Source organism: Erythrolamprus reginae, chromosome Z (genome assembly GCF_031021105.1).
Source record: "Erythrolamprus reginae isolate rEryReg1 chromosome Z, rEryReg1.hap1, whole genome shotgun sequence".
NCBI classification, from domain to species: Eukaryota; Metazoa; Chordata; class Lepidosauria; order Squamata; family Dipsadidae; genus Erythrolamprus; species Erythrolamprus reginae.
In genome coordinates, this window is record NC_091963.1 from 48,516,780 (window position 1) to 48,588,868 (window position 72,089).

Here is a 72,089-nt window from a genome sequence, read left to right on the forward strand (position 1 = left end):
CTGCTGGGATTCTCCTGCAGCATCACAAAAACACGGAAGTCTGGAGGTGGGGTTTCCCATGGAGGGGAGCCTCAGGGGAATACCAGCAGTGCACAAACGGGCGCTTCACTGGCAATGGAAGTCTGGGGACGGGGCATCCCAGTGGTGGCGGTGGGTTTGTAAGGTGAAAATAGTTTGTAAGAGGCAAAAAAATCTTAAACCCCGGGTTTGTATCTTGAAAAGTTTGTATGACGAGGCGTTTGTAAGACGAGATATCACTGTATAGCAAAATTTCAGATTTTTGACAGAACCACTAATTAAAATACTTACCATAGTACCCTTTTATATAGAATAATATACAGTTCATTTTCATTTTTAATGCTTCAGCTCAGATAGAGTCAACTTTTATTTGAATCATGATTTACTTACTGTATCTCACCTAGCATCTCTTCAATGTGATTTCATAAATATTAACTATCAGCTGGCTCAACCATTAAGCCTCATCTTCTTAGCATTCCGTGCAAATTATTTCAGGGCAGCTCATTTATTTTTATTACCATGTAATTCATATACCCGTACATAATTTCTATATTGTTTTGGTATAAACTCTAAAACCTTGCTTGGGACAACATAAAGCTTTCAATTTAGGAGTACAAAAACTGTTAGTGAGGTTGGCCTCATGAAACATGAAGAAATTATGCCTTCAACACCGTTGATCTTGGATAGATGTTTCCTTTCACATCCTAAATTTAGTGAAAGCCAAAAACATATTCTTGGTAAATTCAAGAGATTGTAAACTGTAAATGCAGTGGTAGCAAGGTAAATAGAAATGCTTGAGTTTTATTTGTCCCATGCCTTAAAAGTTAAAGGATAAAGTTGTGTTTTTATCGATTTTATCTATAGATTTATTTAGATGAAATTGAGGGAAAGAGTAAATAACACTAAATGTTCAAACAACCATGCAAAACTAGTATGATTTTACTAAAAGATACAGAAAATTCTTAATTCTTTTCTTTGTAACATCAATTCAATTTAAGGCTATTTGAACATTTATAACAAAATTATTTTCTCAAAGTGTAAGTTTCATTCTAATTATGTTATGTAATATCAAAACAAGCAATGTTAATATTTTCTCCCTGGCTAAGCCACAGTGACAAAAGGAATCCACCTCAAAAAAGTTTATTGTGGAAGTTTACTGATATAAAACTAAAGTCTACATAATTAAACAGTTTTACAAATTCTTTGATTTAAAGCTGATGACCAATTTTAAAAAGCACAAGATCGTATAGTACTCATTCTTTCCACAATTTTCAGATACTTTAGCCAGGATGGCCTAGTATAAAAAAGTGTAACTAATGAAATATAGTTAATTACATCTGGTAGTACACTTTTATTCGAATCAGTTTTAGAACTGATAATTAAGCAGCACACACAGCTAGTAAATGAAGTCCCCACTGATTGGATATGTAAGGCAATACTGTACTGTACTGAGCATGTATTTGTGGCAGTAATTGAGATGCAACTGGATGTCTGTTTAATCACCTGATTCAAGTACAGTTTTAAAAACACCTCTTGCAAAAAAAGATCCTATTTTAAGTGTGAGCTGGGAGAAAGTTAAGATGTTAGAAACAAGTATCAACATGCAGTCAAATGTATTTTAAAAGTTAAAAGCACAACCGAATATTCAAACGTTATAAGAATTCCAACTGTTAAAACATGGAATTTTCTGGTTAGAAATTAAAACACATAAAAATCTAGACTAGATAAATTATACAAACATGTCTAGAAATAAATAACATAAATTCAAACACAGAGAAACATCTCACATGCAAACTTCAAACGAACTTCAACTTCAAACAACTTTTGCCAGTAAGGCTACATAATTGTCAAGTATGCTTGGTCACCAATATTAAACTGCATGTTTTTCTATCTTTACAAATGACAAACAAGGATATTTCAGGTTTTCTATATCTATTGTTGAATCAAACAGTTTTAAGAACAGCTCTGCTTCTTCTAAAATGATGTGCTCTCTTCTCCTACAAATGAAGATTAAAGAAGATAAATTAAAGTGCAGCCATATTCAAATTTAAATGTCTTATTATTTACTTCTAAAAATAAAGCTCTTGGGTCAAAGAACAAACCGATTTAAGAAAACCCTGGAAATATTAGTATAGTTTCTTTGCATACTTTGGGACAATTTAGCAAGGTAACAAATAATTACTAATTACAAACTATTTTATTCACATTATTTACAATATTATAAAAGCATTTTTTGATAAACTTCCTCTGAATTTTGTAGATTATAAAGGTTTATGTAAGCAGTATTAAATATTAAAAATTACTCCATTTATAAGGCACTAAGAAAAAAGATTATTGATGTAAAATTTTTCTCTAAGATAGGATTCCTTATATTAATGAAATGGATTTTTTTTTATTTAAAAAAGGGATTATCTCTGTCATTAATTCTACACACTTGGTTGAGTTGTAGGTATAAGAATACCCTTCTGCTATTTTCATAATTTATTAGATTGTTATTTTATCAGATATTTAAAACCGACCTAAAATGTAATAAAATAAAATTTTTAGATTAAATTAGGCTAAACTGTATTCTGGTCTGAGACTACAATAATATACTCATTATTTATTCATTTATTCTGCAGTGTAGAAAGTAAATGTAGAATTTGCTTATGCATTCTCTATTAAAGCTTCGTTGTGATGTGTGAAGCTGCTGTCAAATTTCTATCATCAAAACAGCGTAAACATAATTTGAATACCAAATTTGAATGCAACAATAAGGCTATAAAGGAGGTGAGTACTTAATTGTAGCCATCTCTGTTAAATCTGGAGTCAGAATATTTCCCATACATACTTTTCCCGTAAATTTGATCTTCTGTAATAATTCCTAAAAACAAATCTTTTAAGTGGTCTTATCTTTCAGTTTTATTGATACCTTAAGATAGTCCTCTTGAGTTACAATATTGTTCCTCAACCGATTATCTGGATTACAAAGACACGATACTACTGTCTGTATGCTGCGATCCACAGATTTCTAAAACAATTAAACTTTATTAATATATTGTGAATATTGTGTGTTAGATGTTTTCTAATGCCTGAACTAATGGTGTATAAAGAAATAATTTCAGTCTCATCTGCTTTTTCATTCCTTGAAAACCCTATATATATGAATCTAAATCTGATTACAAAACAGCCAAATTTCAGAGTTGGTTAAAGTCAGGTTAGAGGTATGAAAAATTGACATTTTAAAAATTGACTTCAAGAGGTATCTTGCTCCCATTTATGCCTTTTGAAAAAGAATAACAAAACTGCACTACTGAAAATTGAGTATTTGCTATTGAATTTAAACATGAGAGTCCTGGATAGTCATAAATAAACATTATGTAGGGGATTCATATATGGACATAAATTGTCAACTCACGCTTTAGCAGATGGCCATTTATAGGCTTTTTAGTAAATATAGACATTGACATGTTAACTTATCAATGTTCTAATGTTTTAGAATACAGTGGAACCTCGGTTAGTGAACACCTTGGATAGTGAACATTTCGGATAACAACCAAAACAGTCTTTAAAAATTGGTACCAGATACAAAACAAAAATTGAGATACCGAACAGCCACAGAAATTTTTGGTTATTATCCGAAATGTTACACCCAGCAGCAAAGTGTCACGGCAACAGCTAAGGCGGTTCCGGCGGCTTGTCTTCAAGGACAGTGGTGGCGCAGCCTGGGGCATGGATGTGACATTCCCAGTGCTGCTGCTCCTTGAAGGGAAGCCGCCGGAGCCACCTCAGCAGTTGCCGCTACCACCGCCACTGGAATCAGCTAACTCAGCACCTGCCTTGTCATAGCCAAAGCGACGCTTTGCTGCTGGGTGTGGAGCAGAGCCTCTGGGAGCCCCTGCCTGTGGATTCCTAAGAGAGAGATGAAGGCAGAGAGACAAGAGGTAAAGAGAAGGGGGGGGAGTGAGGGACAATATGTGTGTGTGAGACAGAGAAAAAAATCCTTTATCGCCGGTGGTCCTGGAATGGAACACCCGCGATAAACAAAGATTCAATTATTGGGACCAGGATATCTGCGAGACCGCCTTCTGCCACACGAATCCCAGCAGCCGGTTAGGTCCCACAAAGTTGGCCTTCTCCGGGTCCCGTCGACTAAACAATGTTGTCTGGCGGGACCCAGAGGAAGAGCCTTCCCTGTGGTGGCTCCGACCCTCTGGAACCAGCTCCCCCCAGTGATTAGGATTGCCCCCACCCTCCTTGCCTTTCGTAAATTCCTTAAAACCCACCTCTGCTGTCAGGAATGGAGGAATTGAAACATCTCCCCCTTGCCCATGTAGTTTTTGTGTATGATTCGATTGTGTGCTTGTTTTTTATACACAGTGATACCTCGTCTTACGAACCCCTCTTCATACAAACTTTTCATGATACGAACCCAGTGTTTAAGATTTTTTTGCCTCTTATTTTTACCTTATTTTTTGCCTCTTATTTTTACCTTACGAACCCGAGCAGCCGCTGAGATTTCCCTGAGGCTCCTCGATTCCCTTCATTTTTGCCAGCACTGCTTTGAATCCCAGCGACAAACTGCCCCCTTCCAAACTGCATGGGGAAAAGACTCATGGAGCACAAGAGAGGAGAAAGGTGTGGGGAAAATGAGCACAACGGGGTGGGCAAAAACGAGAGGGACTTATGGAGCTCAAGAGGAGAAAGGTGTGGGGAAAATGAGCAGGACAAGGTGGGCAAAAACGGGAGGGACCCATGGAGCGCAAGAGAGGAGAAAGGTGGGAAAATGAGCAGGACAGGGTGGGCAAAAACGGGAGGGATTCATGGAGCTCAAGAGGAGAAAGGTGTGGGGCAGATGAGCAGGACAGGGTACGCAAAAACGGGAGGGACTCATGGAGCTCAAGAGGAGAAAGGTGTGCGGGAAAGAGCAGGACATGGTGGGCAAAAACGGAAGGGAATCATGGAGCTCAAGAGTGGAAAGGTGTGGGGAAAATGAGCAGAACAGGGTGGGCAAAAACGGGAGGGACCCATGGAGCTCAAGAGAGGAAAAAGGTGTGCGGAAAATGAGCAGAACGGGGAGGGCAAAAACGGGAGGGACCCATGGAGCTCAAGAGAGGAGAAAGGTGTGGGGAAAATGAGCAGAACGGGGGGGGGGGGGAAACCGGGAGGGACCCATGGAGCTCAAGAGAGGAGAAAGGGGTGGGGAAAATAAGAAGGACAGGGTGAGCAAAAACGGGAAGGACCCATGGAGCTCAAGAGAGGAGAAAGGTGTGGGGCAGATGAGCAGGACAGGGTAGGCAAACGGGAGGGACTCATGGAGCTCAAGAGGAGAAAGGTGTGGGGAAAATGAGCAGAACGGGGTGGGCAAAAATGGGAGGGACCCATGGAGCTCAAGAGAGGAGAAAGGTGTGGGGAAAATGAGCAGAACAGGGTGGGCAAAAACAGGAGGGAAAGACCCATGAAGCTCAAGAGAGGCTCTTTTCACCTTGCTTCATTGGGACTGCCACCTCTTGCCACCTCTCTCTGTCCCTCCCCCCACTCCGTTCGCCTCAGCTTAGTCTGCCCCCCCCCCGCTTTATTTTTTAAAGCCTTAATGTTTTGGCTTTTCCTAATCGGCTTGCACGCATTATTGGCTTTTCCATTGATTCCTATGGGAAACATTGTTTCATCTTACGAACTTTTCACCTTACGAACCTCCTCCCGGAACCAATTAAGTTCGTAAGACGAGGTATTGCTGTATTGGGGTTTCTTTTTTGGACTTTTTAACCTAAATCTGTAATTTAGATTGCTAAATATTAGATTTGTTACTGTTTTTATCATTGTTGTGAGCCGCCCTGAGTCTGTAGAGAGGGGTGGCATATAAATCCAATAAATCTAATCTATCCCCATAAGAAATAAAGGAAATAGCGAGTCAACGGGAGCTGGGAACCAATTAAATCTATTTCCTTTATTTCTTATGGTGAAAATTGTTTCGGATACCGAACATTTCGGGTAACGAACAACTTTCTAGAACCGATTGTGGTCGTTAGTCAAGGTTCCACTGTATTGGTTTATAACCTCTACACACCAGGCCTGAAGAAGCTGGGAAGTTTTCACTGCAGCACGAAAGGGAAGGAAGGTAGGAAAATTCCGATTGGTACCCTGCCGGATTGGCTCACTATTTAAACCCCTGCCCTTTGTATACTGCCGCTGGAAGTTACTCCCTATAACTTTAATAAAGAGCTGAAGTCATTCCACCAGTCTCCTGTCTCTTCGGTATCAGAACCCAACATTGGTGACCAAGGTGGGATACTGAAGAGACAGGAGACTGGTGGAGTGATTTCAGCTCTATATTAGGTTACAAGGAGTAACTTCCAGTGGCAATATACAAAAGGCAGAGGGTTTAAATAGTGAGCCAATCCAGCAGGGAATCAATCAGAATTTTCCTACCTTCCTTCCCTGACAGACTGCAGACTGGAGTGAAAACTTCCCAGCTTTTTCAGGACATAACTTCCCTCACCCCCTTAGGTCAGCACATAATTTTACATATGTAATCGTTGAGATACGTAGGGCAAGTTACAGCTCTAATTGACCCATACAGTTCAGTCGGGGCATTGGCTGGAGCTGGAGAGGACATGTTTTCTCTCTCTGGCTCCCTTTCTTGAACCTTCTCGAACGGCTCGGACAAGATGTTGGAATTTGCTGGACTGGATTCATTGTTGTCGCTGGATGGTGCCTCCAGATCGACAGCTAAGTGAGCCAGCTCCCGGATTTTAGTTATAGCTGTGGGGAGAACATGGTTAGGGATTGGGCCTACCTCCCAATCAGTGTTTATTAGCCAGCGGTCATGTAATCTGTATATCACTGCAATTTTTGGCCATCCGCAGGCCTATTATGTAGGCCTTGGGGCCTGTTATTTCCAAGACTTTTCCAGCTAGCCGTTGAGACCCAGTGGCAAAGTTTCTTGCATACAGTGCATTTATTTGGAATGTTCTGATCCCCTGTTATGGGATTTTCCATTTTGCATGAAAGAGACAAGAAGACAATAAACGTGACAATTGTGGAAGGCTGCAAGGACCTGCTGTGGGAATTCCACTATGCATCTGGCCAAACGCTGGGCAAATATGTGGGCACCCCTATTTCTTTTAGTTTAGATCCCCAGGTTCAACCTCCTCAATGTTCCCTCTGCATTAAAGCCATTGATCAACAAGGAGTTAGATAAGCTAATAGAGCAAGGAATCTTAGAACTAGTCAATCACGCAAAATGGAAAAACCCAACACTTATTACACACATTAGGCCTGGGCGCCATCTTTGCAAAACTGGACCTTGTAGAGGAGCATCAGCAACTTCCTGTTAATTGCAAGACTGCGGAGGCCCAAATGATAAGTTACCCACTGCGGGGCATTTAAATGTAACAGGTTCCAATTCGGCGTTAGCGTAACCCCAGGAATTTTTCAGGGAATAATGGAGCGAGTTTTAAACAAAGTACCTGACGTAGTGCCCTGTTTTGATGATGTACTCATCCCCACCAAAGACATTAACCAATTAAGGGAAAGGCTGCGAGGAGTGCTCACACATTTCTGAGCTGCAGGACTGCGAGCTAAGGCAAGCAAGTGCCCGATAGGAATCTGAGAAGCTGAATTCTTAGAGTACCAGATTGATGGTTCTGGTTTACACCACACTAAGGATAAGCTCAGGGCTATTAGAGAGGCTCCAGTGCCCACCAGCAAAACAGAGTTTCATGTGTTTTTAGGGCTATTTAATTTTACAGCATGTTCCTGAAAAATGAAGTTAATGTCATCACAGAGCCCCCACATAAGTTGCTGTCAAAAAAACTCTCCCTGGTTTTGGGGTTCTGCGCACGATAGAGTATAATCCGAGCTGTAAAAAACCTTTCAGATAGTTTACCGATCCAATTTAGTGAGACTCTGCTGGTGGAGTTAGTATACAATGCATGACATTTTGGAGTGGGGGCTGTATTAAGCCATAGATTGCCAGATGGCCGCAAAGCCCCCATCTCTTGAGTGCCAAGAGAAATTATGGTCAAGTTGACCGGGAAGCCATTGCTGCTGTTGCTGGATGAATATCCGTTTTCACGAATATCTGTACGGGAGGCATTTTGAGCTGTTCACTGACCATTAGCCCTTATTAGGGCTATTAGCTGTGAACAAGCCAACACCGGACACTCTGCCCCCAAGAATGTTGAGGTGGCATTTATTCCTTACTGGCTACTCATACACACTGAAATATCGCCCAGGCAGAGCCATAGATAACGCCAATGCATTAAGCCGATGCCCCTTACTGGACAACCTCACTCCAGGCGTCCCAATACTTTTAATCAACATTGTGGAGCTGGGGCTAATCACAATGATGGACATTGCAGCTGAAACAACAAAAGACGCTGAACTCCGTACTATTTTGAGCAGGGTTAGAAAGTTGGTAAAGCCCGACCTCCAGCCTTTTGCAAAAAGACAACATGAAATAGAATGGAGTGTCTACTATGAGGTGATCGTGTCCTCGCTCTTGTCACTACCAGAGGATATTCTAAGAGCTTTACATGAGGTGGTAAGGATGAAGGCACTGGCAGGGAGTTGTGTATGGTGGCCCAGCATGGACAAACATATAGAGGACTGGGTCGCAGGATATACTCCATGCCAAGAATCTCGAGCACTCCCCCCAAGGTCACCTGTGTACGAATGGGAACAACCCATGGTCCCTTGGTCACGCATACATTTGGATTTCACCAGTCCATTTCATGGGCAAACATTTCTAATAATAGTTGACACATACTCTAAATGGTTGGAAGTGGTCATGGGTGCCTAGCATGACAACAGAAGCCAGTTATCAAGGTTCCTCATGGTTTTAAAAAAATTATTTGCAACACATGGGTTGCCAGATATACTAGTGTCTGACAATGGGCCACAACTAACGTCAACACCCTTTGAAGGGTTTTTAGCAGGCCTGGGGATTAAACACACATTGATCGCTCCTTTCAAGCCGAGCAGCAACAGCCTAGCGGAACAAACCATAAGAACTACAAAGGAGGCACTAGGCTGAATGGGCAGAGAGGATTGGCAAGCCCAAATCAAAAAAACCCTAATGACACAACACATAACTCAGAGTACAACTACGGGCAAAAGCCCTGCCAAACTTCTGATGGGATGGAAGCTCCGGTCTGTCCTCGACAGGTTGCACCCAAGTTATAGGAATAAAACGGGAAATCCCAAAACAGAGGGAATCAGAACATTCCAAATTGCAATCCCTAACACACATGTACCCTGTACTAACAAATGCCCCCATACATGCAAGAAATTTCATCACAGGATCTTATAGCTTCCTGGGAAAACCTTAGAAATAACAGGCCCCAAATCCTACATAATAGGCCTGGGGATGAGCAAAAATGACAGCAATATATAGATCAATTATGTGACCAACGGCCATTAAACACTGACTGGGAAGTAGGTCCAACCCCTGACCATGTTCTCCCTACAGCTATGACTAAATTCCAGCAGCCAGTTCACTTAGCTGCTGATCTGGAGAAGCCGCCCAGCGGCAGCAGTGAGTCCAGTCCAGGAGATCCCAACATCTTGTCTGAGTTGTTCCAGAAGTTTCCAGAGAGGGAAGCAGAGAAAAAACATGTTCTCTCTGGCTCCAGCCAATGTCCCAACTGAATCGTGCAGGTTAACTAGAGCTGTAACATGCCCAACATATTTCAGTGATTACACAGGCAAAATTATGTGCTGAACTAAGGGGGGAGGGCTGTTAATCTTGAAGAAGTTGGGAAGTTTTCATTCCAGTCTGACAGGGAAGTAAAGTAGGAAAATTCTGATTGGTTCCCTGCCGGATTGGCTCCCTATTGAAACCCCCAGCCTTTTGTATACTGCCGCTGGAAATTACTCCCTGTAACCTAATAAAGAGCTGAAGTCACTCCACCAGTCTCCTGTCTCTTCAGTATTGGAACTCAACAAGATGCTAAGAAAAAAAGCAATGCACACTACAAATAATCCTTGTTTACCAATTATCTCATTTGGTCACTATTTCTTAGTCACATGATCACCATTAGTCAGTAAGCAGCATACAATGGGAAATATACATAGAAAGCAATGTGGTGGTGGTGCTAGCTGCTAATGCATTACACATTCAAACTGGTGTAGTCCCAGTTTTATGTCTGAGTACTCTCTTTTAATCCTTTCATCTGTAATCTCTTAACTCTGGTGGAGAAAAATATAGCCGAACAATTTCTGTAGGCAATATCTGGTATTTATCCTGTTCTCCCCATAGCACAGAAATTTGGAGAGGAAGGGACTACAAGATAGTAAACGGGTATGCAACGGGGCCTGCAATCTGTTTATATCGTGCTCCTACAGTTCCCATTGCTTTCAGGTTCAATCTCCACTGAGTGTCTGTTTACTGTCTTCAAGGTGTCCAGGGGAAAGCATTTTGAAATTCCCTGATATTTCCCTGACATTTCCCTGTAAACTGCGATCTAGTTAAGGTGTGGTTGTAGATGACATCATACCAAAGCCATGGAGAAATATTGGTAGCCGTGGAGAAATATTGGTAGCTGAAGAAGCAAATTATTGTCACAGTTATGCTCATTTACTTGACTCTGCTAGGCAGCACAATGGGTTTTTTTAATACATGATTTTTTCCCCCTGACTTTTAAATATTTTAGTTTGATTTTTTCCCTGATTTTTTTCCATTTTTTTTCACAAATTCCCTGATAATTCCCTGATTTTTCTGTTTTCTAGGTTTGCTGGACACATTGTGTCTTGTAATCAGTCTCTCCATTGAATGACAATAAAAACACTGATTTCTTTATTTTTAATTATCCCATCCCAGGTGAACATTCCAAAGTGTGCAGAGTGGTTAGGAGGTAAACAGAAACCAAAGGTGCAAAGTAGATAGGTCTTGATACCCTGGTAAGTACAGCTGTGATCACCTGATATTCTACATTGTGACCACTTTACTTAGTGACAGAATTGAAAATCCCAATTGTGGTTAACAACAAAGGCTACCTGTACTATTTGTAATTTACTCTTGCTTTTCATTTATTATATATCCAAAGTTTGATTATTCTTTATCTAAAGAATATTTATGTAAAATAAATCATTATACCTTTTGTGGACTGTTTGCGCATGACTGTGCAGCATCAGTCATAGAACATTCTGCTTGGTCAGTTCCTACATCCATTTCACTACCGTAATTCACCGTAGTATATGCCTATGTAAAATTTAAAATAGTTAATACAAATGGATCTATCCATTCTATGAACTGATCAAAGAAGTCTGAAATAGAAACTAAGAAAAAAAATCAAGTTATGTAGCAAGTTACCATAGATACATAAACCTTAATTATAGCATTTGTTTGTTAGTTTATTATTTGCTTATACAGTAGTACCATGGTATTCAACTACTTTGAAGCTCATCAAATTTGGTACTCAATGTATGTTGACCCAAAAAATTGTCCCCCTATTTGATACACAATACAAGATAGTATTTCTCGCTTTCAGCTGCCTTGTGACTCACAACTTTATTCCCTGTGGGAAAGATCTGTTTGGTACTCATTGTTTTGGGTTCTCCTAGAACTAATTACGATGAGTACCAAGATACCACTGTTTTTTTGTAAACCTATAGCTCTTTGACCTACAGAAAAACAGTAGATAGCATCTTAGAAATTTTGGCTTCGTTCATTTATAATCAAACTAGTTAAAATAATCATGTACTGTATACCAATGCTTCAATAGATAAAAATGACTCAAGTCCATTTCCAGCAGCAACTTTGTTGGAATACATATTAGAATGTATTTTGTATTGCAACAATTACAGTATTACTCAGTCAATGGATGAGAGTGTTTAGCTTGTATTTATGGTTATAATCTATGGTTCCTTTTATGTTCTGAGGAGTTTCCTGTGACAATTGAAACTGCTCAGTGTAAGGCCCATGGTGAATATATACTTTATGTAACCATCTTTTACTGCCAATCTATCTGACTATATAATAATTCTTTGTTATCATTTCTATAGAATAAAACATAATTTTCTAGAAGATTATGGGCCCAGGTAAACCAGCTTCAACCCAGGTAAACCAGAGATGAAATCATTATAAAACTAGAGATAAGCCCAATATAAACCCAAATTAGAATAGAAATACAAAAGTAACACATAAGAGTAAACCAATCATATCCAGCTACAATAAATAACGGCAAGGAACAGCAACAGCAAGAAGACTGTAACAAAATAAATAAATAGAAGAAAATGACCTGTAGCAAAGCTGAACTAAAAATTTCATCTGCAAATCTGACAAACCAGAATTACCAGTCTTGCAAATTAAATATGAAAATGCTGCTAATAAGGGAAGTTAGTAGAAATGTATAAATAAAGGCTACAACATCTTTCAGATGAGTGGATAGATAAAGCTCAGAAAGCAGAGAACAATCTCTCAGTATAGAAGATGATCAAATCATTTTTAGGCTATTTAAGTTTATTTATGTTTTCAATTACAATAAAAAGAAATACAGTAATACCTCGTCTTACGAACTTAATTGGTTCCGGAAGTAGTTTCGTAAGGTGAAAAGTTCGTAAGACGAAACATTGTTTCCCATATGAAACAATGTAAAAGCGATTAATGCATGCAAAGGGGGGGGAAATCGTAAAATGGTGCTCCACTGGCCGCCGCCGCCCGGCTGTCACCTCCAGGAAGGACGTCTTCGTGACGTCAAAGCTCTGCCCATGGAATTCCCTATTGGGATTCCCCACCTCCTTTCCAGCCTCCAGATTGGCTGAAAACGCCACCGCTGATTATAAAAATGGTGCTCTGCCGGGCGGGGGCGCCCGGCTGTAACCTTCTGAAACTGCCGGGCGCTTCTTGGCGGCCTCCGGAACCCGAACCTGAACTTCCGGGTTCGGCATTCGGGAGAATGCCGAGAAGCCCCCCTGCTGTTTCAGAAGGTGACAGCCGGGCGGCGGTGCTTCTCGGCGGCCTCCCGAACTCGAAAAGTTCGGGTTCGGGAGAACGCCGAGAAGCCCCCTGGCTGTTTTAAAAGGTGACAGCCGGGCGGCCGCGCCCAGCGGAGCACTATTTTGCAATCTGCGGTGGGTTTGTAAGCCAAAAAAAGTTCGTAAGAGGCAAAAAAATGTCCGAACCCTGGGTTCGTATCATGAGGGGTTCATATCACGAGGTACCACTGTATCTCATTATACATTGCTGATCTTAGTCCGTTTTAATTCCCATATATTACAATTCCCTTTCTAATTAGTTACATTGTTGAAAACAAAAGAAGTAAGAAGAATGGAAATATAGTCCCTTTGTCTTATTGCACGTTACGGTTTGTATCTTTTGTCTGAGGTCATCTGGGTAGCTTTGTGTGTTTTACTCTCTCCTTGTGTCATTCTATTCTGGATCCAGCGATGTCATTTATCCCATGGATTATCTTCTTCATCTGTTTGTATACCTTTGATGTCTCTTGACATCTCATCAATCTCCGCGCAAGTAAATTTTTTTTCTATAATTTGTTTTTCTGATGGAATGTCTTGTCTTTTCCAACTTTGAGCATACTTTATTCTCGCGTCATTATATGAAGAATTTGTTTAGAGTACTTCTTGTCCCAAATTCCTAAAAGGCTTTCGGGGTAAATTCTATTTCTACTAGCCACTTATGTATAGTGCTCCAATATGTTTTTGCTTTTTGGAAAGTCCACCACATGCAGTAGAACGTGCCTATTTCTTTTTTGCATTTCCAGCAATTTGCGTTAGCATCAGGGTATATTTTCGCTATCTTGGAAGGTGAGAAATACAACCTATAGAATATTTTATAGTAGTTTTCTTTGTATGTTGCGGATAGTGATTTTAGTGGTCGTCAACCATGTTCTTTCCCACTCCGCAAGGTGTATATTTTGTCCTAAACATTGGACCCTTAACAATTTCCTCTCTGTTCTGATTTTCTTACATATAATTATATAGTTTCGTGATATTTTTCTCATCTGGCCCTGTGAGGATTTTGTCTAAAGGGTTTGGCGTTAGCTCAATGTCCGTTTCTTTCATATCTGTTTTGTATCTGGTACTAATCTGCATATATGTCCACCATTCCATCTTGGAGTTAGGAAGATTTTTAGAGCCTCTCTTGGTTTTAGGAGACCGTCTGGATATAATATGTTCTTGTAGCTTAGGGCTTTTGTTGGATCGATTAGATTTGGATATATACAGGCTTCCATTGTGAATAGCCACCCTGGGATTTTAATATATTTTTTCTTAATTTCATACCAAATTTTTAGCAGTGATTTTCTAATTAGATGTATGTTAAATATGTTTTATTTATTTATTTATTTATTTGATTTTTATGCCGCCCTTCTCCTTAGACTCAGGGCGGCTTACAACATGTTAGCAATAGCACTTTTTTAACAGAGCTAGGCTATTGCCCCCACAATCTGGGTCCTCATTTTACCCACCTCGGAAGGATGGAAGGCTGAGTCAACCTTGAGCCGGTGATGAGATTTGAACCACTGACCTTCAGATCTACAAGTCAGCTCCAGTGGCCTGCAGTACAGCACTCTACCTTCTGCGCCACCCTGGCTCAATCCTCAATCTCAATTTATGGGATACATCAGTCCATAAATATGCATGCCAGCTTTTTTGAAGGTTAACATTCTTTTGTCTGATAAATTGAGCCAGTCTTTGATCCAAATTAGGACAGTTACTTTATAATACAGTGAGAAGTCCGGTAATCCCAGGCCTCCTCTCCTTTTGCTATCCTGTAGATGGAGAAATTTGATGGGTTTTTTTTATTCCAAATGAAGGTGGTGATTGTTTTATTGATATTGAGTTCCCTAAAGCATTTCTGATCTAAACATATCAGGGCTATTTGAAATAAATATAGAAATTGTGGGAGAATGCTCATCTTAATTGTGGTTATTCTTCCCATGAACGAGATTTGTAATTTCCCCCATTTTTCTAAATTAATTCTGGTTTCTTTAGCCAGTTTTTCATAATTGTTTTTTTTTTTTAGTGTTGCCAGTTTATTGGTCAAAGTGAGTCCCAAATATTTTATCTTTTTAGTAATTTGAAGGTTCATAATTTTTTTCAGCTCTGTTATATTTTTCTGTGTAATATTTTTGGTCAAAACTTTTGTTTTTTGTTTATTAATTTTCAACCCCGAGAATTCACCAAACTTTTCTAATTCTTTCAACAACTCTGGGCCGGAGTCAAAGGGGTCTTCCAAGAAAAAAAACAATGTTGTCAGCATATGCTTTTATTTTATATTCTTGATCTTTGATATTTATGCCTTTTATTTGTTTATTACTACAAATCTTATTTAAGAGAATCTCTTGAGCTGTTATGAACAGAAGCAGGGACATGGGACAACCCTGGCGGACTCCTTTATGTATTAAAAATTTCTTAGTCATATCTCCATTATTCATTACCCTGGCAGATTGCGGTGAATAAATGTTTCTAATTAAGTTCTGAAATTTTTCCCTTAAATTTAGTTCTTGAAGTAACTTTAGTAGATATTCCCAATTGGGATTATCAAAAGCCTTTTGAGCATCCAAGAAGACGAGTGCCACTGGTCTTCCTGGGTGGGCTTCTCCAAATTCTATTATGTTCATAACCGTTCTTGTGCAATTTCTTATTTGGCATGTGGGAGGAATCCGTTTTGATCTCAATTTATAATTTTGAATAGCACTAATTTAGTTCTATCTGCCAGGATGGACATAAATATTTTATAGTCTGCATTGAGCAGAGCAATTGGTCTATAGTTCTGGATATTTTCTTTCTCCTTTTCATTTTTTGGTATAATCGATATATATGATTCCTTCCAACTTTCCGGAATTTTTGCTGAAGAAAAAATTTCATTATAAATTTCTAAGAGTAATGGCTCAAAAATCTTGTTGTATTTTTTGTAAAATTCTGCTGGGAAACCATCTGGTCCCAGGGATATTACTTTTCTGTCTTTTTAAGTATAGTTGTAATTCCTGTGTCGTTATTGATTTGTTTATCATTAATTCATCTTGTTCCTCTATTACTGGGAGATTGCTTTCCTTTAGAAAATTCATAATTTTAGTGGGTTCTATGGGATCTGGTTTATAAAGATCTTTATAATATTCATAGATTATTTATTTTTTAGCTGTTTCTGAGTATTGCACTGTTCCGTTCTTGTCTAATAATTCTGTAATAATTTTATTATTTTATCCTTTTTAATTTTATGAGCCAACATCTACTAGGTTTATTTGCTTCTTCAAAGTAGGTTAATCTACTCTGTTTTAAATTTCTTGTGTACTCTTCTTGTTCAAATTAATTTTGTGTTTTGTTTCTATCATAGAATAAAAAGTTCTGTCATTTTCCGAATCTTGTTGATATGCTTTTTCTAGGGTTTTAAATTTATTTACATTATCATTATATTATTTCTTTTCCTCTTTGAATTTATTTGCTGTTTAAGCGATAGTGAGTCTTCTGACATATGCCTTGAGGGTATCCCACAATATTTGTGTGGTGGTGGGTTGTTTTTTAATTTTCTTTTATAAATAGTTCTATTTCTTTTTCTTTCATAATTTTCATCTGCAAGTAATTTTGTGTTAAACGTCCATCTTCTAAAGTTTTTTTCTCCCTTGCCATTTAATTATATAGGGTTGTGGTCTGCCCAGAGATTAAGTTCAATTTCTATATCTCTAATTTTTTTATTCATTTCTTTATTAATCCAAACCATGTCAATCCTTGAGAAGGAATTGTGAGGTTTCGAGTGAAAAGTAAATTGTTCTTGGGTGGGATGTCTAGATCTCCAAGCATCTATTAAGTCTAGTTCTTCTACCATCCAATTAAAAGTCATGAGTAAGATAGATCTATTTGTGTTGTTTTTTCCTACCGCTTTGTGGTCTTTTTTAGAGTTTATGATTCCGTTGTAGTCTCCAACTATACATAAATTTTTGCTATCTATATTCATTAGAACCTCGTGTAGATTCTTGAAAAAGCATTTTTGTTTTTGGTTGGGTGCATAAATATTAACTATTATCAATTTCTCCTCTAATAATTCAATTTCTGTAATTGTAAATCTTCCTTTTCTGTCTGTAACTATTTCTTGTGGTTATTTTTTTTATTTAGTAGGGAAGCCAGCCTTTTGTAATCCATTCTTCTCTCTCGCACTCTCCCTGGAATTTTTTCAGTATAATTAATTCTTTTTCTTTGTAAGTGAGTTTACCTTCTCGGGAGATAGTGTAAATTCTGTTCCTGATGTTCTTCCTTGTGAATTTTACATGCACTTCTCTTGGTAACTGATGTCCGTGGGCGTAATTGGTTTGAATACGGAATACTTCATTGATTTCCTTGATTGTGTCTTTCCGATTCTGTTGAAGTTTTCCTGATGTGATTGTCAGCATCAAATCATTCATACATATATGAAATTGCTGAAGAAATGTTTAAAGAATTTCAAAAGATGCATGAAAGAATTAATCTAAGTAACAAACTCTATTTGATTAGAAAACTATACCAAACCAAGATGATGAAAGGCGAGGAGGATATGCAGGATTAAATAAGGTATACCTTGAAATGGTTGAACATCTGAGATATTAGAAGAAATAGAAGATACCTGTTGCAGTATTATTAATAATGGCTTACGAGAAAGTTATGAAACACTTGTCACAGTGCTTAATTGCATATCCATATAACAAGGTAACATGGAAATATGTTAAGGGCAAGATGAATGTAAGCCTAAAACAGAAAGCATTAATAAACGGTAGTTTTGTTAAACTGTCTGTTTTAAAAATGAAAAATAGGAATAGATAAGAATAGAAATAGGAATAAAAAGTTACATGAAACAAGAAACATGTTAATGCAAGAAAAAGAATCATTTCAAATTAGATTACAGAATCTGGAAAGCTAGAATACAAAAATTACAAAAAGCCAAAATTGTGAAGGAAGAAACATTTTTCTTCAGATAATGTACACATTTTTCGATCCAAAAGTTGGATTTCTATCTTTGCAAGCATGGTGTGTTGATTCAGGATCTATGAATCTCGTGGCAAATGACAAGTATTTCTTTTTTTTAAAAAAAATATTTTTATTAATTTTTTAAAATGTAAGACAAGACAAGACATACAACACTTAACAGTTCTCGGAGAGGGGCGGCATATAAATCCAATAAATTGAATTGAATTGAATTTAAAGGAGCTACAATTGCTCCGCTAAGTATAGACGTCTATACAAAAAAACCCCACCTGATTCTAGTTTAGATCAATACAGAAAGGTAAACTTATCAATAAAATATCTCTATATAATCTATAATAACATAAAAATCTTAACTTTTCAATACTTTCCAACAATTATATAATTCTAATTAAAATAATTAAAGTCAATTTGAAGAAATAAGCTTATCTGTCGAGTATCACTATATGATATATTCAATCTAGTAAATTTAACTATTCAATACTTTATTTAAATATCTTTAAGGATCTTTTTTTGTGTTTCACCATTTGTAAATTTCTGCCAAGTTTTATAAAATTCTGTATCAGCTTGATTATTTAGCTGTCTTGTCATCCTATCTAATTCTGCACATTCCATAATCTTCCTAAAGACCTCTTCATCTTTTGGAATTTCCTTTTCTTTTCATTTTTGTGCAAATGTAATCCTTGCTGCTACTAATATATGAATTATTAAATAATATATTTCTTTTTTATATCTAATATCTGCAATACCTAATAGAAAAAATTCTGGGGTCTTCCTAATTTCCTTGTTTGCAATTTCCTTTAACCATTTTTCTACCTTATTCCAATAGATCTTAGTTTTTGGACATGTCCAGCATGCATGAAAGTATGCGCCTATTTCTTTTTTACATTTCCAACAAATAGGTGAAACACTTGGAAACATCTTTGAAATCCTATTAGGTGGCAAATGCCATCTGTAAAACATCTTGATTTGGTTTTCTTTAAAAGAGACTGATTTAGTTATTTTTCAGTTATATATCCAAACCTTTTCCCATGTATCTAGGTCTATTTCTTTCCCTAAACTTTTACACCAGCTAATCATATTATCTTTTAATATCTAACCTATTGTCTTGTAGTTTATTAAATATTTATATACCTTCCCTATCAATATTCCTTGGTTTTGGATTAATAATTTCCCTAATATATTATTATCTTTCTTAAATATAAATGTTCTTGCATCTTTTTGGTATCTAGAATTAATCTGGGCTTATTGCCACCAGTCTATTTCCACACCCAGCTCCTATAATTCTTGTTTTGTTTTCAGTTTTAATTGTTTATCGAGTAAATCTCTATATTTCCAATCCGTGTGAGGCAGATTGTAATTCCAGGTGGGTTATCGCTTCATCAAAGCCTCTGTTGATTACATAACTATGTTCTTCATATTCTTCCATCTTCTGTCCTTCATTCTCCACTTTATCTTCCGGGTGGGGATCGATCCGCACTGGGAGGACGGGGATAGAGCTCCGTCCCCGTTGCTCCTTTTTTACGTTGGGGGATCGCCGATTGCGATTTGATCGAGCTTGGAGGGCTCAATCTAGAACAGGGGGTCTCCTGGATCCTGAGGGGCAGAATGTCACTGCCCCAGAGGGCAAGGAACACCACGCAGTCCCAAACGATGAAGAACTACGCCTCCGCTTCGACTGGGACGCAGCCATAGCGGCTTGTACACGAGGAGGAAGTGCAAACAGTTAAACAGGAGTCGACAGAATAAAAGATCAACAGAAAAGAAAGAAAAGAAAGCACAGAATAAGGTATATTTTTGGACTTTATAATCTTTGAAAAGTAAAAGAGCTCAAAATAAATAAGGTGAACAAAGGAAAGTTTTCACTTTAAGAATTAAATCCTTGGGTGAAAAGTTAAGCTACAACCGGATCTACTTTTCTATTTTGTCTTCAATTACTTGTTCTTTTTCTAAACGAACTGTAATAGACAAGATATACCCTTTGAGTATTTTACATCCCTGGAAAAGAATAACGTATTTGCCTTGTAATAGGGGATGAAACTTAAATAAAAGGGGAAATTAATCAAAGGAAAACATCGCGTACTTAATGTCTTCCAGTTTTCGAAGAATGATTTTTTCTTAAAAGCAAAATATATACAAAGTGGATTACAATATTACAAGACTAGATACTGGGCTTTGAAAATTACTGATTAACTCTTGATGAAATAAATTAACCTGATTCTGCTGTATAAAATGGATTTTTGAAGCTTAGATGAATTTGTAGAGGGACTAATTTACAAGAGATTGCAGCGTATGGACTAAACTACATTGTCTAATACAGAGGTCCCCAACCTTTTTTGCACCAGGGACCGGCTTTCAGCTAGACCAGTTTTCCATGGCCCGGTGGGGGGGGGAGCTAGCTGTCAGCGGCGCCGTAAAAGGGGCGATCAAGAGAGGAATGGGTGAATGAATGGACGGAGGGTGGGAAGGAAGGAAGGAAAAAGGGAAGGTACAGGAACAGAAGAAGGGTGCAAAGAAGCAAAGAAAGGTGTGAAAGGGGAGAGTAAGAGAGGAAGGAGTGAAAGAAGGGAATGAGGGAGGAAAGAAGGGAGGAAGGAAAAGGAAAGCAAGAAATGGAGGGAGGAAAGGAAGGGAGGAAAGGAAGGAAGGAAGGAAGAAAGAAGGAAAGAGGGAAGGGACAGGAACAGAGGAAGGAAGCAAGGAAACTTATGAAAGGGGAGAGTAAGAGAGGAAGGACTGGAGGGAGGGAGGGAAGAAGGTAGGAAGGAGAAAGAAAAGAAATAGAGGAAGGAAAGGTAAAAGAGAGAAAGAAAAAGAGCAAGAAAGAAAGAAAGAAAAAGAAAGAAAGAAAGGCAACTTCAAAGAAAGGCTCACTGAGCATCTCTCACTCTCTCTCTCTTTCTATCCCTCTTTCTTTCTTTCTCTTCCTTTCTCTCTCTCCTCTTCCTTTCTCTCCTCTTTCTCTCCCCCCTCTCTCCCCCTTTCCCTCTCTCTTTCTCTCTCCCTCTCTTGCTATCTCTCCCCCCTTTCCCTCTCTCCCCCCTCTCTCTTTCTCTCTCTCTCCCCCTCTTTCTCTCTCTTCTCACTTTCTCTCTCTTGTTTTCTTTCTGTCTCTTTTGCTTTCTCTCTCTCTCACTCTTTCTCTCTTGTTTTGTTTCTCACGCTCTTTCTCTCTCTTGTTCTCTCTCTCTTGCTATCTCTTTCTCTCCCCCCTTTCTCTCACTCTCTCTTTCTCACTTTCTCTCTATCTTGCTGTCTGTTGCTTTCACTCACTCTCGTTCTCTCTCCGTTCTTGTCAGCGGTGACGCGCGCACGCCCTGCCCGCCTCACATTTGCCGAGAGGACTTTCGCCCCGGGCTCTCAGCAAGGGGGTTTGCATGAGAGGCGGGGCCGGCGGAAGGTGATATTCAATGTCGGGGGCGCACGGGCGGTTTTGCGCGTGCTCTCTATCTCCCTGCTAGCCCACTCGGAATACGTATTCAAAATAAGAAAAGCCTTTGCCGGCGGTCCGCGGACCGGCGGTTGGAGACCCCTGGTCTAATAGACCTACATACAGAATTCTCAATTTGGATTACAAATAAGATAAACTCTTATTGCTTATTGCTTATTTTTTTAATTTTTATTTTTTCTTCCTCTTTTCTTTTTGTGGATTGACACTAAATTTTTTTGGACTTTGTTTTACGGACTAAAATAATTGCAAACCCGAGGACGGAATAAACATCATAGACCAAATATTACAGTATAAAGGAAAGAGGAAACAAGAAGAATTTAAAAATTTAAGAAAGATTTTTTAAAAACTAAATTTAAAAATCTTTTTTTTTCCTGCTCTGACTTGAATTACTTATATTGAATACACAATCTAAGTATCCAGTGACTTCTTTTTATACTTTTCCCCCTTATTATATTTTATATTTTATGGTTTCCTTTTTATTATAGATAGTTAAGCTATAGAATGGTGCATTAAATTTTTAATTTTCCCCCTCTCGATCAGGTATACCCCCAAACCTTTATAGATAGGTTGTTCTCTATAAGTTGATACATATTTGTTTTTTTTTCTCTTCTTTCCTCTTTTGCCTCTCTCCCCTCTTTTTGAATTTTTAATCCGGTGTTGATTTTATAAATTAAATAGAATAATAGTTTGGACTGACGTTAACAATTAATTAATTAACCACATGGTGTTATTTCTTTTCTTTTTTAATTTTTTCAAATATACATATATTAACTTTGTGGATATTGATAAATTCTTGTTTTACTGTAGTGAAAATAAACAACTTAGTCTGTGTTTTAAAAATTATACTTAAATTTTCTTTTTTTCTATATTTTATATTACTCTTTTTTGATACTTCAGTATTTTATTATTGTATTTTTTTCTTATTTCCTCGTCCTTTTATTGTATTATTAATTAGTTTGATTATAGCTGTTATAAACAACGTAGTTGTAATATTAAGAACAATAGAGAATAAATTAAGATATTGTACTATTAAATGGATTGAAAATTTTTAGAGGTATGAGAAGTTCTTCCAGGATGCTAAGTTCCGACCACCACCACAACAAAAAAACAGACATCCACTCCAACCTCCACCCCAAAGGCATCTCCAGTAACATCTCCATTACAACAAAGATCAATAACAACAATGTTGGCCAAGGACAAGGAAAAAGAAGAGGAGAAAGCTCCGACAGAACCAAATTTTCAGAACATACAAAATTCCTTGGCCACTATCCAAGACTTTATGCAGAAAACTCAAATCTCTATGGATGCAAATAGAGAAGGGAAAAAATACCTTGAAGAAATGAAAATTGAGATGGGAGATCTCAAAGCTGAAATGGGAGAAGTGAAAGGAAACATGAAAGAGATGGATAGAAACATAAAAGTAATACAACAAAATTTGCATGAAAATGAAAAAAGAATGACAAGTATTTCTTTACTCACCTAAAAAAAAAAAAATAACCACAAATAATGGACAATAATGAAATCAGAACGATTATTTTTTCTGAAAGATATACTAATAAAATGTAGTACTGTATTTTTCGGAGTATAAGACGCACCTTTCCCCTCTTTAAAAGAGAGTGGAAATCTCGGTGCATCTTATACACCGAATGCAGCCATTTTGTCCTGAAGTTCCCCCACGCATGCAGAGCTCCCAGGTGCTGGGAAATGGCAAATGTTTTTGCAAAAAATGGGCCATTTGGGGGGCTTCCCCCCCCCCACATTCCCCCCCCCCCAATAATGGGGTGGGGAAAGGGGTCTAGGGAACTTGCAGAGAGATCTTGGGAACTGGAGGAAGGCAAAAATGCTTCAATTTTTGTGATAAAATGGGCAAAAAAGGGCTCATTTTTCATAAAAATGGGGGCATTTTTGCCATCGCATTTTTGCCAAGAGTTGTCTGCAGGCTCTCCGGACCCTTTGCTCACCCAATTTTTGCAAAAACCAAACAAACAAACAAATGGACAAAAAACACCGCAGGCAAAAGATTGCCCATTTTTTCTCAAAAAAGGGCTGGTTTTGCTTTCTTAATTACCCCATCTATCATGACTGGAGGAGAAATTCTGGGAGTTTAAGTCAACTAGTCTTAAAGCTGTCAAGTTTGAAAACCTCTGGGTTAGGGATTAGGGGTGCAAGCGTATTCAAACTTGGCAAGTTAAGACTTGTGGACTTCAACTCCCATTTCTGAGATAGCATGACTAGAGGAGGAATTCTGGGTGTTGAAGTCCACTAACCTTAAAACTGTCAAGTTTAAAGTTTGTAAACAGTGTACTTGGTTGTAAAAAGTATTGTTAAACTGGTATTTTATTAAATAATATATTACTACACCATTGGGTTCAGATTATTTTTTTCCTGTTTTCCACCTCTAAAATCTAGGTGGGTCTTATACTCCAAAAATATGGTATGTCACTCCTCTTGAAACTAATCTTTTGTCAGAGTTAGAATATATGTTGTATTGCAACAATTACAGAATTATTCAGCCAGTAGATGGCAGTGTTTAGTTTGCATCTATGGTTTATGTTCTAAGTACAGTGATCTCTCGGTTAGCGCGGGGGTTACGTTCCAAGACCTCCCGCGCTAACCGATTTCCGCGTTATATTGGATGCGGAAGTAAAACCACCATCTGCGCATGTGCGCCATTTTTTTCATGGCCGCACATGCGCAGATGGTGGAGTTTGCGTGTGGGCGGCGGGGAAGACCAAGGGAAGATTCCTTCAGCCGCCCAACAGCTGATCTGCTCCGCAGCGCGGAAGCAGCGAGGAGCCGAAGATGGGGTAAAGGCAAAGGGGAAACCCCATCTTCGGCTCCTCGCTGCTGCCACGCTGCGGAGCGGATCAGGTGTTGGGCGGCTAAAGGAACCTTCCCTTGGTCTTCCCGCTTGCCGCTTGCCAGTCCACACACGCCCCCCTGGATGAGCCGGCCACAGGGGCGAGGGGTGGGGATGAAGGGGCAGGACTTCCCGGGCGGAAGGCATGCTCGGCTCTGCCGCTCCAGCCCCTTTCGGCCGAGCAGCCAGGGAAGTCGAGCCAGGCGTGGCGGCGGCAGCGCTGCTTCTCCGGTCGCCCGGTCCTCTCCTGCCTCCTGCGCCGATGTTCCCCGCTGCGACGGAAGGCAGTCGCTTGGCTAGGGAGGCTCGGCCGAAAGGGGCTGGAGCGGCAGAGCCGAGCACGCCTTCCGCCCGGGAAGTCCTGCCCCTTCATCCCCACCCCTCGCCCCCCCCCTCGCGGCGGGGATGAAAGGGCAGGACTCCCTGGGTGGAAGGCGTGCTCGGCTCTGCCGCTCCAGCCGCTTTCGGCCGAGCCTCCCTAGCCAAGCGACTGCCTTCCGTCGCAGCGGGGAACATCGGCGCAGGAGGCAGGAGAGGACCGGGCGACCGGAGAAGCAGCGCTGCCGCCGCCACGCCTGGCTCGACTTCCCTGGCTGCTTGGCCGGGGAGGCTCGGCCGAAAGCGGCTGGAGCGGCAGAGCCGAGCACGCCTTCCACCCAGGGAGTCCTGCCCTTTCATCCCCGCCGACCACAGGGGCGAGGGGTGGGGATGAAGGGGCAGGACTTCCCGGGCGGAAGGCGTGCTCGGCTCTGCCGCTCCAGCCCCTTTCGGCCGAGCCTCCCCGGCCAAGCGGCAGCCTTCCACCGGGAGGCTCAGCATTCCGTCAGTCGTAGCGCTGGCTGTCAACTTTTCTTTTTAGCACTGGGGAGGCAAGTCAGCTCCTGCCCAGTTTTAAAAAGAAAAGTTGACAGCCAGCGATTGTTCCGCTGCCGCCAGCATGGCCTGGCTGGCAGCGGAAGATGTAACGGAGCCCACGGGGGATTCGCCTTCCTCCCACCCGCAGCCGAGACTGATTGTGGGCTCCTTCGCAACCTCGGAGAGCTTCCGGGGCATGAAAGCTCACGAAAACCAGGAAGCTCTCCGAGGTTGCGAAGGAGCCCACGATCAGTCGGCTGCCGGCGGGAGGAAAGCGAATGCCACGGGGCTGGGCTCGGCTCCCCCCTCGGCTCCCCCCCTTACCAGCCCCGCCGCGGAAGGCTCCATTCTGTTCCCTGCCGGCCCAATTGAGCGGCCGGCGGTCTCCATTCAGGGAACAGAATTAAAAAAAATTTATTTTTTAATATTTTATTTTTTTAAATAATATTTTTTGAAAAACCGCGTTGCAGCGTTTCGCGCTAATCGAGAACGCGCAAGTCGAGGGACCACTGTAGTTTCATATCACAGTTGGAACAGTTAAGCAGCAAGGCCTATGGCATCAATTTTAAAGTGTTAGAGTCTGGGGTAGACTACTTAAAGTGTTCCTTCCAAGTACACCTCTCCAGATATTTAGTAATTTTTTGGAGGCCTTTTCTTTGTTTCTGCAGAATTTCAAAAACAAATTGAAGGCATTATTTAATGTCACAGAAATTATGTTCATGTAAAATTAACAGATATGCCAATATAAAAATAATCACTCAGCAACTAATACATAAATAAGGATGGCAGATCTCCTTTCCTCATTGTAAATATTAGCCATTCAATTTAAATAAATACAATAATGTGACTTACTGGCACGATGTAATTTCTTGGTTCTCCAGGAGGCCATTGTGGTGGAATCTTAAAAAAAACAGTAAGTGAAGAAACTATTAACAGACTTTTAGCAGTACACAATGTTTAATTTGCTTGATAAAATAACAGGAATACAATAATGCATCTTTGAGTAGCAATAGCACTTAGGATTATATACTGCCTGACAATTCTTTACAGTCCTTTCTAAGTGGTTTACAGAGTCAGTATTTGCCTCATTTTACCAACAATTTGGGCCCTTATTTTACTGACCTCTGAAGGATGGAAGGCTGAAATTGAATTGAAGTTAGTTTTTCTGCGTCTCCACAATTGCTGACAGGTGCAATGTATAAGTGCCCTTATTATTTTTTCTCTTTGAAATCTGGATTACTGCACAGTTTTAGTACAAAAAGTTAACAACTGAGAGTAGACACAATTTGATATTTATCAAGACCTACTATTACACTGGGGAACAGCAATTTCATTGTCTTAAATCTGTGAATTGTTTTCAACTAACCTCTGGCCTCTAGATCCAAAAATAACCAGTTTTTGTCTATCACGACAACTTTTTAAGCTACACGATAAAGGAAAATAAAAATTTACAAAATATACTGTTTACAAAGAATAATTTTATTCATAAAAAGGCTATTAATAGTTAGTTCAAGTTAAATTGTGCTCATACAAATTGTTATTTTTTTATTGAATGGTAATTATACATATTAAGGTAAAAAATTTCGCTTATAGCTTTTTCTGCAGTGTTTAATCTGTGGACATTCTTGTTTGATGCTCCAACAAGTCAGCCATCATCTGTACATCCCATCTACCTTGATACCGTGCCTCCATGACCTTCAAATCTTGGTGGAATTGCTTACCCTGCTCATTACTGACTGCACCAAGATTTTCCAGAAAGTTAGCAAAAAGGCTCTGTAAAATATGCAGTTTGATGCTCATGTTGCTTAATTAACTATATTGTATATATATAAGGTGTAGAGAAAAAACTTGATGTGGTAGAAGAAAACGAATTAGTTTTGAAACCAGCATGCCTAATTAACTATAAAAAAGTTCAAAAATCAAACTCAACAGAAATTGTGTTACAAATTGTTCCCCAGTGTTATTCAGCATATATGATCTTGATTACTTAGTCCTATAACTACATTTCAAAATATCAAGCAACATGATCTGAAAGCCATATTAAAACATCTTTAGATAAAACTTAACTTTTAATTTTTGGATACTAAAACTGAGATATACCCAAACCTGATAATTATAAGTTGGCTGGTATCCTACAGGAACTTGTTGCTGAATTAATAAAGCTGGAGAGCCATAAGGATAGGCCTATAAATTCAAAAACAAGAATAGTTTTAGATAGCTTTCTACGTGAACACATCTGAAAATCTGTTTTGAAAATGTTTCTGTACTTTAAGACAGAAGCTACCATAAGTCTTACCTACACCATAGTATTTTATTGGTAGAATATGGTTCATAATCCCAAACTAATAATGTTTTGTGCATCAACCAGTTGGTGTAAGCCTTAAATTCATGAATCTTTTTTTTGTTATTGTTTTTAGTTAGCAATTTTTTAATTAGTTGCTATTTTCAAATATCACAAGAAGCCACAATGATTGGTAGCAAATAAATTTAACAAATAGTAATAATACTGCCAAGAATAAACAATATTCTAGGTGATATTCCATGTAAGGTAAAAGGTTGTTAATATGTAAAACAATGATAATGCTGAGTCACAATGATTCAGACTGCAACCTGATTAGGCTAGAACATTATAAGAAGGAAAGCACCTTTGCATTGGGTGTGGTTTTGGGTTGGTGGGATAATTGGTTCATAGTTTAGTTTGTGATCTGATTGAAGCCTTAAGATTGAGCTGCGTACTAGTGGTAAGATAGTTAAACCAAACTTAGTATAATAGATACTTGTAAGTAAGGTTTGTTATACCTTCACGTACATAGTTAAAGAAGTATATTCTGTAAATAGAAGAAGAAATTAAGTATTTTTTGAAAAATACTGAAGAGTAAAATTACTTAAATTACTTAAATTAAATTACTTAAACCTGTTCCTGCTGAACTGTTTTTATTATTTATCTACATTGGTTTGTGAGTTCCTGGCTAAGCATTCTGGCATCTATCCACTTCCTAACCACTCGCTTTCAAACACAACTTTTCTGGACAGGTTATGGGACCAGGAGTGGAGTAACCAGAAGTGAAGTAACCAGGAGTTGAAGAAACCAGGATTAGTGGCCAGCTGGCAACATCAGAAGACATGGGCAGGAGAAATAGTGATTTGAAAAAGAAACTGGGTTTCTTAAGCCAAAATTGTTGCTGCATTACAGAAGAAGTTTCTGTGAGAAAAGAGACCTGTGTTTAAGTAAGTGATAATAAAAGTAAAAGAATAAACTATACACATGGCATTTTCGGCAGCCGGTTAACCTTTTGAGAATTTGTCTTAAGTTTGCAAAGTGTACCAGAAACATCTTTAAATTTAGACTTTGTAACGTCGAAATTAATGGACTGTGCAAGACAGAGACAGTATGATAAGTAAAGTCAGATGGAGAGTGCAAGTAGAGATGAAAAGGAAGTAAGAATTTGCTGTTATCCGTTGCCACTGTTGTGGAAACAGATTACATTGCAAAGAATTTTCCAAAAAGAAACAAATCACAGATTAAAGCTAAGAAGGGGGTGTCAGTGGAGTTAAAGGAAATAGAGATGTGGACAGGAACGGACAGATACATGTACAATTAGCACAGCCCTCCCCTCAAGGCTGTGTACTCTCACCACTTCTCTTCTCTCTATACACCAATGACTGCATCTCAAATGATCCATCTGTTAAAACTACTGAAGTTTGCAGACAATAATAATAATAATAATAATAATAATAATAATAATTTATTAGATTTGTATGCCGCCCCTCTCTGAAGACTCGAGGCGGCTCACAACAATAATAAAAACAATGTTACAGTGGAACAAATCTAATATTAAAAGAGAAAAAACATATAAAACCCCATCATTTAAAACCAAACAACACATACATACCAAACATAAAATATAAAAGCCTGGGGGAGATGTCTCAGTTCCCCCATGCCTGGCGATATAGGTGGGTCTTGAGTAATTTACAAAAGACAAGGAGGGTGGGGGCAGTTCTAAACTCCGGGGGGAGTTGATTCCAGAGGGCCGGGGCTGCTACAGAGAAGGCTCTTCCCCTGGGCCCCGCCAAACGACATTGTTTAGTCGGCGAGACCCAGAGAAGGCCAATTCTGTGGGACGTTATCGGTCGCTGGGATTCGTGCGGTAGCAGACAGTTAGGGAGGTACTCTGGTCCAAAGCCATGTAGGGCTTTAAAGGTCATAACCAACACTTTGAATTGTGACCGGAAACTAATTGGCAGCCAGTGCAGGCCACGGAGTGTTGCAGAAACATGGGCAAATCTGGGAAGCCCCACGATGGCTCTCGCGGCCCGCATTCTGTACGATCTGAAGTTTCTGAATACTTTTCAAAGGTAGCCCCATGTAGAGAGCGTTGCAGTAATCAAACCTCGAGGTGATGAGGGCATGAGCGACTGTGAGCAATGACTCCCTGTCCAAATAGGGCCGCAACTGGTGCACCAGGCAAATCTGGGCAAACGCCCTCCTCGCCACAGATGAAAGATGGTGTTCCAATGTTAGCTGTAAATCGAGAAGGACGCCCAAGTTGCAAACCCTCTCTGAGGGGGTCAATAATCCCCCCCCCCCGGGTAATGGAGAGACAGATGGAATTGTCCTTGGGAAGCAAGACCCACAGCCACTCCGTCTTGTCTGGGTTGAGTTTGAGCTTGTTGACACCCATCCAGACCCCAACAGCCTCCAGGCACCAGCACATCACTTACACTGCTTCGTTGACTGGACATGGGGTAGATATGTATAACTGGGTATCATCAGCATATTGATGATACCTCACCCCATGCCCTTGGATGATCTCATCCAGCGATTTCATGTAGATATTAAATAGCAGGGTGGAGAGGACCGACCTCTGAGGCACCCCACAAGGGAGAGACCTAGAGGTCGACCTCTGACCCCCCACTAACAGCGACTTCGACCGACCGGAGAGGTAGGAGGAGAACCACTGGAGAACAGTGCCTCCCACTCCCAACCCCTCCAGTCGGCGCAGAAGGATACCATGGTCGATGGTATCGAAAGCCGCTAAGAGGTCAAGAAGCACCAGGACAGAGGACAAGCTCGTCCCAGGCTCGCCAGAGATCATCCATCAACGCGACCAAAGTAGTTTCCGTGCTGTAGCCCGGCCTGAATCCAGACGGCTGAGGGCCTAGATAATCGGCTTCTTCCAAGGACTGCTGGAGTTGGAGCTCCACCACCTTCTCAACAACCTTCCCCATAAAGGGAAGGTTGGAGACTGGACAGTAGTTATTAAGCACGGCTGGGTCCAGGAAAGGCTTCTTGAGGAGGGGCTGCACAAGTGCCTCCTTATAAGGAGCCGGAAAGGATCCCCTCCCAAGGAGGCGTTGACAATCTCCTGGACCCAGCTCCGTGTCACCTCTCGGCTGGCCGAAACCAACCAAGAGGGACACGGATCCAGTAAACAGGTGGCGGAACTCACAGCTCCAATGGCCTTATCCACTTCACCAGTTGTCACCAAGTCAAACTCCTCCCAGACAGATGGACAAAGACGTTTAGCCCCAGTCATCTCGAGTGACTCATTATCAGCCGATAGTGCTATACAATTGGAGTCGAGGTCCGCCCTAATCCGAGTGACTTTAACAGCGAAAAAGGAGTTAAATTCCTCAGCACTGCCCTGAAAGGGCTCCCCAACTCCCCCGATTTAGAAGGGAGCGGGTCACTCTAAACAGAGAGGCAGCATGGTACGCACATCTTGCCGCCTTGAGCGCCACATTGTAGGTCTTAATAAAAGCTGTTACAAGTGTTCGATCGGATTCAGACTTACTCTTTCTCCATCGCTTCTCTAGACATCTCTTCTGGCGTTTCAACTCCCGGAGCTTCTTGTTGAGCCATGGAGCTCTACGGGGTCTAGTGCCACAGAGGTCACAATGGCGCAATTCGATCAAGAGCCTCCGCTGCAGTGGAGGTCCAGAGATGGTGATCGGACTCATTTCATTTCATTTATTGGATTTATATGCCGCCCCTCTCCGAAAACTCGGGGCGGCTCATTCGAGACAATGATGAATCCGCATACAGATGGGAGGTTGAACAACTAACCTTGTGGTGTGATCAGAACAATCTAGAACTGAACACATTCAAAACCATAGAGATGGTGGTAGACTTTAGGAGAAACATTTCCATCCTTCCAACTCTCACAATACTATACAACACAGTATCTACAGTAGGGACCTTCAAATTTCTAGGTTCTATCATATCTAAAGACCTAAAATGGTCACCTAGCATCAAGAACATCAAAAAAGCACTGTTCTTTCTGCGCCAACTCTGTAATCTCAAATTGCCCAAGGAGCTGCTGATACAGTTCTACAGAGGAATCATTGAGTCTGTTATCTGCACCTCTATAACTGTCTGGTTTGGTTCTGCAACCCAACAAGACCAACACAAACTTCAGAGGACAATCAGAACTACAGAAAAAACAATTGCTGCCAATCTGCCTTCGATTGAAGACAGGTATACTGCATGAGTCAAAAAGAGGGCTGTGAAAATATTTACTGACCCCCTCGCATCCTGGACATAAACTGTTTCAACACCTACCCTCAAAACGTTGCTACAGAGCACTGCACACAACAACTAGACACAAGAACAGGTTTTTTTCCAGAACGCCATCACTCTACTAAACAAATAACTTTTTGCTAAGTCTGCACTTCTATTTCTACTAGTTTTTTCTCATCATTTCTATCACCCATTTCTTTCCACTTAGGACTGTATGACTGTAACTTATTGTTGTATCCTAAGATTTTTATTAATATTGATTGTTTCTTCATTGCTTATTTGACCCCCTATGACAATCATTAAGTGTTGTACCTCATGATTCTTGACAAACGTGTATTTTCTTTTATGTACACTGAGAGCATATGCACCAAGACAAATTCCTTGTGTGTCCAATCACACTTGGCCAATAAAGAATTCTATTCTATTCTATTCTATAAGAACTGTCCAAACAGCAACAAATCAGATTAAAGCTAAGAAAGGGGGGGGGGCGGGGTGTGTGGAGTTAAAGTAAATAGAGATGTGGCCTACATGATGTCAGCGAATACACAACAGAGCAAGGCAACCTGGATTCCTGATTCAGCTTGTTCGTATCACATAGTTAATTCTAAAGATTTGCTAAATGATAATTTTAAAACATCTGAGCCAAAACATGTAACTCTAGCAGATGGAACAACTTCAAATGTACAATTAGTTGAATCAGCATATATTCCTTGTTTGGATACACATGTAAACAATGTAATTTGTGTACCAAAGTTGAAATTTTGTTTAATAGGTGTAGGGAGATTAACAGCTGAAAAATTTTATGATTTGTGCAGAAGGAATTTTAAAGGAGAGAGTGTATGTCATGCGTGATTAAGGTAATGTGGGAAATGTGATATATGTAAAGAATGAACCTATGCATAATAACTGTATTCACTATCTACATAGGTTTTTGGGATATGCAAGTTTGGGGGCACTGAAAAGGATGTCTGAGATATGTGAATTGGATTTGAAGAACTGCAGTACAATTGAATAAGCTGAGGCAAGAGAGACTGATTGAATTAATATGTTATCTAAGTAGCACTGGACACACACAGAGTGGTCCTGAGTGATGCTGCTATTGCTACCAGTAATTCAGTAAATATTCTAGGGGCCGATGACAATAGCCCGATATTGATAGTGAGTGCCCACAAATTGGAATCTGAGAAACTGACTATGATCCTGGAGAATAGGAACATGCGAAAGCACCTCTGTCTTTGCTTGAAATCGTAAATCTTCAAATTCTCTTTGATGCCCGCAGATTCCTGTACCTCCTATTCTTTTTCCTAAGAAGGATTTATAGTATTTTTAAGGGAGAGAAAACTCTTTACATTATATATTTATTCGGAGCCAGAGGTGAAATGCCTAGAAACCAACATGCGCAATCCCCAGGTGTTTTCGCTGTAACAAGGAAGTGATAAGTGAGTACAATAAATCTTAAAATGGCGGAGGGAGGGAAAAAAGAAGACGTTTCCAGCTTAGTGAACATTGAAAAAAAACTGGATAATTTGCTGGACATTTGCACTGGATTTGAACAGAGATTTAATAAAGTAGAAACTAAAATGGAACAGCTGGATTCAGAAGTAAAGCAAATTAAAAAGGAGGAGGGATCCTCTGCTGGAAAGATACTGAAAGTTGAGAAACAAGTGATGGATTACGATGGAAAAATAAAACAAATAAATGATAGAATTGCTAATTTAGAGGACCGACAGAGAAGGAGGAATTTGCGTTTACGTGGGTTCAGAATGGATTCGGCCTCTGATTTAAAGTTAACAGAAGCTGTCTGTGCTTGGTTAAATAAACAGACAGGCGTACATGTCAGCTTGGAAGAATTGTTGCGAGTTCACTGGGCGGCCCCCAGAAGAGACGGGAGGCAGAGGGATATAATCGTCGCTTTCCTCAGTGAAAAAAAAGCAGAGATGATTTATAAAACTTTGAAGACTTCTACGAGCCTTAAACAAGACGGAAATGAGATAAGGGTTCTGAGGGATCTTTCCTGGGAAACCCTGAGAGCGAGAGCTGTTTTGAAACCAATTGCAAGCCGGTTATATCAAAGTGGAACCAGAATTAGCTGGGGCTACCCAGTGGCCATCTTGGTGTTCCAGGACAATAAAATGTACAGAGCACGTTCATTGGAGGAGGGAAAGGCTTTATTGGATCAACTGGGGATTAAGTTTGATGAAACTGGAGCACTAGCATATGAAGAAGAGGCTTTTGACGGTCGGAGTACCCCAGACGAGGAGGAAAGACGAAGGGAAGAGCAGCTGAAGGAGTTAAGCGGGCAGGTGGAGGCCATCAGAAAGGAGCGGAGAAAAACACAGGCTCTGTGTGAGAAGAGAGCCAGAAAGTGATGGTGTTTGGTCCCTTGTCTTGTTGTGAAAAAAAAAAAAGGAAAAGAATTATTACTGTTATTATTATTATTATTTTTCTTGGAGATGCCTTGGGATTCCTGTATATCTTTCATTCAGTGGGGGAAGTCTAAGGGGGAGAAAAAGGTGGTTTAAGAATTTAAAATTAAAGAAGGAAATATTTAAAGGAGAAAGGAGGGGGGAGAAATTTTCTCTTTATTAAAATTAAAAAGGGTTGAAAGAGGAGCTAGTTGAGTGGGAACGCAATCCAGATAATGTACCTCATGTATGGGCAAGTTTTTTTCTTGTCTTCTCCCCTCAGTGGGGGCAGCACAGGGGGAGGCACGTTGGGGGGGGGTAATAGGGGTAAAGAAAGGGGGGGGAAATAAACCAAGGGCAAAACAAGAGGGGAAAAGGGTGATTTTGGTATATTATGACGGAGTGTAAGATAATGGTTTTAAATGTGAATGGTTTGGGATCGGATTTGAAACGTTTTAGGATATTAAGGATGGCTAAGCAATACAAGGTGGATATTATGATTTTGACAGAAACACATAAAAGAAGGGGAGGAAGGGATTACTTGATTAATGACAGAAATTGGAAATGGGTGTTTGAGTCGAGAGGAACACAAAAAAGCCGAGGCACAGCGATTCTGATTCATCAGAGGGTTAATTTTGAAGAAGTGGGAATTCAGAAAGACAGAGAAGGAAGGTGGATATTTGTTAAAGGGAAAATAAATCAAAAGAAGCTGACATTAGCAGCAATTTATGCCCCAAATGTGAAAACAAAACAATTTATAATAAATACTAAGAAGAAGTTAGACAACTTTACGGAGGGCTCAACTTTTTTGGCAGGAGATTTTAATATGCAATTAACAAATGGGACTGCAAATAGCAGGATGTTACATTTAAACAGACTTAATATGGTGGATCTACATGCAGATATTTTAAACAGAGCTACATATTATTCAGCAAGATATCATACATTTAGCTTCATAGACTACATATTAATGAATAGGGGAGGCAATAAAAAAGTAGACATTAAAAGTATATGGATATCAGATCATGCCCCACTATTGGCAGAATTGGAAATAGGTCAGGAACGTAATCAAAGAATTTGGAGATATAAGGCAGTTGTAACTGCTAGGGAACAAGATAAAGAGAAATTGCAAACAGAGTTATCAGAATATTTTAGAATTAATGATGTGGGTGGTATTAAACAATCAATTGTATGGGATGCATGTAAGGCCTTCATGAGGGGACAATGTATATGTATGGAAGCGGATATTAGGAAGAGGTGGGGTAGAGAGAGGGAAAGGAAGATAAGGGAAATAGATTTGATACAAGAGCAGTTAAGATTAACAAAAAGTAGAGATTGGAATAGCTTATTGAAATTGAAAAAGAAACAGTTGATGGTGTATGATGAGATTAAATGGAACAAGATGAGAATGACGATGCGACAAAAAATACAGAGCTGGGGGACAAGATCAATGCAGCAAATGGCGAGATATCTGAAGAAGAGGAAAGAAAAATCATGTATTTTAGCATTGAGGGACACTAGTGGAGTGGTTAGATATGGTAATGACCAGTTAGAGGAGATAATGAGGAAATATTATGAAGATTTGTATAAAGAGGAGCAAGTGAAGATAGGAGTCCTCAAGGTTGGGAAAATAGTAAGTGAAGAAGATAAACGGTATGTAAGGTTAAAGAGTGGGACAAAAAACTAAATTATTGAAGAAGACAAGAGACCAAGAATAAGAAAAAAGTGGTTAATTGCGAATGAAAAAGAGGGGGGATGGGGAGTTCCATGTTTGGAGCTGTATAGGGAAGCTTTTCAAATGGAAAGGTTAATGGAGTTGCAATTAGGTGAAAATAAATGGGCGAAATTGGAAAAACAGATAAACGGGATGAACAATAGAGAATTAATTTTTAGAAAGTGGAATAGGAGTGATATAGGTAAATTAATAGGCCCAATGAAAGGGACTATGGAAATTTGGAAAAAATGGCAGGGGAAAATAGGATTATATAAATCTAAACTGTCATCGCTTTATGTAATAAATAGAGAAAATGAAATTAACTTAAATAGGGTTATAGGAGAGTTGAAGGGAAGAGGGATAACTAAGATAGAACAGTTATACGAGAAGGATGGCAGGCCAAGTAGAAATTGTATAGAATGGTGGTTAGGTAAGGGAAGGTGGCTACAAATAAATGCAATATGTAAATATCTAAATGAAAGGGAGAATAAAGAAGTATTATGGAGGGAGGAGACAGGGTTAGAGAAAATAATAAGAGAAAAAAGTGAGGGGATAAAGGCGCAAGCAACTAATATATACAAATTGCTAGTGCAGTCAGACGGGGACACGATCGATGGATTGACTAAATGGTGGCAAAATGAGATATTAGTAGAGGTACAAGAAATGGAAAATATAGTAGAAGATATAAGGAAAATTAAAAATACAAGAATCAGGGAAATGAGAAGGAAAATATTACATAAGTGGTATTTCACTCCCGTTCAATTCGCACATTTTCAGCAGAATGTCAGGGGGAATTGTTGGCATGGTTGTCAAGACAAAGGAGTGTTTATGCATATTTTTTTGGAATGCCCGATAGTGCAGAAATTTTGGCAAAAAGTGCAAGAAGACATTAATAGAATGTTAAATATACAATGGACAATCACTAAGGAAATGGCAGTACTAGTAAAAAGTAATGCGATGGGAGAATTTAGAGAAATAAAAAAAGCAGCAATAGAAAGCGCTCAGGCAGTAATAGTTCTGGGTTGGAAGGATGCGACAAAATGGACAATGCAAAATTGGTATAGGTACATGGTGGACCATATTCAATTTGAAATTATGGAAAAAAGGATAAATTTGGATAATGAAACTGAGTTGGGACAGCTGATGGGACGGTGGGACAAGGTAAGACGATATATGGCGAGCAGAATCCGAGACCAAGCTACAAGAAATAAATTGGAATCACTCTATAATATGTAAACAGATATATTGCTCTTGGGTTAAGTGGACTATACAAGAAATACCCCCAATTTGGTGGTGGGGAATGTGTGTATGTCGGGGTGGTGGGCACAATTCACTACGCACTGTTTTATGTTGTGTGATGTTAAATTGTTAAAAATCAATAAAAAATATTTTTTTAAAAAAAGAGAATAGGAACATGCAAATATACTTCGGTTAAATCAATGAAAGAGAGATCGCCTTCCCTAATGCCCTCCGGTATTGATGTTAATGAGTGCATTATAAAACTCTTATATATAGTGTAACAGTTTAATCTTTTCAGATCCAGAACTGCTCCCCCGCCCCCCGGTTGAGGCCTTTTGGAACTAAAAACAAAATTTAATAAAATCCTTGCCCTGCTGATCTACAGGGACCCTTTCGAATTGGCAAGGGTATCCAGCAAGTGCTACGTAACCATCACCATGTGGAGTCTCCTGACTGGAATACAGAAGACCGGACAAGATAGACAGGAACTCCAGAGCGAAACCCGATCTTATGGTCCCTTGTACCCAGGCAAAGTGGCCCCTTCCTATCAGTCTATAAAGTGGGCCAAACAATCCCCAATAGGATGCTGGGGAATGCACTTACTGGGGGCAACAGGCAAAATAACCTCCTCCTCAAAAGGGGCATCTAGATCTAAATGGATGGCCCCTGTCAGTTCTGTCCTGTGGTGGCTTGGCCCGTTGGCCATAAAACCCTTGAGATCGCTGGGAATATGCACCTGCCTGGTAAGATTGACATCTTGAGTATGGTGCCGATCTGGATTCAGGATGTCCGGTGTCCACTGGAAGGACTTGTGATCTCGTCTCGGTCAGAAGCAGTTCTTGTTTCGTAACGTGCCAAGGCTAACCTCCACTTATGGCATGCATCTGCCTGCAATTCTTAAGCCAAAGTATCTTGAGAGCTGTTACAGTTGTTCCCATTGATCTGGCTGCAAATCTCTCTGTTGTTACGGATGCATCCACCGTGACTTGGGCTGCCGCTATCACTAATGTCCTAGTGAGAGTGGTCTTCTGCTGCATATACATAGCCAGATCAACGAATATCTGGCAAAAAAGGAGACTGTCGTGGCTGTGCGGATAGCCCAAGCAGCGGACTGGTATGCTCTTTGGAGGGACAGCTCTGTTCGACGATCCTCTAGCCGGAGAGTCTGCTGGGTCACCTGGAATTCTGGCCACTACTGGGGCATCGACCGCTGGTACTTGGGAATCTTGGATAAATCCAAAGCCACATTATAGAGATGTTTCTCCATTAGGGAAGGATTGGGACTCGATCCCGTAGTTGTCCATTGATGAGCGATGAGGTCTACAAATATGTTGGGAGAAGGAATTATTTTCTGGGTCATTGGTTATTCTCAAATTAAGGGACCTGTCTTCTCCTGAGACTGGTTGGGTTTGGGATCCAGAGACGGAGGTGCCAATCCTGCCACTATTTGGTCCTATGCACATAGGTTGTTCCAGTTGGGCTTCCTCTGATAGATCCCATGTTATTGCTCCTTCCTCTAGAGCCTTTGACATAGGCTGTTCCCCCTCATCTTCTTCCTCTTCATCCTCCCTCTCTAGATGCTCTGTGAGCACTTATCTAGTTGGGGCATAAGATGGTTGCAATTCAGTTATCTGATGACCCTTGTGGCAGCAGGGGGCAGAAAGGCAGGATTTCTGTTGCCTGGCTTTTTGGATTCCCACTGCAATGCTGCAATGCCACTGAATGGCTTCTGCCACTAAAGCCCTCATATCATCAGACAGCATGGGATGTGCCTCTTGCGCAATCTGAGGACTGGGAACCATACCCCTGGGAGTGTCCACTTGGGGTATGCGTTGAAATTTAGAGTTGGGCTCTGTCACGTCCACCAAGGATAAAAATTCTGCCCCAGAATTTTTGTGAATCAGAATTGGGGACAATAGACTCTAGGTCATCACTACCTGTGGCCTCTGATCAGGTAGGTGAGGGGCTGTGTGCTCGGCAGCTGCCTTTTTGCAGATTTTATTAAATGCCTGGTGGCTGCAGTTTCTCAGCTGCCTTCAATGTACTGGTGGCTTTGGAGGTGTGTTTTCTGGAAGAAGGCTTAAGGGCCTGGTCAACCTGAGTCAAATCGTCTTTTTGAGAGCCTCTGGGCTTTTCCACTTCATGTTTGGGATTCAGCTGATTCCATGTTTATATTTGACATCATGAGCTGTCTGGTTGAGGCCCCCTACTTAAGTTTTCAGAAGAAGCAAACTATGCCGTGCCCTAGGGGTATGGCAGATCTGTAGGCCTGGAGTATAAGCTCTGAAGGGGTTGCACTCCTGTTGCTGTGCCCTAGGGTTTTGTGCGGAGAAGATCTGAAGCGGGAGTTTGTTATTTTACATTTTACATTCTACATTATGTTAAATGCATACAGTAACATCTCACAGTATGTTTAATAGATATGATAACATCCTAGGAAAAGAAGAAGAGAAAGAAAAGGTGTTGTTCTTAGAGCCACGGACAGCTATTTGTTAAGAGACGTTATACATTACACATTTAAAAGCTTAAATATATAAAGTTATCGAACTTAATAGTAGGTACATCTATGAGAAAAAATCTTGGATTTTTTGCACATTTGCTTCGTAATATGGATTTGATGATACATGAGGGCATGTTCTTTTTTATAAAGCAATTTTAAAAATTTGCAAACTTTGGAAAATGCTATAAGGAGATAGGTGGAGAGGTTAATGAGAAGAAGAGGGAAGGTTTTTTTGCTCTTCCCTCCTCTTTTCTTTTTTCTTGCACTGTGCTTTTCTTTTTCTTGTTTTTTCTTTTCATGCTGTTGTGTCTTTACATTCATAGTTACCGTATATACTCGAGTATAAGCCGAGTTTTTCAGTCCAAAAAATGGGCTGAAAAACACAGCCTCGGCTTATACTCGGGTCATTAACAAAGTCACCACACGAGGGCGCCATTGCTTGAGCCAGAGCGAGGAGGCACCAGCTTTTGTCTCCTCTCGCATGCCGTAGTTCCTCTCCCTAGCTCAAGCAAATGAGGCAGCCATTTGCTCCAACCGAGGGGAAAAAAGTAATGGTGAGTATTCCTTACTCTCTCTGCATTGCCTTTAGTCAGATTAAAAAGGCCCCCTGCTGTCAGATTCTCCTCCCCCTCCTTTGAAAGGATTTAAACTGTTTAAAAAATGGTATTTTGTGGTAGTTGCTGTCCTTGCTTGGATAGGATCTAATAATGTATTATGAGGCAGAGCTAGACAGGAATTCTTTTTCTATCTGTCTATCTTTCTATCTATCTATTTTTCTATCTGTCTGTCTGTCTATCTATCTTTCTATCTATATCTATCTGTCTATCTATCTGTCTATCTATCATCTATCTATCTGTGTCTATTTCTATCTATCTATTTTTCTATCTTTCTATCTATCTATTTTTCTTTCTTTCTATCTATCTATCTATCTATCTATCTATCTATCTATATCTATCTATCTATCTATCTATCTATCTGTATCTATTTCTATCTATCTATCTGTCTGTCTGTCTATCTTTCTATCTATATCTATCTATCTATCTATCTATCTGTATCTATTTCTATCTATCTATCTATCTATCTATCTATCTTTCTATCTATCTATCTCTATCTATCTATCTATCTATCTATCTATCTATCTATCTATCTATCTATCTATCTATCTATTTGGTTTTCTATGCTGATAACCTCACAGCAGCTAATGCTGAAGCTCTTCTTTGGATGCACTTATTTATTTGTTTGTTTGTTTATTTATTTATTTAATTGGATTTGTATGCAATCCTTCTCCAAGGACTCAGGGTGGCTCACAGCATATATAAAAACAGAACAATAATGTAAATCCAATTAATGATGAGAAGGAATCCAGTTTTGAAGGATTTTAACTCTTAGGTTTTAGCTTTGTTCCTGATCGAGCTACTTTTTTTACTTTTTAATTTATTGTTAATATTGTTAATTTGTTTACCCTCTTTTAAATTTACAGAGCTAGTTTACTGGTTTTCTTTAAAATAAATATTCTAAAACATGTCTCAATTAATGTAATTTTATTGTTTTCCATTTTTATAAGTTACCAGTAGCCACTGCATTTTCTAACCTCGGCTTATACTCCGGTCAATACGTTTTCCCAGTTTTTGTGGCAAAAATTGGTGCCTCGGCTTATACTCGGGTCGGCTTATACTCGAGTATATACGGTACCTTATCTACTTAGTGTAATTTTCTATTTTCTGTTTATATCTCTTTGTGTTCTTATTTTTTATAGATTTAATTCTATTTTTTAAACTTTCTTATTTTTAATTTTTTATATAAAGGAATTAGTAATTAGGTTTGTAATTGGATTAATTGGGTAATATTTGGTGACCCTATTTGTTTTGTTTTTTTCCCCTTTGATTATGCTACCGCAAGATGTTTTCAATTTTTTTAGGGGTATTTTTTAATAGGCGCTAATTATCTGTAAAGCGTATTGACTATACATGAAAATTGATATAGAAGTGGGAAGGTCTTTGCAATGGTTTGAGTGACACTTGGTGGAGTTCAAGAATAGAGGCTGTGCGTCCAATTGCACAGAATCTACAAAGCATTTTAAAGGCTCTGAAAAAAGTTCTTGCTTCCAGAAAACTTACAAATGATGCACACTCAGATGCCCAAGGTCTCTATGACTACTTCTCATCCTTTCGGGCAGTGGTTTTAGCCACATTCTGGTTCAAAGTGCTTACCAGCTTTGAGGATAGAAACAAAATTCTCCAATCAAGATCTATTTCCATGGAAATTGGAGTGGCAACATTAAAGCTCTCGCCGAAGAAATGCAACTGCTTCAAGAAAAGTGGCCTGCCTGTTTTACTTTCTGAAGCTGGAGCAGTAGCAGATTGCATGGAGATTCCCAAGGAACTACTGAATCCTCAACAATTGCGGCAAAGGAAGTCAAAGCATTATGATGCAATAGATCCTGAAGAGCACTTTAAAGCTAATATCTTCCTTGTGGCAATGGACACAATAATTTCTGACCTTCATCAGCGCTTCCAGTATAAGGAGGAAGTCTGCAAGCTATTTTCTCCAATCTTGAAAGTGACAACAATAAGTGAGGAAGACCTGGTGGCATCGACTGAAGAATTAATCTCAGCATACCCTGATGATTTCACATCATCTTTACTCAGTGAGCTGCAACATCTTCGGAAAGTGTACAAAGCTACATTTCCAGAAAACCTGGGTTCCTTAGATTTGCTAAATGCAATCTACGAACTAGAGCTTCAAGGAATATTTGGAGAGATATGTATTGCTCTTCGGATTTTTACCACACTCCCACTTTCAGTGGCAGAAGGAGAGAGGGCATTTAGCAATCTTTCATTAATCAAGAACTACCTGCATTCTACAATAAGTGAACAACGTCTAAACAGCCTAGCAATACTTTCCATTGAACATGAGCTTGCAAGACAACTCAGTTACAAAGATTGAATTAAAGACTTTGCAAATCAGAAAGTCAGAAGACTTGCTCCATAAACCTGAATTTGTTTATTTTAACTATGAGCCAAGAAGGGCACAATTCAGTGCTCACAGTGCATTGGATAGAAGGTTCATTTTTGCTATCCACTAGATTTTCCAGATACTGTGAACATTTACTTGAAGAAAATGACAGCTTTACTTTACCCACATAGACACGTAGGAAAATGTTATCATATGGGACTTTGATTTTCATTCAGCTGTGGACTTCACAGCTAAATACAGATCCAAGTTTACTCTAGTTACCCCGATCTAGCTGATGTTCAAGCCAGAGTGCAGTTCGTGCAACACGGTCCATGTGTTCACCTTATCATAAGGACTGCACTTATGCATGTGAATGTGCATGGCTATGAAGCATGGAGCTCCTCAGTGCTTGGAGTGGCAGTGCAGTTATGAAGTGGGGAGCCCCATTCACATGCACAAGTGCAGTCCTTGTGATGCGGTCAACACACACTGTTGCACGAACTGCACCTTTGTTTTGGAGCCAGCTGTTTGTTGCAATAGAGGTTCTACGTGATTTGAGTTGGTTGACTTTTTTTTACACCTATGGTGGAGTTTACGTATAGTTTTAAACATTATTGCGTATCATTTATCTTCTGGTTACCTGTTATTTATTGGTATTATTGTGAAAACAAATATTTTTCTAGTGTGGTGCAGGAGTATTTTGTCTTTATCCTTTGTGCCATCTTATTGCTGCTTTTAATATTGTTGATGGCAAAATTAATAATATTTTGTTAATTTGGTGTACTTGCACTGTTCTTTTTATTTATTTATATGTATGTAATATGTTGATGTGACTTGAATATATTTTCTGCGTTATTAACACATTGGTCAAAAACTGAGAGGCCACCGAAGAGACATGTGTAATCAGTGTGGCTTTACTAAAGCTGAATATATGACAGAACTGGTGGTCCTAGCAGCTGCACTTTATGTTATATTTGTTATATGTTGTGTTGTCTAGTAAATATTTGTATATGTTTACAGTTCACTGTGCTTTCCTTTATGATGTCATATTTGCACTATAGTAATAAACATACTTGACCAAAAGATTTAACAAAATGACTCATATTATTAATCTGTCAAACAAGTGTACAGTGGTCCCTCGACTTGCGCGTTCTCGATTAGCGTGAAACGCTGCAACGCGGTTTTTCAAAAAATATTATTTAAAAAAATAAAATATTAAAAAATAAATTTTTTTTTATTCTGTTCCCTGAATGGAGACCGCCGGCCGCTCAATCGGGCCGGCAGGGAACAGAATGGAGCCTTCCGCGGCGGGGCTGGGGGAGCCGAGCCCAGCCCCGTGACATTCGCTTTCCTGCCACCCGCAGCCGAGTGATCGTGGGCTCCTTCGCAACCTCAGAGAGCTTCCTGGTTTTCGTGAGCTTTCATGCCCAGGAAGCTCTCCGAGGTTGCGAAGGAGCCCAGGATCACTCGGCTGCGGGTGGCAGGAAAGCGAATGTCACGGGGCTGGGCTCGGCTCCCCCAGCCCCGCCGCGGAAGGCTCCATTCTGTTCCCTGAATGGAGACCGCCGGCCGCTCAATCGGGCCGGCAGGGAACAGAATGGAGCGTTCCGCGGCGGGGCTGCTATGGGGGGGGAGACGAGCCCAGCCCCGTGACATTCGTTTTCCTGCCGCCGGCAGCCGAGTGATCCTGGGCTCCTTCGCAACCTCGGAGAGCTTCCTGGGCATGAAAGCTCACGAAAACCAGGAAGCTCTCTGAGGTTGCGAAGGAGCCCACGATCACTCGGCTGCAAGCGGGAGGAAGGCGAATCCCACGGGGCTGGGCTCGGTTATCCCCCCGGCTCCCCTCCTACCAGCCCCGCCGCGGAAGGCTCCATTCTGTTCCCTGAATGGAGACCGCGGGCCGCTCAATCGGGCCGGCAGGGAACAGAATGGAGCGTTCCGCGGCGGGGCTGGGGGAGCCGAGCCCAGCCCCGTGACATTCGCTTTCCTGCCACCCGATTGAGCGGCCGGCGGTCTCCATTCAGGGAACAGAATGGAGCCTTCCGCGGCGGGGCTGGTAGGAGGGGAGCCGAGGGGATAACCGAGCCCAGCCCCGTGGGATTCGCCTTCCTCCCGCTTGCAGCCGAGTGATCGTGGGCTCCTTCGCAACCTCAGAGAGCTTCCTGGTTTTCGTGAGCTTTCATGCCCAGGAAGCTCTCCGAGGTTGCGAAGGTTACATCTTCCGCTGCCAGCCAGGCCATGCTGGCGGCAGCGGAACAATCGCTGGCTGTCAACTTTTCTTTTTAAAACTGGGCAGGAGCTGACTTGCCTCCCCAGTGCTAAAAAGAAAAGTTGACAGCCAGCGCTGCGAAACCTTCTTGCGACACCTCTCTTCTTTCCCCCCCTCCCTCTCAGGCAACCCATTCACATGCCATTAACTTGCACTGAGCAAGAGACGCACCCTTCTCGCCATCTCGTCGCGCGCGGGTGGGCGTGGCAGACAAAAGACTGCCGCTATTCCAGAGGGGGCATTCCGATTTTCGAAAGAGATGGGAAAGGGGCGGGGCGGCTCGAGTCACGTGACCCGGAGCGCTCCCGGCGAAATGAATGACTTTTTAAAAAAGGGGGTTCAGGCTCAGGAGGACCACGGAAAGCTGCGAAGATGGCGGCGTCGGCGTTTGGCGGCAGGGGGATTCTGGCGGCTGGTCTCCTTCGCAGTCACGTGGCCATCGTGACGGGCGGAGGCACGGGCATTGGCAAGGCTATCGCTGCTGAGTTGCTGCATCTCGGTGGGCAACGGAGCTCCCAAAGGAGAGAGCCGAGTAGCCTCTCTGGCAGCGGGTTGATTTCTCCTCCCTTGAGGGAATGGGAGAGGTGGAAGGATCGAAGCTGCCAGGTTACAGACTCTCCTGCGAGGCCTTCCTCCCTGTTATGGATGGTAGCTTTAGGACTTGGACAAGAGTGACAGGATGTCTCTGGAGATTCTCAGTCTTCCATGGTTGTCCCCAAAGTGCTTTCTTTCAAAAGGCAACTGGACTTTCTTGATTACAGTGATCTCTCGAGGGGCGAGGTGGGGGAGAACGGGAGGCTCAGCATTCCGTCAGCCGCAGCGCTGGCTGTCAACTTTTCTTTTTAAAACTGGGCAGGAGCTGACTTGCCTCCCCAGTGCTAAAAAGAAAAGTTGACAGCCAGCGCTGCGACTGACGGAATGCTGAGCCTCCCGTTCTCCCCCACCTCGCCCCTTCCGGTTTCGGCGTTCGGCAACGGAGTCCGGCGCTGGGGCCATGCGGGGCCGCTCATCCAGGGGGGCGTGGACTGGCAAGCGGCAAGCGGCAAGTGATCTGGCGGGAAGACCAAGGGAAGGTTCCTTCAGCCGCCCAACACCTGATCCGCTCCGCAGCGCGGCAGCAGCGAGGAGCCGAAGATGGGGTTTCCCCTTTGCCTTTACCCCATCTTCGGCTCCTCGCTGCTTCCGCGCTGCGGAGCAGATCAGCTGTTGGGCGGCTGAAGGAATCTTCCCTTGGTCTTCCCCGCCGCCCACACGCAAACTCCACCATCTGCGCATGTGCGGCCATGAAAAAAATGGCGCACATGCGCAGATGGTGGTTTTACTTCCGCATCCAGTATAACGCGGAAATCGGTTAGCGCGGGAGGTCTTGGAACGTAACCCCCGCGCTAATCGAGAGATCACTGTACCTTGTTGTAGTGGCAGGGTTTAAATTTTTCTTTGTGAAAGGTAAATTTAATACATAATTAGTATGTTGCAAAATAAAGTAGTTTTAAAATGGCGCGGGGCCAGACACTTAGGCTGTATGGGGCCCCAAAATTCCTGATGGCGGCCCTGTCTGTGCCTAATATAAGCCCTACTCAAAAGCAAACCCTAGTTAAGCCCCACCCACCATCTGGTTATATGAGGTAAGATGAGGGTGCATGCATAAAAATCAAGCTAGGGCGAGGGTTGGGGGTGAAGCTGCCCCATGGGTTCCTCACCCACTTACCTAGGACCACTGCAGCTAGCCCTCCCATGTCTCAACACTTGTCATGCTGTTGCCTAGTTCTGCAGCTGCTTGCAGCTACTTGCATCCAGACACTGCTGCTTACAGAAGTATGACATGAGTAATATTATGCCAGTGCTGCCGCAGGCACAACTTCACAATGCTGTCATACCACTTCTGTGTGAAATGGTCAAACTCCTCATGACATCTAGCCACAAATAACTGTGAGTGGCTGTAGAAGTCGGGCAGCGGCGCAACAGGTGTCAGAGCAGAGGCGGCCTGGATGGAGTGGTCCTAAGGTAAACAGGTAAGACATCCCTGAAAATAATACCTGGTGCTTATTTTAGGGCCCAAAGTCTAATTTTCGGGGAAATACAGTAGCTTTTTTAATTCATTAACTATCTTTATTTCACTGCTTATGTTTTGTATTTTTGATTTTGGCTTTTTTGTAATTTTGTTATTAAAAAAAGTCAAAAATAGCATTTTGATCTGTACCTTTAAATCTATGGCTAATCAACCAAAAAAGTTTAATATTTTAAGAACTAGCAAGAGTTAGCAAATGTGCCACTGCACTTTGCCTTTCCTATAGTCTTCAAGCAATCTTCAGTAGTCCCCATGCTGAGTACATTGCAAAAGTCTTAAATGCATGGTGATTAAAGTAGGAATCATTGTAGTTAGAACTTTTTATTCTACAAAGGGCCACAACTGAAATACCAGTCACAACTGAGCAAAATTCTGGCCAGCTTCTATCCAGCAGTAATTATGAATCCAAGGCAATGTCTCTACATCCCAGACATACTACCCTTCAGAAGATAACATGGAAAATGACAGATGAATAATTTCATCTTATTCAACTAAACTTTAATTTATATAACTTTAACTCTGACAGCTTTGAGGAACAAAAAAGGGGTGTGTGAGATTTTAACAATAGTCCCAGACTAGGTACAGAAAATAGTTTATACTACATTATTATGAAATGTCTTTAGATATTCATAAGAAGCATGCATCTGAAAATATGCCAATTTAGCAATATAATTCACTGGAATACTTTTAATCTAGTTGTACAATTTTACTTTCTCTGAAATGTAATTAAATGACTTGCTAAAAACCTTACCTGAACATATTGTGTGACAGGACTCATCACAGCTGGAGACTGCATGTATGTTTCCTGGTTACTCCAAACACTATGGAACTGAGGTGTAGGGGAATTAATAAGCATTGGCCTGGGTGGCACATGATAGGCACCTTGTGGGATAAGAAAAAGTTATTTCTTCTACCTAAAAAACATCCCAATATTCAAACGTATTTCATTCTGCCACACAAATTAGTAGTTATCAGTATGCTCCTGAATTACACCACTGACAAGACTTTCTGTACAATGACAATGTTTTCACATATTCATCCATCCAGTGAGTACCTGATGGTAGAATAATAATAACTATCAATGTAGTATGTGTGTACCTCCAAATGTTTTTGCCATCCTTCTATTTATCTAGAAACAAAACTGTTCGCTATATCAAGAAGCTTTTCTTTATACAGCCTATCAAATTCAATAATACTCACATAAGTTTGGGTGTTTCCTTATTGCAGGCCCCAATTTGAGCTTCTTCCCATGAAAGTTTATTTGTGACTATAAAAGAGTATTGTAAAGATATTCATATACTTTTCTCAACAGACTAAACAATATCAATAGTATCAATTAATATAATATATAGTATGTAACAACCATATGTGATTGGAATTTAATACTAGCAAATGTGAAGACCACCAGAAAATTTTCTTTCAGGTTAATAATATGAATTATCACTAGCTGTATCAGATTTTTGAGAAAACTAAAGTCAAGAATGAGAAGGCAAGAAGAGCTGCAATACTTCACCTGTTACCAACAGAGCAAGAAAAATTAATGGCACTGAACAAGTCAATATAGAGCAGAAAAGAGGAACAAAATCTTTTCTATCTAATTTATTCTTCCATTGAAATAAGTTAATAATGATGATGGCCCATAATCAATCAATCATACTGGAAATCCCTTAAATAAAAAAAACAATCATTTAATAAGATAGCAATTATCAGAAGAGTTAGTAGTACAGATTATAAAAACTACCTGAGCAGGCCCCTATTTTCCTGAACTTTCAAAATACTTGGGAACCCTGACCCTTTATTTACTGAAGCCTCTTCTGCATTTTTAAATTCTGAATTTATTTTATTCTTGTGTTTAACTGTTTTTTAATATTTTAGATATAGCTTTTATGTTTATATATTTATTTATTCACGGTCTAAAATTGTTTTATGTGGGAAATGGATGGTTTCCAATATAAAAAAATAATAAAAATCTACTTAGTGACAATTTCACAACATTTTTTACCATAAGGGGTATCTGATTAGTGAGGAAATGGGGTCGTTATGATCAATCACAGGTCCATCCTTGTACTGATTGTATGCTTGACACATGCACATATACTGACATGTCAAAAGCATCAGATTGGTAGTATCATTGTACTGCCCAGTTGTCTTTCTGCTCAAACTTTTTTCAATCTATGCTTAAGAATTTAAATAATTATTCTAAACTTCTCATTAGAAGCCCCCTTGCATTTTATGACTCTTTCTGCACATAATTTATATAAAGCAATGTATGCAGCCCATCTGGTAATTATTAGGCATATTAAGAGCATCATGTAATTTAATAGAACTAACTGAACAGAAAAGAAAATTTTTAGGACTCAGCTTCTGCAGAAACGTAAAATCTATTATGTGGCCCAGTCTTCAGATGAAAGGAATGCTAAATGCCCATGGAATTTTCAAAACACTACAGAATTAAATTCTACTGATGTTACAATTAACCATAGAACAGAGAAGACTTGGATTACAGATGAAATTTTTCTTCAATATCCCTTAATCTGGGTTCAGACATAAGCCATTTCATTTTGTAAGGAATGAAAGTAATAAAGCTTTGGAGTAGAACAGGGGTCTACAGAGCCATTTGGACCTACAGTATTTCCAACAGAAAAATACTGGGAGCCATAAAACCTGGGTTGGCATGACCAACTTGATGTCACTCCCATCCAATCACACGACACCTCCCCAGCCACGCCAACCCAGATTTTGTGGCTTTTTTTTTTCCTGTGGGAACTGGGTATCTCTACCTCCCTCCCTCTCCTAAGATAGCCTCGAAGATAGTCTAGCAGACATATCAAAACGCAATTACTCTTTGCTTGCAATTTTTCTTTTAAAAATAATTCTAATTTTGCAACTTGGATTGCATAAAGGAGGCCAAAATCCAATATAAGAAAATTTATCTAGTTTTCTTGATTCGGTGTCATTTTGTTCATCTTGAAAAGCTGATCAAAATAGTGAGTCAAATAATTTCTTAAGTCCAAGTACTATTAACTGAATGCCACACTTGAGAAGATAGCATTTTTTATTTTTTATTAATTTAATTTCCACTGGCAAAAATATTTTATTATTTTTAGGCAAAGCTGTGATTATAAAATCTTCAATGCAAGTTGCAATATTTTCCTCATCAGTAGACAATGCTCAGATAAAACTGCAGTTTGTGTCCTTTCCAAAGAAAAAGATGCATTTTATTATTGGATAGTATTAAGATACTGAAAAAGATGCCCTTTGAATCTAGAACTCCCTACTAGCACTGATCCTGTTACTTTCCATATTAACAAAACAAGAGGAAGTTATTTGGATGCATCTGTCTTGGTTGCACGCTAGTTATGGTTTAATTCAGACTTGACATCCTACTTGTTCATAAGTGAATCTGAATTAAAATATAGGCTATAACAAATGAATAAATATAAGATTGTGATAAATAACATTCACCGGTTAAAGTCTATTTGGAGCAATAATTCATTCATGGTTGAATAAACTTATTATTTTTATAATCAAGCCAAGTGAATGCAATAATGCAAGTACTTAGTCTGATGACTATTGTTTGAACATAAAAGTATTATTTGATTGTATAAAAAGCTGTATAAAAAGACCATCTACATTCCAACTATAAACAGATCCTAAGTATTAAATAGTCTGTCAAATCTCTTATCTAAAAAAGAAAACAACAAAGGTTCCTAAATTATTCCATGTAGACCCAAATTAACAACTTACTTCTACTATTTTCTGTACATCTACGTTGTCCAAAAATGATACAAATCCATATCTACAAAGATAAATCAAAAATATATCAACATTCCATTTGAATTAATATCCCACTATGTAATTCAATGCTTTGCATTAAAATGGCTGCATTCAGAAAAGTAAGAAACCAAATATCATAGAGACAAGGGGATCAAATTAATGAGAATGTTTATATCCCTCCATCTTCAAGGGAAATTTTATGCACTTCTCAAACTAGATGACCATGACTGTTTTTAATGCAAAGGAAACTGAAGGTAAAACTTTTAACCTCTGTGGTTCTGTTTCTGGTGATATTATCTATTATTAATCTGTTTTAAAAACTTATATCCTAAGTTTATATCCTATGATTCTACAATAAAGATTAAAATAATGCACAATAAAGTAACATTATAATTAAACATAACGACAAAGGAATGTCTAATTAAAACTAAGAGCAATACTGCACAATTTCAGTTTATGCTTGAAACTTGGAGTTCAGTTTACAAAGTTTTAATTCTATTCATTAATACACTTCATTACCAGTTAATCTTTGAAAACCAGTAGTGTTTGATCTAAGTACTGTAGCTACTTAACAACTTCACAATTATTTATCACCAATGCCATCCAAACCAGCCAACTTACCCTTTAGATACACCAGTTCTGTCAGTGATTATTTTCACTTCTTTAACAGTGCCATATCGTGTAAAAAAGCCCCGAATTTCTGTCTCATCCATCTAGAGATAAATTATATAAAGGCAAATTAAATATTATTTGAAGGTAAAGGCCTTGTAGTAAAATACTGATAATTTTTTTTAAAAATCCAAATAACTATCTAATTACTTATTAAACAACAATACTTCCAATATAGTCTAAGAACATTTTAAAAGAGAACATATGAAACTTCCACTGAAAACTTTGGATTCAATACTTCTTTTTACAATTCATATATGATATGGATGATGGGTTTATTTTCACTTAGGATTGCAATCTTCATTGTGCAGAATTCAACTTCTCAAAAGCTTTTGTAAAAATGTAAGACATAAGAAACTGAAATCATATTATGAAATAAATACATACCCTTATATCTATTCCACCCACAAAAATCGTATTTGGCATGATTTTTCCTTCAGGCAGAACATATCCTTGACTACTAGCCAACTGACCGTTTTCTTCCCGTGGAATATTTGTATTTTGAGAGTCCTGATTTGAAGACTACAAAACAAATTTGTTTTTTTTTTAAAATCCTTCTTAAACACTATTAAATCTAGAAAATATTCCTTGTGTATATAAAATGTAACACAAATAATGATAGATAACCAAGCATATATTCCACTGGTCAAAAGTAGAGGATCCTTGTTCTACATTTCTCTAAAATTATTGGAGTATTTTCGGTTTCAAGATAAATTGCTCAATTGCAACAATTTAAAAGATAGTTTGAATTGATATCAGGAATTTGGCCACTGGAATTAAATTTACTGTAGCAATTTTTTATATGAATGCTTTTAAACTACCAGTATTTGCAAATAACAACCTACCAATCAGCTGGCCAGAAGCATCCTCTTAAAGAGAATGGTGTTGAACTTGGGCTATGTTGAAAGACTATATGAATTGCAATTCAAAACAAGTTAACCAAATATATTTGGATTGGCTTCTGATACAATCTCAGTAAACACAAAACTTACAAAAACATCTTAAATATGGATTACTTGATACATGCTCTCTCTCGCTCTCTCTCTCTCTCTCTATATATATATATATATATATATGTATATATATATAGTTTGATGTATTTATGAATTCAACTTCTCCATTGGGATTTTTTGCCATACACACACACACACACACACACACACACACATCAAACTCAAGGCAAAAAAAACCAATGGAGAAGCTGAATTCGTAAATTATTAATTCTTTTAGGGATTGAGCCTTTGCCAGATTGCAGTTAACGTAGTGAAAAGGCGGCCGTTATTTTTCCACTCCAAACTTCCAACACTATTGACGGATTCAACATCTGAGATCAATCTATTCTGTAGACTTACTCTGAGATAAACCAAACCAATCGCACTAATCGTACCTCTGAAACTACTTATTTATAGAGTTTTTGTTAGCCCAGTTAAGAATTTCACACCCGTAAAATATATTAACGAGAATTAAGAATGCGCTCTCCCTCCATAAAATACCCCCAGGCAGGTGGGCGGGGGCTTTTTACAACTGTAGTTTAGCGCGATCGGCCACAACGACTCGTAGTGAGCATAAATCGATCGTTGACTACCACGCGGCGACAAAATGGTGATCGCGCCTCCACCTCAGAAGCATCTGTGCTTAATTTTCGTTTGGCCTTCCTGTGCCGATCGACGTAGCCTACCATCTCTACACATCTTTTGCATGCCTCCACTTCGAAGGACGGCGAGGCAGCCACTTCCCGCCTTTTTGTTGTCTTCTTCACAACGCCCAGGCTTGACCTAGGCCTTCAGTCCTGTTCATTTGAACAACCTGCATAGAAATCTTCGTGGGCAAGTGGCTTTTTAAGTTTGTTTTTTACAAAACCCTTTCTTCTGGTTTGGGCATCCTGTATGCCAAATTTCACTCGTTTACTCTCACTATCCCCCCCACGTAAAACCCAACAAGAGTTGTATCACGGAAAAGCTAATCCTTGCTCGAATGGAGTACGACGACCTCCTTGAACTTACCATCTTACTGCACGTCAGAGCAAAGCCTTTCCCGCTAACAATAACTAAGACGGGTGTTTCCCGTTTTAAAGTAATAACCCAACAAAAACCCCACCCTTCCCCCCGAAAACACGACCTGCGCGCCTCCTAAGCCGACGCTTATCAGAAAGTTGCTCAGACCCCGCCCCGAGGTGAGCGGCCAAGGCTTTGCCACACCCAGAGCTTCGGGCGTGGATGAGAGCTGTCTTTAAACGAAGGGGGGGGGCGAAAAGGGAGGGGAAATTCTTTGGGCCATGGCTTTTCTCACACTCGCATTAGTTTTTAATCCCATTAAGATGTTTGGTTATTTTATTAAGCCATTGGTGCTAGCCTTCATAGCTCTAACATCATGTTAACATCATGATTTGTTAAATAATAATTTTATGTGGTTGGCTCTCCTCCCCCCCTCCAACTTCTGCTGAGGTACATCTTGGTTTATTTTATTCATTTTTAATACGCTTTCTTCGTCCTATTTCCCCCATAGCAACAACAACCCTGTCAGCTGAATCCGGTTGTGAAAGAGTGACCTAAAGTTCATGCCTAAGGCTGGACTAGAACTCGCAGTCTCCCTGTTTCTAGCCTGGTGCTTAGAATTGGCTTTCATGTATTGGCTTGTGGGTGCCTTGTTGAAATCCAAGCAATGAGAGTGGGTTTTTTTATTACTCCTTAGTTTAAAAGAGTTCTTGATTGTGCGACCATTTTAATCTTTCCATTTAAGTTTATTATAAACCTCCTGAGATGAAAGTAGTACAGTACTTACCTTCCATTCTTAGCAGTACTGAAATGATCAATATTTTTGATATTTTTATCGTTCTCAGTAGTCAGATCCAGGAAGGTTAAAATTATTTTAATTAGGTATTTATTTGTATCCTTCCACAGTAATGATGAATATATTCCACATGTCTTTTTGTTTTGTACTTTTATCATATAAAATAATGGAATCCTAATTTACTTTTGGAAATACTTCCCACAAGTTTACTACGCAAACATACATACAATATTTCTACACAAGAATATAAATATAATTGATTCTGTGATTTAGCATCCATTGCACAAAAAATGTGTGTATCCCTTTTAAGAATCATAAAAATTCAGGACAATCTATATCATGGTAGCTGTAAGAAGTGCATTTATAATTCTGTTTCAACTTTAATTATAGTCTAGGGGAGCACAACACCATGTAAAAAAGATATCTTGATTTTTAAAAATAATTCCATTATATGGATCTGCTAAATTCTTTGACTGTTTAAAAAGTTTTACACAGATTTATGTATAATGTATTGCTACTAAAGCTGTTACAATCATAGTACTGCATCTGAATTAAAGCTATTCTACTGGGGGGGGGTCAATTTTTTTTTTACTGTAGGTGTTCAAAAAACTGATGAGGTTTTAAAGTTTTAAAATGTTTTTGTGGAAAGTTTTACCGACAGTTTTAAAATAATTACCCATAGAAAGGGATTAAAATACATTGCATACGTACAACAGTATATTAAAATAATTACAATATTTTATGGGTAGATAAGTATTACCGTACTTGTAAAGGATTACTAGTTAAATATTTCATTAATTACTGTTAATAAGATTTTTTTCTGGACAACCTGATCAGCAGAGAATAACGCTGCCATATATCAAGAACATCTCAGAAACTTACTTTTGAATCTCAACCTTTCTAATGTCATGACCCCTTAATACAGTTTCTCATGTTGTGGTGATCCCCAACCATAAGTCTAGCACCAGTTTTCCCAATACAGCTTAAAGCTGATTTACAGGAAGGTCAGGGACACTCCAGCTGTAAATAGCTGATTGATTGTAATGTAATATGTTCCAATAAGCCAGAATAGAAGCTTTAGTTCCTAACCCCATGGGAAATTTGCCTTTTCCCATGGTCTTAGGCATCCCTGTGAAATGGTTGTTCAACTAAAGCTTCTATTTGGGGGGGGGGGGTGAGAAGCACTGACTTAAGTAAATCAAGCATCTCCCAGAACAGAAAATAAAGTGGGAAGAATACCTGCTGAGCCCTGGTAAGTTTGTGGGGTGAGTTTCTTGTTTAATTACTAATTCAGCTTTTTTTTAGCAGCCACAAAAAGGGTTCTAAACAAACCCCCAATCCCCTACACTTCTCCATTAAACTCTCCACGATTGACCTCTCCCGATTCCTCAGAGGCCAGTAAGGGGCGTATATAAGTGCACTGATGTGCCTATCGTCCCCTGTCCAATTCTCTTTTCTTATCTCTTTTATCTTATATATTCTCTCCTCTATACATATTCTCTTCCTATCCACTTCCCTTCTTTTTACTTCCTATCTTTATATATATATTCCTAATGTATATTCTCTCTCATATGTATTGTATATTGGACAAAGAATAAATAAATAAATAAAATAAATAAAAATAGAAAGAAAACAAATCCAAAAAGTGAACTAAGACCAAAACAAAAATTTGAACAACCTAAAAAGCTGTGGTATATTATTATTTTTTAATCAATAGATGTGAGTAAGGGAATAAAACTATCAACCTTATCAAAACCATCAAAAAATCATCGATATCTAGAATAAGAAGTTAAATATCTTTCTTTAAAAAAAAAAAGTAATTTGTGTACTAATTACACTAAACACATACTAATAAGAAATGGAGGTAGATAGCGGGCAAATGGAGGGGAGCTTCCCAGTGCTTTGGTACTGTATATTGTTTTATTACTGCTGTGAGCCACCTCAAGCCTGCGGAGAGGAGCGGCATACAAATCTAATAAATAATAATGATGATGATGATGATGATGATGTCTTTGTAACTGAGTCCATAGGAACCAGCGATCACAACACAATAACCTTCAACTTAACCAGTGAAAACTAACACAGAGACCTTAAACTTTCACAGAGGGAATTTTGCCAAAATGAGGAAAATAGTAAAGAAGAAACTAAAAGGGGCAGTAAAAAAAAGTCAAATCCCTCCAAAATGCTTGGAAACTGTTTAAAAATACGTTACAACAGGCTCAACTAAAATGCATTCCTAAAAGAAGAAAGAGGACTGGAAAGTCCAAGAGGATACCAGTATGGCTTACGGATGAGGCAAAGGAGGTTATTGGAAAGAAGAAAAACTAATTTAAGAAATGGAAGGCTCTTCCTTCAGGAAGGATCACTAACTCTGGCAGACCAAATGCAAGGCGATAGTCAGGAAAGCCAAGAGACATTTTGAGGAGCATATAGCAAAGAATATTAAAAACAATAACAAAACCTTTTTTAAGTACATCAGAAGCAGGAACCCAACCAGAAAAACAGTTGGGCCACTCAATGACAATGGTCAGAAGGGGATAATCAGAGAAGACAAGGAGATTGCTGAGAGACTAAATGACTTCTTTGCCTCAGTTTTCACTGAGGAGGATAGAGAACATTTGCCTGCCACTGAATTAGTTTTCCCAGGGAGGGAATTAGAAGAATTAAACCAGATAGAGATAAACCAGATAGAGATAAACAAGGAAGATGTTCTTTCCTGCCTCTCTAAACTAAATGTCAACAAATCGCTGGGTCCAGATGGCATCCACCCTAGAGTTCTCAAAGAACTCAAGTTCGAAATTGCTGAACTTCTTGTTAAATATACAATCTTTCTCTAAGATGAGGCACTGTACCTGAGGATTGGAGGGAGGCAAATGTAACCCCGATCTTCCAAAAAGGATCCCGAGGTGATCCAGGAAACTATAGACCAGTCAGTTTAACCTCAGTTCCAGGTAAAGTGATGGAAACCATGATTAAAGATAAAATTACTGGGCACATAGAAAAACAGGCATTGTTGAAAAAAAATCAACATGGTTTCTGCAAAGGAAAAATCATGTCTTACTAACTTGTTAGAATTCTTTGAAGGTGTAAATAATTGCATAGATAAAGGGGACCCAATTGATATTGTATATCTTGACTTTCAAAAGGCTTTTGACAAAGTCCCTCACCAAAGGCTGCTAAAAAAGCTCTTCAGCCACAGAATTAGAGGATAGGGTTGGTAACTGGCTAAATTGTAGGAAGCAAAGGGTGGCAATAAATGGACAATTCTCTGGATGGAAAGAAGTAAGAAGTGGTGCACACCTCCACACCATTTCCTCCAGTGTCCTTTGACCCGCTGTCCACAGAAGCATGCCCTCCTATTTCAGGCAGTCACTCACTTGATGGAAATTGGGGCAATCGAGAAGGTCCCCCAACATCAGCAGGGCCTGGGGTACTATTCTATAGTCTTTAGTACCCAAGACTTTTTGGGGGGGGGCACCGGTTGATACTGAGCATCCATGTAAAGTATCAATGATTCAAAATGCACTCATTGCAGACCATTTTGGCTTTGATCAGGCGCAGGGACTGGCTTATGTCTCTCGACCTCAAAGAGGCTTATCTCCGTGTCCCGGTACATCTGGATCATCAGAGGTATCTCAGATTTTGCCTGGAAGAACAACATTTTCAATATCATGCAGTGCCATTCAGCCTGTCATTTGCGCCAAGAACCTTCACAAAGCTGCTGGATGTAGTTACCGCCAATCTGAGAATTTGTCCAATATACCTCATGGCATATTTGGATGATGTACTTATTCTATTCAAATCCCCAGAGCAGGCCCAGAGAGATCTCTCCCTCACGATCAAGGTGTTACAGTCACATGGGTTTACAGTGAACTTTCCCAAGAGTCACCTGGTCCCAACCACGTGTCTTCAACATCTGGGCATGGTGATAGATACCCAGGCAGGCAAGGTGTATCTATTCGAAGACTGCAGGGAGAAGTTCCCGAATATGGTGAGATATCTTCAACGCAACTAGCAAGTGTCTCTAAGCATTCCTTTCCCAATTGCCGGGGACATTCATATCTTGTATAAACATTGTGCCCTGGGCCCATCTCCACACCAGACCACTGCAGTGGTTCCTTCTGCCGTTCTAGAAACAACGAACAAGCCACTCTACTCGGCTCGTTACACCGACAGGGAAGGTCAGACACTCCCTCAAGTGGTGGAGTTCAGCGGTGGTGCTTCAGGGCTCTCCCTTTTTGAGGCAACAGGAGAGTATCATCACCACAGATGCGAGCCAAGTGGTTCGGGTGCCCACTCAAATTCACAGGTAGTCCAAGGCCTGTGGACCCCCAAGGGCCTCACAGGCGTGAATATCAATTTCCTGGACCTAAGAGCAGTGTTCCTGGCACTACAAGCATTCCAGAACCAGGTGCTGGGAGAACACATACTCATCCTGACAGACAATTGATCTCAGAAAGAGTGGAGGTCATCTTAGTGGCCCCCTATTGGCCTCGGCGCCCGTGGTTCGGGGACCTCATGGACTTGACGGTCTCCTCCCGAGCCATCAGGTCTCCCTCAGTCAGGGGTTGGTGTTACACCCAGACCCCCAGTGGTTGAACCTAGCTGTCTGGCATTTGAGGGGAATCGCATGAGGCAGGCTGCTATTCTGGACACGGTAATCTCCACAATTCAGGCTGCACATCGTCTGGCCACCACCACCAGAATTTATCGGACCACTTGGATGGCCTAATGTAAATTCTGTAATACCATACAAGCAGATCCATGCTCTCCATCTGTAGTGAATCTCCTGTCTTTCCCGAAGACCGGTCTTGACAAAGGGCTTGCTTCCAACACATTAGGGAGGCATGTAGCGGCTCTTTCCAGTATACTCAAATGGGAACCGTGGAGGTCTATGTCACAACACCGGTGGGTCAGAGACTTCCTTAGAGGGGTATTCAACCTTTGCCCACCAGTGCAACACAGGTATCCCACATGGGATCTTCCACTGGCGTTACAGGCGCTAACAGGTCCCCCATTCGAACCATTAAGACACATTCCTCTGAGACTCATTACCTTTAAGACGGCCTTCTTGGTGGCCATTATGTCCGCCAGGAGGGTATCCAAACTGTCAGCATTTTCTGTTCGTCCTGATCTCTGTATCTTTCAACCAGACAGAGTAGTGTTATGTCTGGATCCCACCTTTCTGCCGAAGGTCAACTCTGGTTTCCATCGATCCCAAGATCTGATCCTTCCGGATTTTGTGCGCATGGTTCCCAACTGCTGGAGCTACACTGGCAGAAACTCAATGTCAGACGAGCTCTAAAGATACACATACACAGGACTGCACATTTACGCAGAACTGAAGCATTTTTCATTTCCTTTCTACCATCATCCATGGGGGCTAAAGTATCACTTCAAACAATTAATAGATGGGTAAGGTCCTGCATAACCATAGTGTATGAGACTTAATCCCTGCCTGTCCCTCTGGAATCATGGCTCACTCCACGAGGAATGCGGCAACATATGCAGCATGGGCTAAGTAGGCCCCTCTAAAGGACATTTGCTGGGCGGCTACCTGGGCCGTCCCAGATACCTTCATCAAACATTATCAACTTGACTGATTTAGGTCCGCAGAAGCGGCTTTTGGTCGAAGAGTGCTGCAACAGATGTGCGAAACCTATGCGCCCCTGGTCCAGCCTGTTCCCACCCTGTCTTCATAACTTGGGTATATCCCATGTTGGACTCTCCACAGCAGTGCATTGGAAAAGGACCGTTGAACTTACCCGAACGGTCTTCTCAATGCACTGCAAGGAGAGTCTAAACCCATCCGGCCATTTGGCCCAGGGTCACAGTTTCTTGGTTGTTAAGTTGTTTAATAAAGAGTTATTTGTATTTTCACTACTCCTTCATTTTTTTCTTTGACTGACCTACTGGGGTAGGCACTGGGCGGGATCTATTTATTATGCTAATTTTAACTCAGTCTCTGCCAATAAGGCTGAAGTATTACCCATGTTGGACTCTCCTTGCAGTGCATCAGGAAGACCGTTCAGGTAAGTTCAACGGTCTATTTGTATCATACATTTCCCATGCTAATTACACTGCTCTTGGAGGAAGCATCTATTTTGGCTGGCAGGTAAAGAATCCTAATATGTGGTTTTTCTTTGATGGAATTGCCACAAATTATCATCCTGGGAGATACCAATGTGCTGCAATTGGGTACCTTACATTACCTGTTCAGGTTGTCCCTTTAAAATCAATCTGGCATTATTACCCCTCCATTGCTGGTTCCCTAGGCCCTTACTGTTCTGATGAAGTGATCACTGATACTGCTCTGTCTGGGGGGTTCCTCATGGGGAAGGGCCATTGGATCAACCGTTATTGGACTACTGACATTATGTTCATACCCTAATATAATAGCACAAGAGAATCACAGGTCTGTATTAGGCCTCACATGTTGTTTAGAAAAATCAATAAATGCAACTTCTGCCATTGTTCAAGAAATTAGTGAAGATTGGACTTAATCCCTGGATAGTTCAATGGATTTGCAGCTGGCTGAAGCGTAGACATCAGAGAGTTATTGTTAATGGCGAGTATTCTGAGCAGAGTCAGGTTACAAGCAGTGTGCCACAAGGCTCTGTTCTGGGTCCTATTCTTTTTAATATATTTGTGAGTGACATAGGGGAAGGTTTGGTAGGGAAGGTTTGCCTGTTTGCCGATGACTCTAAAGTGTGCAATAGGGTTGATATTCCTGGAGGCATCTGTAATATGGTAAATGATTTAGCTTTACTAGATAAATGGTCTAAGCAATGGAAACTGCAGTTTAATGTTTCCAAATGTAAAATAATGCACTTGGGGAAAAGGAATCCTCAATCTGAGTATTGTATTGGCAGTTCAGTGTTGGCAAATACTTCAAAAGAAAAGGATTTAGGGGTAGTGATTTCTGACAGTCTCAAAATGGGTGAACAGTGCAGTCAGGCGGTAGGGAAAGCAAGTAGGATGCTTGGCTGCATAGCTAGAGGTATAACAAGCAGGAAGAGGGAGATTATGATCCCACTATATAGAATGCTGGTGAGACCACATTTGGAATACTGTGTTCAGTTCTGAAGACCTCACCTACAAAAAGATATTGACAAAATTGAACGGGTCCAAAGACGGGCTACAAGAATGGTGGAAGGTCTTAAGCATAAAACGTATCAGGAAAGACTTAATGAACTCAATCTGTATAGTCTGGAGGACAGAAGGAAAAGGGGGGACATGATCGAAACATTTAAATATATTAAAGGGTTAAATAAGGTCCAGGAGGGAAGTGTTTTTAATAGGAAAGTGAACACAAGAACAAGGGGACACAATCTGAAGTTAGTTGGGGGAAAGATCAAAAGCAACATGAGAAAATATTATTTTACTGAAAGAGTAGTAGATCCTTGGAACAAACTTCCAGCAGATGTGGTAGATAAATCCACAGTAACTGAATTTAAACATGCCTGGGATAAACATATATCCATCCTAAGATAAAATACAGAAAATAGTATAAGGGCAGACTAGATGGACCATGAGGTCTTTTTCTGCCGTCAGACTTCTATGTTTCTATGTTTCTAAATGCAGCAAGAAAATTTTAGAATTACATCAAGACCAGATGTAACTTCATTTTGCCGTGTATCACCTGCTAGCCAAAACAGGAGGGAAATCAAGGTTGTAAAGTTATTTTTAGAGATCTTTAAAAAACCATTGAAGATCAGCTTTTAGACCTTAATCATGTTATTCAAAACAATGTTCACTATAATAGCCCTTGGTCTATTTTAACTGATTGGCTTCCTGATTGGCCTTATTGTAGTCAAATCATTATGCATCTTATTTTTATTTTGGCTATATTGATAGCAACCTGTTGCTTTATTCAATGTATTCCTGCTTTATGGAACCAGTTTTGCACTTCAAAATCAACTCCTTCATTTCTTCTGTGCTCCCAGGTAGTCATGACTGCAAAGCAACTTCAACATTTTAATGAAATAAAAGGAGGGGACATGTAGTACTCCTTGTATAGATCTAAGGCCACACAGGCGTGCAGGGGCCAGGGTGTGTTCCTAGCCCATTCCGGTAGGACTAGGAATGGTAGCCTGCCCCTGCTTTTGATAATAATAATAATAATTATAATAATAATTTATTAGATTTGTATGCTGTCTTTCTCCGAAGAGCATTTGCTCTTGGAATAAAATTGGCTATTTTCACTCCTACGATGGTCTCTGTTTATCTTTGAATCTTTCCCCATTCTACAGAACATCTTTATTAACAAATCTCTAGGCAATAACAGATAAATCACAAGAATGTCTTCTGTATGAAACTTTACAATCATGTTATATTTGTTCCTATTTAATGTTATTGTTCATTATTTGTCAAATAAGAAGCATGATTTATTTAGTAAGTATGCCAGAACATAAATATTTGTGATAATGCCTGGTTTCGGTACCTCCTAAAATACCTGATAAATTGGATAGTGTAAAAGGATGAACACATGGAATTCATCTTTTATTGTATGTGCCAAAAGAGCTTCTGCAATATAATCTTGTTTTCAGTGGAAGAAGGGACCGTTGGCCGCATTAAGACCACCGGTGTTTGCAGTGATGGCGGGAGCACTAAGGACCCAGCAGCAAGGTGGTAGGGGGTTTGTCGGCACGCGTGCCTAGTGCGCAGCCCCCCCCAACTGTTGTGGGGGCATGACGCACTTCTGGGAGGCCGGCGTCATCTCCAGTATAAAGGGGATGGAATGCCGCCGGCCTCCCCTTTTCTGTTGTTGTCGCTGGCCTGTCTTGCAGGCACAGGCCGGTGGGGGAAACAATCTGGAGGCCACACGGCTGGCCCCCACGGCCTGAACATCGGCTGGACCTGTCAGTGCCAAAGTATTTTCTGAGCCTATGTGGCTGGGCTCCGCAGCTTGGATCACGGAGACCACCGGGCTCTGAAACATTGCATCGTCGGTCAGGCTTGCCAGCTGGTGCGGTGGTAATGGAGCTCATGTGGGGCTCCGCAGCCTGTAACGCAGGGACCATATGACTGGGCTCTGCGGCCTTGGATCCCATCTCAAGGTACATGGGGAGCCGGATCAGTGGCCTGGCACAATGGCGTCATGGAATGATATTTGGCCTGGCTACCCGGCTGTCTGCCACCACGAGGTGGGGGGGTAGGATGTAAGAGCAGAGCCCTAGCAGGGGCTTCACTATATTGGGTCCCCCCCATATGAGGTAGTGGGACCAGGCTGCCTCCTTCCCCCCCCCCCGCAATTTGGGGACCCTCAGGGAGGGGGAAATCGCAGTTCCGCCATCTAGACCTTCTCCCTGCGCATTATTTCTAATATTTAGTTTTTATGTTAAGCTCATAGCTTGCAATAGGACAATAGTAATGTGGATGGGTGGCGGGGGAGAGGCCTCGTTGTCCATCAGGTTGGCTCTTGTGCGAGTTATTGGGTTTTTGTCTTGGGATGGATGTGTGTATGTCCCTTGCAGGTTGGGTTGTGGTTACAGTGTGTATACCAGCCATGTCTGATGGAAGTTCATTCCAAGGATCCACTACTCTTTCAGTAATGTAATACTTTCTCATGTGGCTGATATTATTGCCATTGATGGATGATCTCTGGCGGGCCCGGGACAGAGGTTTATCCTTTGTCCTGGTGCTTCTTGACCTCTCAGCAGCTTTCGATACCATCGACCATGGTATCCTTCTGCGCCGGCTAGAGGGGTTGGGAGTGGGAGGCATTGTTCTTCAGTGGTTCTCCTCCTACCTTTCCGGTCGGTCGCAGTCGGTGTTAGTGGAGGGTCAGAGGTCGACTTCAAGGTTACTCCCTTGTGGGGTGCCTCAGGGGTCGGTCCTCTCCCCCCTGCTATTCAATATCTACATGAAATCGCTGGGTGAGATCATCCAGGGGCATGGGGTAAGGTGTCATCAGTATGCTGATGATACCCTGCTGTACATCTCCACCCCATGACCAGTCAGCGAAGCAATGGAAGTGATGTGCCGGTGCTTGGAGGCTGTTAGGGTCTGGATGGGTGTCAACAGACTCAAAATCAACCCAGATAAGGAGTGGCTGTGGATTTTGCCTCCCAAGGACAATTCCATCTGTCCGTCCATCACCCTGGGTCACTAACCCCCTCAGAGAGGGTTCGCAACTTGGGCGTCCTCCTCGATCCACAGCTCACATTAGAGAAACATCTTTCAGCTGTGGCGAGGGGGGCGTTTGCCCAGGTTCGCCTGGTGCACCAGTTGCGGCCCTATTTGGACCGGGAGTCACTGCTCACAGTCACTCATGCCGTCATCACCTCAAGGCTCGACTACTGTAATGCTCTCTACATGGGGCTACCTTTGAAAAGTGTTCGGAAACTTCAGATCGTGCAGAATGCAGCTGCGAGAGCTATCGTGGGCTTTCCTAAATATGCCCATGTCACACCAACACTCCGCAGTCTGCATTGGTTGCCGATCAGTTTCCAGTCACAATTCAAAGTGTTGGTTATGACCTATAAAGCCCTTCATGGCACTGGACCAGAATATCTCCGGGACTGCCTTCTGCCGCACGAATCCCAGCGACCAGTTAGTTCCCACAAAGTTGGCCTTCTCCGGGTCCCGCCAACTAAACAATGTCGTTTGGCGGGACCCAGGGGAAGAGCCTTCTCTGTGGCGGCCCCGACCCTTTGGAACCAACTCCCCCCAGATATCAGAGTTGCCCCTACCCTCCTAGCCTTTCGTAAGCTCCTTAAAACCCACCTCAGTCATCAGACATGGGGGAATTGACATGTTCCCTCCCCCTAGGCTTATAAAATGTATGCATGGTACGCTAGTGTGTACGATTGGTTTTAATTTGTGGTGTTTTTTTAAATTAACTTAAATATTAGATTTGTTTTACATTGTGTTGTTGCTGTGAGCCGCCCCGAGTCTGCGGAGAGGGGCGGCATACAAATCTGATTAAACTAAGCTAAAGTAAACTAATGTGTGTGCCAAGATGGGCATTGAAACTGGCTATGAAGTAGGCAGTCCCCCCCATCCTGGAATGGAACCCCTTGATGCATGGGGCTCCACAAGGGCACACTCTACGGGGTGCCCCAGGTGCCCAGAGAGAAGTCTCTAAGACGGCAATATGCAGCAGGTAGGACCCCGGGTTTGTGACCAGCACTCCCGAAGTTTCGGGGGAGCTCTGGCTGCCCTCGTGGGAGGATGTCTTTGGAACTGATGTATGAACCTAGCTATTAAAGTGTGGCTCCTCCCCCCTGGGAAAGCGAAGGAAACAGTGTGCCTGTGACGTAAAGCAGGGAGGGCCCCCCAGTATATCAACCCTGAAGTTGCGGGGCGTGCTGGGCTACCCTCGCAGGAGGAGGCCTTTGGAGTGTATGTATGTACATGGCTGTTAAAGTGGAGGGTCCCCTATATTCCTCGGGAAAACAAGAGGAACAGTGAGCCTGGTGATGATAAGTAGGGGTTGTCCCCTGGTATAGCACCCCCAAATTGCGGGGTGCGCATGCGCGGCCATGGTGAGAGGACACCATGTGGGCGCAGGTGGATGAGAGCTTGAGACGTGAAGAACCAAGTTGGGCACAGTGGGGGGGGCTCTTTTGTTTGGGGCCCATAAGTGGGCTACATGAGAATGATGAAGGGAGCCTTGTCGGTGGATGCAGTGGAGACTCCCGAGCACATAAGGCGGGCCCACGGTGGGGCTTTATTGGATGGGTGCATTTCGTGGCATAGCATTTGGACGATGACATCTCCGAGCTGAGATGGGGCCTTTAAGTGGTTCCAGGGGGGTGGGGTGTCAGGCACCTGGTCTTGGACCTGCAGGGGTACCTGCATCAGGGTGCAGGGGGGGAGCAGAGGAGGCTCACTGATTGTGACTCGTCCCCTGCTGTGGTGGTAAGGGGTGGAAAATTGGAAGTAACAGCAACTGTGTGATCTCCTTTGGGCACCTTTTGGAAGGTGACAGGCCGCTCCCCGCCATGGCTACAAGGCTAGATCAGCCCGGTTATGGAGGCAAGATGCCCTCTGCAGGTCATGAATTATTCAATAAATGTGACTCTATACCCCAGTTCTGTGCCCGTGTGCTTACTCTGCGTCCACCGCAACTGATGAACACCATTATTTTTATAATTAAATTAAAGGGCATTAGTAATATGAGTTTAAAATAATTTCTGATTTTTTAAAAAACTCAACTCTTGATATTAGCAACAGAATACTTCTTTTGACTGGGCAAAGCAACAATCAATCTTCTCCAAACACCTAATTCTTTGTTCTATAATATTGTGGAGATATTATTAGGAGAAAACAAGGAAAGGCATATGAAAAGAAATAAGACACGTTATATATGAACATCCAAGCAGAAGCCCTAAAATGTCTTGCTTAGAATATCTCCTGTGCGCTGAATAATTGCTGAAATTAAGAGATCATTCTACGAGATTAAATACACAGTTTAGCTAAGGAACCAATTTAGGTATTGGTTTCTTCATCCATTTTATACAGTTGTTTCCTTTTTTCAAGTTTATATTTATATATTTGGCATAATCGGTTTTAAAAGGTTATTTCTTATTAAAATATTCTTTGAATGTGCAAAATTCTCAATTTCAAAGCTTTCCCTTATTCCAGGATTGGCCGAAAATTTACTATTAAATTTATATATATAGGTTTTAGCTGGGAAGATCCAAAATAACTCTTTTTCTATTGTTATGGGACTGAGTTAGAGATAAGTTTTGAATAGAAGGTTTAAAGTACACTGTTCAGCTCAACAAGGTAGTATTTAAGTGTAAACACCCTTCATTGGAAAATTGTTAGAGAAAGAGATGTGCTACTATTATTGTTGTTTTTCCATTATGTAACAACATCCCAAATTCAAAGAGGTGTTTTGCTTTCCAATGGAGTAGCTCATTTATGATAACAGTTGTGTTTCAGGTAGAATAAAAAACCAATTGTTCTTATTAGATTTTGATATATAAAACTGTTAATAATCATATGTTGGTCATATGTACTCCATTTTATTTTAATACTGATTCTGATGGTAATATAATATGCTTACCGGTAATTGTAAATATATCTATATTTTAGTAAAGAAAAGAAAGATATTCTGGCCCAAATGATTTAAAGATAAAATAAATGATCTAAGGCTCAAAGTGATACATATCCTAGTTATGGGTGCCAATAAAATTCAGAAATATAATGGTTGTCAAAAACATTTAGGACATAGCTAATAGTTTAGCTAAAATAATTGCATAAGGTTTTTTTTTTAAAATACAGGACATTAATTTTAATATATATATATATATATATATATATTAGTTGAAGAGATTATTTTAATTTAATTTTTATAAAAACAGAGGAAAATAGGGACTTGTGTGGATCCCAAGAGATTATATTTCTAGTACGCAGACCAGTTCATAATAAGAGAGATGACAACTCACAAAAATTGTAACTTATTAAAATCAAATGCCCTGACTTGTTTAATAAAAATGTGATATAGTATTGCTACAATTATTTAGCAATGTGACTATCCCTTTTTGTGCCAGTAAATCAAGGGCAGCTTTAACAATAGTACAAAAGACCAATTATGATATGATTAAATAATGGTTAGGAGAGGTCGGCATCTCTTCCCACTTAGGATACTTGGCTTTCAGTTCTATCTAGAATATGTTGAATGTCAGCCTCCAGGTCTTCTTCTCTTATGCCTGTATTTAAATTCTGCATATTCAGCTTCAGCTTTGCAATATTATTATTGAACTTACTCAGTGTTCAAGGATATCAACCTTTCCCCTCCTCCCGAGGTAGATAGTAAGCAAGCAAGCAAGCAAGCAACCAACCAACCAACCAACCAACCAACCAGCTTTTACTGGTTTATTTTACAAATAAGATTAATAGTACAAATTTGGCTTATAATGCCTAATAGACCTCATCTCTTTAAATTTTAATTTGCATGGTTATTTCTGAACTATTGGAAACATTTACTTATTTCCATCTTATCCCTGAAAGCCTATGTGGTGTGCAAGATTTCAGTCATTCATGGGCATAACATAATATAAAATGATGAAGGTTTTGAATTACTAAGAGATAATACTTGTTTTTATCCATTTATAAAGAAATAGTAGAAAGGTTTAACTGGTATCAGTAAGAGTGAATGGGATATGGTGAGCTGAAATTATTAAAAATTAAAATGCCATTAAGGAAATGAAATATCTAATTCAAGATTGAATTAAAAAAAGATCTTGACTTCCTGTCAAAATGGTCAAACAAGTGGAAACTCCAAATCTCAACCTATAAATGCTCTGTATTACACATTGGCAAAAAGATTCAGAACGCAAAATACAAACTGAGTGGACATGACCTTGTAGACAACCATCACTCTGTCAAGGACCTTGGAGTACTCATTTCTAATGATCAAAATGCCAAAGCCCACTATAACAACATTGCCAAAAATGCATTAAAAGTTGTAAACCTAACTTGCAAAGCTTCTTCTCCAGTAATATTACGCTATTAACCAGAGCATACAAAATATTTGCTAGACCAATTCTCGAATATAGCCCATCTGTCTGGAATTCACACTGCATAATCGGACATTAATACAATTGAACGTGTCCAGAGATATTTTATGAAAAGAGTCCTACATTCCACTGTTTGCAACAGAATATTTTATACCACCAGACTTGAAATGTTGGGCTTAGACAACTTAGAACTATGCCACCTTCATTATGACCTAAATGTAGTTCCTAAAATCATCCACTACAATGTCTTATCTGTCAATGAATACTTCAGCTTTAACTACAACAATACATGAGCACACAATAGATCCAAACCTAAAGTAAATCATTCCAAGCTTGATTGCAGAAAATATGACCTCAACAGTGGTCAATGCCTGGGATACACAACCCAATTCTGTAGTTTCAGCCTCAAACCCCCAAAATTTTAACTTTAGACTGCCTACTGTTGACCTCCTATTCCTTTGGGGGGTATTTTTATTTTTATTTTTTTCCTCCTTACCTTACAGAAATACAAATTCAAATATCTTCAAATTGGAATACAATACAATATAATATCAATTGCCAAATTCTTAACCAAAATTCTTAATTGTTTATCTATTTGTTTTGGTATACTGTACATCATTTATCTTGTACTACTTCCTTTTCTAATTTTGTCATCTGGATTTCAAAGATTGTTTTCTGTTCTCATTCAGGTTCAAAATGCTACTAGCTATCAAAATTTCTCTTGCCTATTTGCTTTATTCCTACTAAAACGATGGCGTAGTGCTTCAGTTCATTAGTTATATTCTTATTTAGCTCATTCATCTTTTTAAAACTCTTGTTTTAATATAACTGCCCTTTACAAAGAAAATTCCAAATTTACTTCTCTTCATACAACAACAAAAAAAATATTGGTTCATATCATGCCTTAAATCTAATTATAACAATAGCAACACAGGGGAAAAGAAAGTTATTATTAAGGATTTAAATTACATTATCTTCTTTCTGCGCTTAAACATTATATCATTCCTTTCATTTTACAAATATATAATTTCTAATTTAGCAAATCATAATTATATTGTAATGTATTTTTCTATTTATTTTTCACTGAAAGTATCTTCCATTGTCAATCCCAGTAACCTATGTTTTTCACTGTCATTCCCAGTATACTAATCTTCTGCTAATCTATAACTTCCACTGTCAAACCCAGTGTAATAATCTTTCTTAGTCTATATATCACTGTCATTCCCAGTGTGATAATCTTCCCTAATCTATGTATCTTCCCTATTCTATATATCTTCAACTGTCAAACTCAGTGTAATAATCTTCCCTAATCTATTTAATTTCACTGTCAATCCCAATGTAATACTCTTCCCTACTCCATATATCTGTCATGCCCAATGTGATAGTGATCCCTAATCTGATTTTCACTAATCATCTCAGTGTAATAATCTTTCATCTATTTATTTTCACCATATTTCTGAAAATAATAATCTTCCCTAATCTAACCTAATTCTATTCCTAAGCGGTCTGCAAGGGGCATGCATAAGTGCACTTTGGTGTCTACTGTCCCTGTCCTAATGTTCCTTTTACTTTTATTCATTTCATGTATTCAAATTATATATATACCTATAGGGATTATCTAATACAACATTGACAAAATAAATAAATAAACAAATAAATAAATAAACAAACAAACAAACAAACAAACAAATAAATAAATAAATAAATAAATAAATAGTGCAATCTTACATTAAGGGCAAAACAGAAAAATGTCCAGCTCTAATGCAAAAGGAAAAGGGCTACATTTCACCATGACATATGTATGTTAAATGTTGACAATTCCAGATAAATGATTTCAAAGTCCATTGATGATACTTTAAGATTTAATAAATATTTAAATCTGGCAAAGCATGAACTTAAAAAAATAAAAATAAAACAAAAATACTTTATAAAATGAAGTGGCTGACTGCTGCATCCCCACTCTTGTCAAAGATGCAATGGAGCGTGAACAAAAATGCAATAATGCCATCCTCTTTGGCCTTGAAGAAAATGATGAACCTGATTTAATAAAAATACGTAACATTATTCGCCAACAACATCACCTCTCTCATACAATCACCCCAGAAAACATATCAGAAGTCTCCAGAAATGGACCAGAGCACAAGTACAGTGATGGCTCAATGGCACCACAATTCTGCAGAGTGATTTGCAAAAATGAACCTACAAAACAGCTTTTCCTTAAGACCATCAACCTCATAGTCAGAAACAGTACCAGTTACAACAAACTCAGATCCAGACCTGACCTGTCGTTCCTCCAACGCATCCGCTCCCATGAAATAAGAGCTGAACTAAAGCGACGCCAAGACCTGGGGGAAACCAACTTATACATCAACTATCGCACAGAATGCATCAAATCCAGGACCCACAATCCTCCCCACATCTTCCAGCCTAACATCCCGCACCAACCACCCTACTTCTCCCAACCGACCATCTCAAAAAAACAAATCGACACCTACCAACCAGCACTATTACAACAAAAGCAAAATGTCATCCCTAACACCACAAAGACTAGGAAAGTGCGCCCCTTACTGCCTCTAACCAACACAAAACCTACTCCCAACACAAAACCAATCTCAAATGCAAATTATTAAATGCCAGAAGTATAGCCAATAAGATATCAGAATTTATCCTCCTTCTTGACTCCTCAGTCTTTGATATTATCTTTGTTTGTGAAACATGGCTCTATGCATCCTAGTCAGACTCCATTATTACAACAAGGAACTATCTTGTCTCTCGTTATGACTGTGAATCCTGCAGAGGAGGTGGGGTAGCTATATTCTACAAAAAATCTCTAAACAAAAAACATCAAAGTTGCACAGGATCTATTACTCCCTGAAACTATTGTCTGTGATCTTTCCCTAAATACCACAATTCGCTTTTTACTATGCTACAGAGCTTCAGACTATGACATCGCACACGCAAACAAATTATCAGAACTACTAACGTGGGCTACCCAGTGCCCACACCTCATCATCTTCCTCAGAGACCTCAACCTACCACACATCAACTGGACATTAAATGAATGTAGCACAGAACCTATCCACTCTACTGTATATAACACTGTCACCAATTTGGGACTTGACCAACTTGTAACTAACAATACTAGAGTAGATAACTGTCTAGATCTCATCTTCTGCAACAGCAAAAGTACAATATATGGCTTACATATAATATAACCTTTCTCCAACAGTGACCACAGCATGATAAACTTCAGTCTCAACCTAAGCCACACCGAGATCCACCCAAATAATGCGATCCAGAAATGTAACATCAAAAAAGTGAACTATGAACTCATTGATACCCATCTCTCAACATTAAACTGGCAAACTTTATTCACAAACTGCAACTCTACCGATGACCTCTATAACACATTTTTGCTCGAGATGAAAATAATCATCAGACTTTACGTACCATTAACATCTACCTCAATCAAGAAAAATAACCTCCCCATCTTAATAAGAAAATTACAAACTAAAAAAAAATATCTATGGCGTAAAAACAAAAAAGGAGAAGTAGCAAACTTCAAAAGGCGTTATAAAAACATATGCAACCAAATAAAAGCAGAATGTCTCAACTACCACAGCATACAAGAGGAAA

The 72,089-nt window shown here is 40.1% G+C and overlaps 1 protein-coding gene across 2 annotated transcripts; it reads right to left on the reverse strand.

Annotated features, from left to right (window-relative positions):
• Positions 1 to 1,142: 1,142 nt before the first annotated feature.
• Positions 1,143 to 53,401, reverse strand: DAZL (deleted in azoospermia like). Of its 2 annotated transcripts, XM_070728965.1 has the most exons (11): positions 53,193 to 53,401; positions 51,577 to 51,711; positions 51,142 to 51,233; positions 50,491 to 50,542; positions 47,944 to 48,010; positions 47,495 to 47,625; positions 27,180 to 27,257; positions 25,926 to 25,973; positions 11,096 to 11,200; positions 2,930 to 3,028; positions 1,143 to 2,015 (listed from the first exon to the last, which is right to left on the reverse strand). In XM_070728965.1, exons 1-11 carry the CDS (start codon positions 53,193 to 53,195, stop codon positions 1,962 to 1,964), a joined length of 864 nt encoding a protein of 287 aa, XP_070585066.1. In that variant the 5' UTR covers positions 53,196 to 53,401; the 3' UTR covers positions 1,143 to 1,961. The 2 variants fall into 2 exon arrangements, with proteins under 2 accessions (XP_070585066.1, XP_070585067.1); XM_070728966.1 differs by lacking the exon at positions 2,930 to 3,028 and having other exon boundaries at positions 53,193 to 53,397.
• Between the last annotated feature and the right edge of the window lie 18,688 nt (positions 53,402 to 72,089).

Excerpts from the sequence above, each read along its gene's own strand:
- DAZL (XM_070728965.1), bottom strand. Across the intron at positions 25,974-27,179 it reads AGCCAACTTATAATTATCAG|ATTCCACCACAATGGCCTCC; the intron begins GTTTGGGTATAT and ends GTTTTTTTTAAG. Across the intron at positions 3,029-11,095 it reads GCGCAAACAGTCCACAAAAG|AAATCTGTGGATCGCAGCAT; the intron begins GTATAATGATTT and ends TAATTGTTTTAG.